The sequence below is a fragment of the Populus trichocarpa genome, chromosome 1 (genome assembly GCF_000002775.5).
Source record: "Populus trichocarpa isolate Nisqually-1 chromosome 1, P.trichocarpa_v4.1, whole genome shotgun sequence".
NCBI classification, from domain to species: Eukaryota; Viridiplantae; Streptophyta; class Magnoliopsida; order Malpighiales; family Salicaceae; genus Populus; species Populus trichocarpa.
Window position 1 is genome coordinate 12,924,097 of NC_037285.2, and position 53,280 is coordinate 12,977,376.

General features: G+C 31.9%; 5 protein-coding genes across 11 annotated transcripts; 4 read left to right on the top strand and 1 right to left on the bottom strand.

The window, feature by feature from the left end:
- The first annotated feature begins 13,592 nt into the window (after window positions 1-13,592).
- LOC18094586 (nudix hydrolase 8) lies at window positions 13,593-18,082 on the top strand. Its single transcript, XM_006368918.3, has 9 exons — window positions 13,593-14,499; window positions 15,071-15,360; window positions 15,497-15,562; window positions 15,733-15,870; window positions 16,348-16,425; window positions 16,533-16,583; window positions 16,706-16,740; window positions 17,029-17,137; window positions 17,580-18,082. Exons 1-9 carry the CDS (start codon window positions 14,355-14,357, stop codon window positions 17,784-17,786), a joined length of 1,119 nt encoding a protein of 372 aa, XP_006368980.2. The 5' UTR covers window positions 13,593-14,354; the 3' UTR covers window positions 17,787-18,082.
- Window positions 18,083-22,268: 4,186 nt separating this feature from the next.
- LOC18094587 (deSI-like protein At4g17486) lies at window positions 22,269-28,098 on the top strand. 5 transcript variants are annotated; one of them, XM_024586855.2, is made up of 6 exons: window positions 22,269-22,441; window positions 22,546-22,583; window positions 22,795-23,045; window positions 26,275-26,562; window positions 26,900-26,986; window positions 27,664-28,098. In XM_024586855.2, the coding sequence occupies exons 3-6, from the start codon at window positions 22,880-22,882 to the stop codon at window positions 27,810-27,812; spliced, it is 690 nt and encodes a 229-aa protein (XP_024442623.1). In that variant the 5' UTR covers window positions 22,269-22,441; window positions 22,546-22,583; window positions 22,795-22,879; the 3' UTR covers window positions 27,813-28,098. The 5 variants fall into 5 exon arrangements, with proteins under 5 accessions (XP_024442623.1, XP_024442626.1, XP_024442617.1 ...); XM_024586858.2 differs by having other exon boundaries at window positions 22,816-23,045; XM_024586849.2 differs by having other exon boundaries at window positions 22,862-23,045.
- Window positions 28,099-29,223: 1,125 nt separating this feature from the next.
- LOC18094588 (RING-H2 finger protein ATL22) lies at window positions 29,224-31,134 on the top strand. Of its 2 annotated transcripts, XR_008057717.1 has the most exons (3): window positions 29,224-30,104; window positions 30,172-30,397; window positions 30,724-31,134. XR_008057717.1 is itself a non-coding variant. In XM_006368923.3 (2 exons), the coding sequence occupies exons 1-2, from the start codon at window positions 29,450-29,452 to the stop codon at window positions 30,879-30,881; spliced, it is 813 nt and encodes a 270-aa protein (XP_006368985.1). In that variant the 5' UTR covers window positions 29,288-29,449; the 3' UTR covers window positions 30,882-31,134. The 2 variants fall into 2 exon arrangements, 1 of the variants encoding a protein (XP_006368985.1); XM_006368923.3 differs by lacking the exon at window positions 30,172-30,397 and having other exon boundaries at window positions 29,288-30,104.
- A 5,056-nt stretch (window positions 31,135-36,190) lies between these two features.
- On the top strand, window positions 36,191-44,693 carry LOC18094589 (uncharacterized). 2 transcript variants are annotated; one of them, XM_052451129.1, is made up of 12 exons: window positions 36,191-36,212; window positions 37,531-37,615; window positions 37,984-38,035; window positions 38,123-38,143; window positions 38,235-38,288; window positions 40,094-40,144; window positions 40,349-40,411; window positions 42,842-42,907; window positions 43,047-43,085; window positions 43,370-43,492; window positions 43,631-43,723; window positions 43,985-44,693. In XM_052451129.1, the coding sequence occupies exons 3-12, from the start codon at window positions 38,018-38,020 to the stop codon at window positions 44,339-44,341; spliced, it is 885 nt and encodes a 294-aa protein (XP_052307089.1). In that variant the 5' UTR covers window positions 36,191-36,212; window positions 37,531-37,615; window positions 37,984-38,017; the 3' UTR covers window positions 44,342-44,693. The 2 variants fall into 2 exon arrangements, with proteins under 2 accessions (XP_052307089.1, XP_006368986.1); XM_006368924.3 differs by lacking the exon at window positions 36,191-36,212 and adding an exon at window positions 36,416-36,603.
- A 565-nt stretch (window positions 44,694-45,258) lies between these two features.
- Window positions 45,259-48,765, bottom strand: LOC18094590 (phosphatidylglycerophosphate phosphatase PTPMT2). The gene is made up of 6 exons (XM_006368926.3): window positions 48,015-48,765; window positions 46,981-47,103; window positions 46,566-46,659; window positions 46,379-46,461; window positions 46,206-46,295; window positions 45,259-45,859 (listed from the first exon to the last, which is right to left on the bottom strand). Exons 1-6 carry the CDS (start codon window positions 48,237-48,239, stop codon window positions 45,470-45,472), a joined length of 1,005 nt encoding a protein of 334 aa, XP_006368988.3. The 5' UTR covers window positions 48,240-48,765; the 3' UTR covers window positions 45,259-45,469.
- Between the last annotated feature and the right edge of the window lie 4,515 nt (window positions 48,766-53,280).

Sequence of the window (53,280 nt, forward strand, 5' to 3'; positions counted from 1 at the left end):
GCTTTTTTAAAGAAGGGATCTAATATAATCTACCAATTCAAAATCTAAACTTTTGATCAAAGAAAAGTCTTGACTTGATTTTAGAACAATCCTTTGATTCAAGTTAAAAATAGCCCAGAGAAACATTTTTATAGTTTTTTTGAATCGAAGGTTAAGAACACAAATCAAATCAACTCCTAAAAATTATACCAAACGAAACCCTAATCTGTAAACAACTTAAAAAAATAAACAAATTAGCCTTACAAGGTTGAGAATGGATCTCTTCTTAACTCTAAACATTTATGAACAAATATTAATTTAATATGTATAAGACAACGGTGCGGCTTTATTGTTTGCACTGGGTCAGAAATTCCACAGGTAGCAGGTACTGGCACCGGTCAATGCATGGCGAATACTGTCATCTGGGCATTGAACGTTGAAATATTCGTGCTTGGCTAACATATTTCTCGATGGAACCCATCAAATGGAGATTGACAAAGACTGCACCCTGCTGAGAAAACTGAGAGTTCGAAACAAGTTGGTGGTCATGTCACAGAAGCAAGCACTGGTGATCACTGATGAGCGATGACCAGGTTGATGATCATTGTGGCTGGGAATCGTAAGTCTACTTGTTTGACTCGAAAGGAACAAATTATTTGTGGACGTATAGGAAGGAGGCTTGTCTTGTCACAATTCCTTAACAAATAAGCTCTTGAAATTTGAACTCACGAGGAACTTCTGCTAGCATGGTAAGATTGCACACAATTTCATGCTAATTACTGCAGTTTTCACGACCCTCTTAAGAATATTTCTATAATGCAAGGAAAAAAAATCAAAAATTGCAATTCTTTTTCTCTCAATATGGCTAGGTGATAATGATTAGATAAAAATAAATAAATTTAAACTTCACTTCTTATCGCAACATTTAACTATTACTAATTACCATACAACTTGCCCCTTGACGGGTTCCTAAGAGCACATGTTATCTTCTTCTTTTTTAACCCACCACTAGAAACTTAGCCCGTGCTCTACCGAGGGTTTTGGGTGGTGTTTGTTTTTGTGGTGGTATAATACTTTTTGAAGAAACTTGAATTTTTTTTATATAGCAGTGTTAAAAATAAATTTTTAAATAAAAAATATTTTAAAAAACAATAACTAAAATATCCCACACTTGATTAGCGCAGCCAAGTGATGATTCTGTAATTTCCGTTGGGAAAAATCCAACCTGTGAGCCCATCCATATTGACTTTAAGGCTTGGCTATAAATCCAGCTCAAACGGGCTGATAAAACAGGCCTCTGAGAATGCCTTTCGTTTTTAGTAGTGGATCACGCTTCTTGCTTCTCTACTAACCGGGTCAGCCAAGGTTTTTGCATGGGCACGAAACCGGTCCTCATATTTTCTGAAATTATGTAAATTAATTTCAAGTACCCAGAAAAAGCGAATATTTTGTATAAAATAAAGAGTTAAGTTCTTGGCTACAATCCCCGGCGGCATGATACGTGATTCTCCAAAGAGGATATGAATGGATTTCGGACCCTGCTTCTTCCATTCATGGCCAAAATGGGTCCTTTATCAACTTCAGCCGAATTTAACTTCACGAAAAGGTTCCCACATATTTCTACCCCAAAAGACGAAGGAAGTCCAAAAATTTTTCATTCAGCACTGACCCCAGCTCTTCAATAATTTTTAGGGATGGAGTTGAACTGATGGATTCTAAATTTACTTTTTAAAAATCACACGGTTTGAGTTTTGTAAACTTTAAGATCATTAAAGATTTACATAGTCGTTAATTTCAGGACTCATGAAATTAGTCGAAGTACGCACAAGTTAATCAAAACATTCATGTTAATAAAAAAAAAAACTCAGTGTTTTTTTTTTTTAAGATCTCAATGGCATCGGATTTTTTTTATATTCACTGTAGTGCAGGATATTTTTCTAAAATATTTTTTAAATGAAACACATTTTTAAAATATATTTAAAAACAAAAACTATCGTTCTTAAACACTGACCAGTAGTGATCGTTTGTTTATGTATTAACAAAGAAACTTAAATATGTGGCCATTTTACTAAATAAAAATTTGCTATGCGGGTTTTCACATTTCATTGTAAATTGAATCAGTGATTTTTTTTTTGTTTTGGTCGTCGAGCTTTTTCATTACAACTTAGTCATTTTATAGCCAAATTGATCATCAAGTAGTTCAAATTTATTATGGAAGCACAAGATTAAAAGACAAAGGATGAAATCACAAGAAAACTAAAACTAGGTGGCAATTTTAAAATTAGCACAAAAGGTTAATTATGGTCTCCCAACATTCCAATAGATACATTTCCGGTCTTCTTAGTTTTAAAATTTTCATTTGTGGACAAAAACTTCATTTTTTTTATTTACAATTTCTAAGTTTGAGAGAAGATGGAGACAGTTATTGAGTTCATGTGGTAGAGAAAGAAAATCATCAGTTAACATCGATTTCATTCAAAAAAAATCAATCTAGATATCAACCAGTTTTATTTGATGAGAGCAGTTCTACTAAGATATTATTTAGCCTTCAACTTGTCTAAGAGAATGGATTCGGTTCGTAAAGTTTTTTGAATTCGAATTAATTTTTTATTTTTGATTTTTTTATTGATTTTTAGGTTATTTCAAGCTATAAATGAGATTATTTAGATCTCTAGGGTGTTTTTGATCAAACAAAAATGAGTTGAGAATGCATTTTTAGGTGTTGTTTGATTAAATAGCATTCAATTTTTTGTTTATTTTTGAGATAGTTCTTAGCATTTTTTCTATAACATTAGCTGGTGCACTTATTTTAACCCTTTATAATGGTTTTCTTATCTTAAATTTTATTCAGTATCTTTCCCATGCATGTCAAATTTTATTTTCGTATGTTTCGATAAAAAATCTAAAAAAATTATTCAACCAATTCAGACCCATTACTTGATTTATAGGTTTAATAGGGTAACTTAAATTGACTCAATTCGATAAAAAAATATTGTCATTTCAATATATATATAAAAAAGGTTACATTGACATCATCTAAATTTTTTTACTCTTGACACCAAACCTGGTTTTAAATAAGTCACATTAGATTAGCTTCTGTCCGATTCAATTTGAAAATCAAACCAAGTATGGGTCCAGGTTGGGGGTCTCCAATTTAGCATGTAAGGTTGAGCCACATTTGGTGACATTGCCAGAAAGTTTTACATGGCAAAGCATTGTTTTTATATTTTCTTAATATATCTGTATCAATCCATCGGAGTCCATTATCCACTTCTTAAATTTATTATGTTAATCCGAGTTAATTCAAGTTAATAAAAAGTATTATCGTCTCAATATGTAAAAATAAAAAAATAAATTGATGTTATCTTATTTTTTTTATATATATATATATATATATCAAAATGGGTTTTTTTTACTTAGGATGGAAGGTTTTAGTTTTATAAAATATATTAATCATAATTTATTTTAATCATATTAATATTTGAAGTTAAAGAACTTTGTTGAAGAAAAATTTCCAAAAACATTTTAACCATAAAAGTAATTATTACTCCGTTTAAATTTTACCTCAAATATACACTTTAACAATGTTTTATAAAACAAATTAAGCAGAAACCACTAGCTAGTGATTGATTATTTTGAGGCAATCGTTGTGCAGGGTAAAGAAGTAGATTACCATGATTTTGTTAGCATTTTGGCGCTGCTTATTATCAATTCAACCATCAGCTTTATAGAGGAAAATAATGCTGTAAATGCAGCAGCAGCAGCAGCGCTTGTGGCTCGGCTTGCACCAAAAACAAAGGTTTAAGATTTATTGCTCTCTCTGTTATTTTTGTTTCTTCATTTTCTCTGTATCTTATCTTTTCACAAATGATTTCATTAACTTTTCCTTTCCTTTACCAGTTCATGTGATAGGTTTTACGTGATGGGAAATGGAGAGGGGAAGACGCTGTCGATTGATTTATCTGATGAGTTTATTAATGAAGAATACAACGCCATGATGACAACTTGAGGCTGAGGGGGCGACGGCGAATTACCAGGTGCCTAATGCTAATAGATAACAGTTTTTGCTCGGTAAGGCAAGCTGGGACATCTCATATTACGTGAATGCAGTAAAAATATTTTTTTTTTAACTGAAAATATATTAATTAAAATTTATTTTTGATATTAGTATGTGAAAATAATTTTAAAATATATATAAAAATAATTTTTTAAAAAAAATAACAATTTTTTACTAAAGAAGGTTTGGGCAGCATTCTGAAACGCTACCAGTTTGCAAAATCAAATTATTCTCTGAATTTTCCATATCCAAACAAAGCATAGAAGAAATCTCAAGACAACTCGTCGCTGTATCTTATCTTAATCATATAAATATGTCGACCAGTGCCTGATTTTTACTAGGTAGATACCTCGATGTTTATCTCATGATCATCATATGTCACATATGCAGTAAATCTACTTTGTGTGAACAAATTTGGGAATGGTCGTTGATGGCAATTAAGAAAAAAAAATGCCCTGCTTAATTTTAAGCTATAAATCAACTAACTATTACTACTTCTCTATCCTTTTTTTTTCATTTCAATTTTATTATTTTTTGAGACATTTCAATTTTATTTTTATTTTTTCAAATTTATCATCAGATTTTTCTTAACAACATCCGAATTATCTTTGAATCATTCAAGTTAACTAAATTATATAAAGGCAACTCTTATTATATTTTAATTTTAAACTTTGTTTAAGTAAAGAGTCAGGTCAAAAGGTTTTTTTGTCAATTTCATCATTTTTTTCTTAATTTTATTCTCATAATTTTTTTTTTTACCGATCAAGCAAGTTGTTTTTTAACCTATCAAGTTTATTGGATCATGTAGGTGCAACTCTCACACAATTTAATTTTAAACCCGAGTTAGGCAAGAAGTTGGGTCGGGAGTTTTTATATCAATTTCATCAAAAACAAATTCTCAATTTTATCTTTAGATTTTTTTTGTCGTTTGTTTGGTATATCTTTGGACTGGCCATGTCAGTTATATCATGTCATGACAACTTTCATACATTTAATTTTTAAATCTAAATTAGATAAAAAATCAGATCAAGATGTTTTAATGTTGACATGCTAAATTGGGTTTAATAAAACTATAAACAATTTTCTACGATCTAGATGTTTTTTATTATATTAAAAAAAAATTGATATAACACACAACGAAGCTCAAGCATATAAGTAGTGCATTTCTAATTCAAATCAACTAACAAAAATGAACCAAATTCATGCTAAACATCTTTTTCATAGATTGATTTTGTTTTCAATCGATCTTAGATAAACTTATGGGCGTAGAAACTAAAATCCTTTCATTATCATATATTTAAAAACCATCAAACGATTGTAATAGACAAATTAAGTTTGTTGAATTCCATTCATTTCAACCCAATCTTAAGAATTTATACTAATGGAATGAAGAAAAGAAAGTGGATTGTTAATCCACATTTTGTAAGGATCAGAATTTAAATGCTTGACAACATGATGTACTTTCTCTTGCTGAGACTTGAGATAAAATGGACTGGTGAAAATTCCCATTTCTTTTTTTGAGGCCAGTTGGAGTGATAGATTTGTATTTTAAGCATAAATTATATAAAATTATATATTACGTTGAAATAAAAAGAAAAGGAAAGACCATCCATCATTATTGTTAAATAATTTTTATGTAGTCTTATTTATTAAGGTTAGAATAGTACTTTCAGTTTGACCTATATATACTTTATTTATATTTAGGTTAAGACCGGGCATTCATAATATACAAATTATTCAGAATTCTACCCTCCTTTCTCAATTTCATCTCAATTAATTTAATAATTATAACTAGAAGTTACGAAATCCCATCTCCTATCAATAACTTCTACTTATATATCTTGATTTGTTTTTTTTTTAGGATTTTTAAGAGTAATTTTATAGTGATATTTTATTAGTTATTTTTTAGAATATATTTTTTTAAAAATAGATAGATATAAATCTTATATGAATATATTTTTATTGGTCATAGATTTTCTTTTCTTTTCTACTCGTGTTTGCTTTAAAAAAAAATTTCAAAAAAAAAATATTATTAATTCTTTAATATCATAAAATATCTCCATTCTTACATATGTTGACAAAATCTAATGGCGACTCCTCAAAGTTGTTAGCGTCGTTGGTAAATGTATTCTTCAACATGGTTTTCTTAAGTTTTAATTTTTAGTACATATAAATAGATATTACTTGCAAGTTGATATGCGATTCCCTATTGGCCAGATTAAATTTGTTTTTCCTGTAAAACATATCCTCGAATTATCAACATAATAAAAGAAATACGTGTGAACTCAGACTTCGCTGCATGTTTTTAATAATAAAAATTGAAAAACATGTTAAAAAAAATTGTTAATGTTAACAAGAAAAAAAAAAACTAAGTCGGAAGGGATACTAAAACGATTCAAAAGCCGTTATTGAATACAGTGTTTTGTCAACATATATTGTCTAAAGAGCGCAGAAGCCTTCCACATATCCTATTATTATCAATGTATTTTTTAGCAAAAATAATAGTTATGAACTCAGATTTTGCTGCAAGTATTTAATAAAATAAATTGGAAAACATGTTAAAAAATTGTTAATGTTAACAAAAAAAACTAAGTCGGAAGGGATGCCGAAACAATTCAAAAATCATTGTAGAATGTGACATTTGGTTAATAGACAACCCCGCACACATTGTCTAAAAGGTATAAGAGTCGCCCAGCTTTGACGTGTGAAACATTCTCTCTAGCCATCTTTTTTAACATTATTTATATTTATTTAATTATAAAATTACCCAACACTAACTTAAAAATAACAAAAAATACTAATAAAATATCAAAATTCCCTTGAACACAAGTCATAAAAATTTGAATTTCCAAAGGTATTTATGTTATTTTAATGTACTTAAGAAATATAAAATATAAAAATACCTTTGGAAATAAATTTTAGAAAATTTAAGAATAAAGGTAATGTAGTTATTTACTCAAAGCATTTATGTTATTTTAACGTGTTTAAAAAAATTAAAAATATAAAAATATATCTGGAAATAAATTTTAGAAAATTTGAGAATAATGGTAATGTAGTTATTTACTGTTCATCATAAATGCAAAAAAAACTATTTATCCCTTAACGACTAATGAATCCCTATAAATAAGATCATATTGCCTTGCGAGTTTGTTTTGAGTAGGAAAAAATAATTTTAAATTGGATGAACGATATTTTTTTCATGCTTTTTATATATTTTTTTTTTGTTTATAATCAAAATCATAATATAGTGATTGTGTTTGGGGAGGGCCCGTTAGCTACAGCAAGAATGGATAAGATCATAGCTGTCTTTATTTTTTTTTTATTATTATTATTATCTTTAATGAAAGTACCCGCCATCACGTGAAATACTACAAAATCATTCTAATAAGTGAGTGTAGCTCTTTTATGTTTTTCTTTTTTCGACAAACATTATAAATAATAATTAAAGCGATCTTCTTCTCCTTTGCGTTCCTCTTCTACTTCAATTCTATATTCTATCCATTGAATTTGGGTCCATTATGAAAACTTGTTGTGGGAGGAGTAGTTCTGCGTACTGTTTTTAAAATGTTTTTTTATTTTAAAATATATTAAAATAATATATTTTTTTAAACTTCAGTACATCAAAATAATTTAAAATAATAATAAAAAACTCTTCCAAACCGCAACACTAAACACTTACGAAGACGGTAAAAGAAAAATGGATGAAGCCGAACAATAAAATGCTTGAAACATTAAACATCGTTTTCTTTATAGAAAAAATAAATGTAAACAGTATTTTATTGTAGTTTAATTGATAGTGTTGTTGAACCAAAAGTGATAAAACTAATGAAATTATTTGGCATTGTTTTGACAGAGCATTAATTAAAATTGGCATGAGTTTTTCATGGAGTCGGAGGTACAGGGTAGTAGCTTGGGGGTGGTTCTCCTCCCTCGCTAATTGCCCATGTATAAGAATTTTCAACATAATTTTTTTTTAAAAAAAATCACGTAATCCGGCACGATGGGGTTACCAGTACCAATCAAATTGTCTGTGTCCGTGTTTTGTTTCTGTCCCGTAGTTACGTGGACATGAGTAGATGACCACCACATAATAATAGGATTAGGATTAATTATAAGAAAAGTTAAATCACATGGGGAAATTGCTGTGGTTTTTTTTTTAAAATACTGTTTATTGTTATAGTATTTTTTTATATTATGAATTTTTTAAAATTATTTTTATTGATTTTATTTTTTAATATTGAGATTGTTAAGAATTTAATTTTATGATTTTTTTTCTTTTTATTTTGTCTTTTTATGAGATTAGCGTGGTTTATAGGTTTGTCGAGGTAACACAAGTTGCACCAGTTTATGGATGCTATGTGTTTTTTTTAATTAAACTTGATTTTTTTATAGTCTATTTTTTATATATATATTGTTAAAAAAATATTATTAAACTTTATGAAGTAACAAAAATTAAAGGAAGTATGGGAAACTGCTGTTCACCCAACACTAATTGCATTATGGATTACGAACGTAGTCCTCAATGTTTTGCTTCTTTTTTTTTTCAATTTTTGTCATGAATTTTTTTTCAATTTTTTTTTTTTTGATGATTTCATCTTTAGAAATTGAGATTGTTGAGAATTTAGCTTCGTAATTTACTTCTTTTTATTTTGCCTTTATATAAGGTTAGCATGGTTTACGAGTTTGCCAAGGTAACCCAGGTTGCCCCGTTTTACGATTGGTGGATTTTTTTTTTATTGAACTTGACTTTTTTTATAATCTATTTTTTTCTTATATAGTTACAAAAAAATAGTTTAGAGAAAGTCATGTTATTAAATTTTATAAAGTAATAAAAATTAAAGAGTGAGGAAACCATTGTTCACCCACACATATTGCACCGTAAATAACAATAGTAATCTATAGTGTTTTGCTTTCTTTTTTATGTTTTTGAATTTTCGTTATGATTTTTTTTTCAATTTTTTTTATCGATTTCATCTTTTAATATTGTCATGGTTGATAATTTGACTTCATAATTTATTTATTTTTATTTTACCTTTCTATAAGGTTGGCATGGTTTGTGAGTTTGCCATAGTAACTCGGGTTGCCCTGACTTACGAGTTTGGTGAGGTGTCTTTTTTTTATTATTGAATTTGACTTTTTTATCATCTATTTTTTTTCTCATACAATTAAAAAAAATAGTTTCACAAAAAAGGTTATGTTATTAAATTTTATAAAGTCCACGAACCTATTTACAGGTTTTGCTGGTTAACTTGGTTTGCGGGTCTAGCAAGTTTAACTTTTTTTAAAAAAAAATTCCATCCTTAGATATTCGGTTAATTGGGAATTCAATTTCATAATTAGTTTTGTTTCGCCTTTTATGAGGTTATCGTGATCAATAAAACATCTCGGTACTGAGTTAGTGTTTAATTTCACAATCATGCATTTTTGTTATCATATAGTTAAATAAAAAATAAATTTAAAAAATAACAAATTATAATTTTAGTGGAGTCCATAACTCAATTCACAGGTTTGACATACTAGTCTGGCTTACCCGATTCACAGGTTTAACAAGTTTACCCATCGATATGATATTATTTTTTTATTTTTGGTCTTTTAATTGTTTTTAATTTATTTTTTTATTTCATCATTTAATATGGATTGGTTGGGAAATGGACTGCATTATTGATTTTTATTGCTTTTTAGGGATAATTGTCTCAAATAAATATCTATTTTTAGGTTGATTCTCAATTTTATGAGTATCTGTTTTTATCATACAATTAAATAAAAAAAATTATTAAACCCAATAGAGTTCATGACCCGGGTTGCGGAGGGGCGAGGTTGATCTAACATGTCATTATCTCAATATGTTTTAAAAAAATTATCATCTTGAAGTTTTTTTAAAAGCTAAGTCATTTTTTTTTTCAATCATTAAGATTGCACTTAGATCTATGAAATCGATCGATTTAAGTCAAGTTAACTCTCACATGGTTTAATTAAAAACTTGAGTTAGATAAGGAGTTGAGTCGGGAGGTTTCAAAATTAACCTATTTGGTCAGATTTAATAACACTATTAAAAAAATTCTCCATGCTCTTAATATTTTTTTTTACATTTAAAAAAAAATTAATCCAACCGGTGGCAGAATGCGGGCCAATATACTAGTTAATTCTACGGTTTGTGAGAATAAAATATAAATATCTAAAATTCAGTTTTGTATCATTTTATGTTTTCAAAACTAAAAAAAATTAATTTTGTTTTTATGGTTTTTTGAAAACCATTTCTTATAGAACAATACTAGCTGTCCCTTTTTTTTTCCTTCAAAATTGATGTTCATGTGTCACAAACGGGTTTAAAAAAGATAGAAAAATCTGCAACTCAAGTTATAAACTTGACTAGGTCAAATACATTAGTTATATTTTAATTAGATGATAAAAAAATAAACAACAATAATAAATGAATCAAATTAAAAAACAAATCTCAATAACTTTGAATTGTTTTTCAAAAGAGACAGAAGATGGAGCTCAATCCCCTATCCATTAAAGATGAAAGAACAAAATTGGATAAGAAAAGACCTCAAAAAATTAGCCTAAGTGAATCCATGATAGCATGGCAAACCCTGATAATTAGAGTTAAGCCAATTCAAGTTATCCCACCAAACCCGCGGTTCAGATCACGAGATCGAGATAACTTGATAAGAAAAAAAACGAATAAAATTACAAAGCCTATTTTTCTTAAAAAAGAAAAAATCAATGTTGAATGATGAAAGCATATAAGAAAATGAGTAAAACAAATGTGGGTAATATTTATATTTTTATACCTTGTAAAAAATAAAAAATTATCATGATCTTAAAACAAGTTTTAAAATAATATCTTAATACTTTGTATGTGATTGATGGAAAAAATAAAATAAATAATAACAAATAATATGATAAAATCATGTCAAGAATATATGTAAAAAAATTTAAAATATTTTTTTAATTGAATATTCCTAAAATATTTTCTATTTATTTCATATTAGACACATAATAATTAAAAAAAAGAGATAATATTTCCATTAAAACCTATAATATCATTTAATATTTTGCCTTTCTAGGCCAGGTCTAGGTTCATGTACAATGAAAAAAAGAAAACGAAAAAGACATTGAATTTTTATTTCATTGTGAAATTCGGTCCTCAAAATCAATTATTTTTAACTAATATAATCGATTAATTCAACGTCTAGGCACTTTTATTTATTTATAAAGAATCTCATGTTAAACTAGTCAAAATAAATCATCAAGTTTAATCTTAAATAAACTTAAAACATTTCCATAATATGCTTTAAGTTACTAATGTAATTAAAAAAGCAAAACAAAAAATGTCTATTGTTATTATTATTATATAATTAGGAGTATGAAAGTAATTATAATATGTATAGGGGAATTACTGTTCCCCACGCAAAAGCACTGTGGATTATAACAGTAATCCACAGTGCTTTCCTCCATTTTTGTTTACTAACTTTTCCCTTTTTGTTTCTTTTTGTTTCATTTATTTTTTTTTTGTTTTTTTTAAAATTATTTTTGTTGATTTTACTTTTTAAATATTGACATGGTTAAAATTTTTTCTTTGTAATTTTTTTCTTTAAAATACTGTGAATTGCTGCGATATTTTTCCACATAGTTTTTCTATTTTATTTCTTTAATTTTTGATTTTTTTTAAATATGGAGCTGACTGAAAATTTAGTTTTGTAATTTTTTTTTCTTTAAAACATTGTTGATTGCTACAGTGTTTCTCCGCGTGGTTTTTTTTTATGATTTTCTCCAAAATTATCTTTTGTTATTTTAATTTTTAATATTGAGCTGGTTAAAAATTACAGTTACAATATGTGAGAAAAACACTGTAACTTTCCTCGAAAATTACTATTGATTGCTATAGTGTTTTTTCCCACATGGTTTTTTTCTGTTTTTGTTATGTTTTTCCCTAAAATTATCTTTGTCAATTTTATTTTTTAAATATTAAGCTGGTTAAGAATTGCAATTACAAGTAAATACAAGTTTTTCCTCACAAAATACTATGGATTGATACAGCTTTTCCTCGCATGGTTTTTTTCCAGTTTCTTTTGTATTTTCTTTTTTTGTAATATTTTTTTTCCAAAATTATCTTCGTCGATTTTAATTTTTTTTAATATTGAGTTGGTTAGAATTTAAGTTTGTAATAAAGCTTAATCATGTGGGGAAAATATTGTAACTTTACTCATAAAACATTGTTGATTGCTACAGTGTCTCTCCGCATGAGTTTTTTTTTGTTATAATTTTTTTCAAATTATCTTTTTCAATTTTATTTTTTTAATATTGAGTTGTTTGTGAATTAAAATTATAACTCATTACAAATAAGGCTAAATCATGTGGGGAAGCACTGCAGCTTTCATCACAAAACACTGTGAATTGTTACAGTGTTTCCAACATGATTGTTTTTCCTTTTTTTGGTGTTTGTTTTGTTATTTTTTTTTCTAAAATTGTCTATGCCGATTTTTTTTTTTAATATTGAGCTGATTAAGAATTTAGTTTTGTAATTTTTTTCTTTAAAACACTGTGAATTGTTGCAGTGTTTTTCCATGTGATTTTTTTATGATTTTTTCCAAGATTATCTTTGTCGATTTTTTTTTTAATATTGAGTTGGTTAAAAATTATAATTACAATAAAACTAAATCATATGAGGAAAGCGTTGTAGTTTTTCTCACAAAACACTGTGGATTGCTACAATATTTCTCTAAATGATTTTTTATTTTATTTTATTGGGAAAAATGCTATAGTTTTCCTCACAAAATATTGTCAATTGTTGTAATGTTTTTTCTCATGGGTTTTTTTCTTCCAAAATTATCTTTGTTGGTTTTTTTTTTATATTAGGTTGGTAGAGAATTTAGTTTTGTAATATTTTTTTTCTTTTTATTAATTGGAAAGATAAATCATGTGGCGAAAACACTATATCTTTCCTCACAAAATACTGTAAATTGCTATAAATCATTTTGTTCAGTCTCTAAGTTTTTGTTTACCAACATAACTTTTTTTTCCGTCATGAAATATTTGCTCTATTATATTTTTAATTTTTATTATTTATCTATTACAGATTTATAATTATAATATTTATTTTATAAATCCGTACAGTAATGTAATCTCGTTTTAATTATTTCTAATGATTCTTGGCAAGGTGACAAATCAGATGGGGCCCTGCAAGCCAAGGAGGACGTAGTTTTTAATAACTCTGTGTTGGTTTGGTAATCGGTTGGTACACACAGCATCTCTCTCAAATCCGGATATTGCATAAAAAGAAATCACGTGCTGTAATGCTGTCCACGTATTTCCCAACTAAACAATTAACTTTACATCCCTCCCACGCGTTCACATCTGTAGTATGTTTCACGTTCCGAAAATCAGAGAAAAGAGCAATCACAAATACTTCTGAAAAATCCTGGGAAAAAAGAATTGAGTATAAAATCTTCATTTATTTACCATTAATTAGAATCTCGAATCTTCTTTTTTTTAATACATTTATATTTCCAAATGATATTTTACAGTTAAGTATCATGATGTTGAAATTAAGAATATCCGAATGACATTATTAAAAAAAACCATCAAATTTCATTATGATTTCTTCAAACAGTGCCAGTACTGCTGTGCTATATATCAGTGTTGCATTTCTCCATCTTTATCCATGTTGTCTGTAAATCACCACAAGCAAATCTATCTGTGCGTCTTCCTAGTAAGAATATGCTCTGCAATCCATGCCGTTTTCTCACTACAACATATGCTCTGCTTAGCCACCCTTCACATCCCGAAAGGCGCGTTTGACAAAAATATCTCATTTCGAAACATCCCCCCTCCTCTTCCATGACCAGCTACTTCGATTTCTTCTTTTGTTTTCTTCACTAGTTGCGAAATGAATTAGAGATTTTTTGCAAGAGCTGATGCTTTCATGCCTTGCCAGATGCCTATTTTGTCATTGTCATTTACACATACACCACCCATTTTACACCACATGTTAAGCAGGATCTCCGCTTTACGTTAATCTTGGCTTTTTGTACCATATACTATCAAGTTAAGCACGGATTTTGACACCAAATCAGAGTTTTACTATACTACTTTCTTTTGCGTTAGAGTCTGGTACTTCATTGTCAAGAAGACAAGAATTGAGCATGGTCATGCGAGCTATTGTTGACTCCGAATGACGAAGAACCCCATAATATTTTCCTGTTAGGATCTTAAGATTTTATTCAAAAAAATTACCTTAGAATTTATAGAGAGAGTTTGATTGCTTTGACTAGCGAGGTTGTGGTTAGTTGGGATTTTAGTTGTATTGTCATTAATGACTCAATTGAAGTTTTTCGATTTCAAATCAGCATCTCTGTCTGAGAAAGCAGCTCTCATGGGAAGGGCAGGATCAAGCCCGTTTTCGAGTCTCGGGCATTCAGTTGGTGTTAGATTTTCTCAAGAGTTCAGTTCTTGCAGAGGTAAGTGGGGATGATGACGAATCGTTGGTATTAGCTCTAGAAGAACATGTAGTGCTGTTAGATTCCTATGTTTTTGTCTATGTTCCATGATGTTTTTGGCAATCAAGCAGGTATCATGCTCCGAGCCATTATGTTTTCCTTTGAATTTCCCTTTTGAGTGTTTACTGAGGTTGGTCTGTTTTTTTTCTACCTGATGCTTAAACAAAGACCCAAGTGTTAGCACATAATTATAAATGGAAATCGAGTCTCAATTCATTAACTTACAGCCAGTGCCGGCCAGAAGCAAGCCCCCACTTAACAAAAAAATAAACAAAGATTGTTAAAGATTTTACTTGTCAAATATTCATAAAAAAAAAATATATATATATTTCTTAAACATTTTGAAAGTTTCAATTTATAATTTTGTTCAAGACACCTTCACCTTAAGCCGGCTCTGCTTACAGCATGTACTAATTTCTTGCTTTTGCTTTCTAATTTGGCATGGTCGGTGATTCAGCATTTCATCAATATAGAGGAAATTTCTTCTCATTAAAAATGAGCTAATGAGTGTTTTGCTTCCATGGCTTCTTAGGTTCAGGAGTATTTACGAAGGCTTCTTATTCGAGCAGTTCAAATGGTACATATATGTCAAAGAGGGCTTTAAGCTCAGTTGACAAAGAAAAATTTGCAGCGGAGAATTACTTCTATCAGATTAATGGAACAAGTGTTTCTAGTTCAAGTCTGTTTTCCAGAAATGTGAAAGCACTTGATGCCTGCGATGATGAGTATGGGGGAGTTGTTGTCGATCCAGATAGGCTACCGGTTAATCCAGATGCCTTCGCTTCAATCCTCCGTTTTTCCCTCTCTCATTGGAAAATGAAGGTGATTTTCGGCCGACGCTTGACTGAAATTGTGTCTTGGCTATCCTATGTTGGTCGAATGTGGAGCCATAAGATTGTTTCTTGGATACCCTATGTTGGTCGCCAAATTGACTTCCAACTATTTCATCTTACTGCAGGGAAAGAAGGGAATTTGGCTTAAGTTGCCCCTGGAACGATCAGAGCTTGTTCCATTTGCTGTGAAGGTAACTTCTTATGCTCAAACTTAACCATTACTGAATTGTTTCCTTTCCTTGGCTTCAACCATCTGCACTTCAAACAAGTTCTTCAAATGACTCAAGAAAATGCTGAAGAATGTTGTCTCCTTCTATATTGTCGCAAGACATAGAATCTGAGTGGATGAGTTGATTTACAGGAAGGTTTCCAGTATCACCACGCAGAACGAGGATATGTGATGTTGACTTACTGGATTCCTGAAGGACCTTGTATGCTTCCCACTAATGCTACACATCAAGTAGGTGTTGGGGGATTTGTGATCAATGACAAAAACGAGGTATGGTTATCGAGGATAAGAGATGTTTCTAAGCTGCCCCTCGTAACTAAAATTCACAAATTTAGGACGCTCAATCTTTCCTTAGCTGCCATCTGCCTTGGGTTCCTGCGTATCCAAATAATGTTTTATTTTGAATGACAGAGGAGTTTTTGGTTGAAATGGGTACACTTTTCTTGTGTGTTTTTTCATTTAGCCTGCTGTTTACATGTAGAATATGAGAGCTCCCCACCCCTCCCAACCAAATTTAACATAAGAGAAATGAAGTCAGTCAAGCACCTTGGTTGTTTACATCTGTGAACTGTCTTAACTGCTGATCACCTTATTGGGGGTCACAAAGGAATTATTAAGGCTCTGTATCTTGAAAACAGAGGAGCCTAAATATCCAGTGATAATTTAGAGCACCAGTAGTCCTTCAGCATTAGAACGGACTCGGATACATGGATATTTTTTTTAGAGTTCTTTGCCAATCAATTGCAGGTTCTTGTAGTTCAAGAGAAATTCTATGCTCCATCATTTGCTGATCTTTGGAAAATACCGACTGGTTTTATTCTCGAGGTACGTAATTTGATCTTCAACTAAGGAATCAGTTACTTATGAAAACCCCGAATGAAAGACCAGCCTCAATATTTTTTTAAAATCTCGATTGTTATATAATGTTTCAGTCAGAAGAGATTTACTCTGGAGCTGTAAGAGAAGTCAAGGAGGAAACTGGTGTAAGAATCTTGTACTTCTTTTATTTACAATAATATTTAGCAACTTACATCAGCATAATAAATTTACATTGCATGATCAAGCCTTGCCAATCATGTCAGCTGAGTTTTTGTTTATTTTGCAGGTTGATACTGAGTTTGTGGAAGTTATAGCATTCAGGTAACAACTATTGGCATTGCCTTCACTTTTTTCCTCTCATGCCAATAATCATGCACTGAACAGTTCAGGAAATGTGCAGATGATCCCTTTCTTTCCGGTGCAAAGGAAAAAAAAAAAAGAAACCTGTGATCTTCACGTGATTAATTTCTAATGGAAGCATCACATGCTCATAATCATGTATATTTAGCTATGAAGATGCCATGCCCGATGAAACCTTCTAGAAATTACAGAGTACATACGTGCTTTTCCCAACACACTGTCTAATGTCTTCTTCAATTCCAATTTCAGGCATGCTCACAATTTGGCTTTCGACAAGTCAGATTTGTTCTTTGTTTGTATGCTGAAACCCTTGTCAGCCCAGATAAAGGTTGATGATCTTGAAATCCAAGCAGCCAAAGTAAGTGCCTGACCTTACTGATGTGTGCAAGTTAGCTTCACTTTATTCATTCTTGCATAAATAATTGCAAAAATCTTGGAAAATAATTCCTTTACCTGATCTAAGATATAATTCAATCCACATAAGCTATGGTTTATTTGTCCCATGCATCACCAACTTTCTGATTGGCCTGATGATGATTCTTTATAATCGCACAGTGCTAGCTTGTTCTTAATTTTAGCTGGGAAAATTACTACAGGATCGTAAATCTACTCTCATGATTTGTTTTTTCCCCAAATGCAAAGATAAAATTGCATATTGGGATCATCAAAGAGTGCTGGAAACTGAAGCTGAGCTAGGAGTTTCCAAGTGGATGTACAAGATTGGATTTTGCCTGACTATTAGTTGACACTGACTACAGACTAATAAATCTCCCTTATTATCTTGTGCTTTCATCCTGCAGTGGATGCCCCTTGTTGAGTTTGTGGCGCAGCCGCTAATCCAAGAAGATGGCATGTTCAAGAAGATCATTGACATTTGCATTGCCCGCCTAGGGAAACATTACTGTGGACTATTACCTCATCAAGTAGTTTCCAAATTTGATGGCAGGCCTTCCTGCCTGTACTACAACGTAATCGACGATCAAGATGTCAACTGCAAAGGCAATTGAAGCTATCCGAGAACTATTTCACAATCTTAACATCCCTTGCCTGTTGTTTCCTGGAATGCGTCTGGTATTTTCCCCTTTGAAGAACGCGACGATAACAACAACAGTGCAAGCATACGAGGCTTGACAAGCTAAAGACCAAGTAAATATATGTTCTTCTTGAAGAATGCGGTTCTTGTAAATGAGTGACAGCACCAATTCTTCTGTTACTACCTACTCTAATTGATTTTACATATTTCTTCCGGAAGTTACTAATTTGTTCGTTGTGGCATTAATATTACAAGCTGCCTTCGTATCCATTGTGATTCACTGCTAATCAAACTGAGCATTGTTCTATGTAAACGAAAGCTAATGAAGGTGACGTGGAAAACGTATTGCGATATGTTTAGACAAAGGTAAAGCACGAGAGCGTCAAACATGCGCGCACCGAGGCTTGTGGTCTAGTGGCAGAGGCAAGGTTTCTTTGCTTTTGTCATCTGGATTCGAGCCTCAGCGTGCGCGTTTGTCACTCTCGCAGTGTCTTACCTGCCTACTAGGCTTGCAGGATGTTCAGTGGGTCTAGGAATTAGTTGTGGTGTGTGTAAGCTGGTCCGGACACCTCGGGTTACCAAAAAAAAAACATGCGCTCTGAAATTATAAACCAATTTTTCAGATGGTTCGACAGTCCTGGCTATACAGGAGGGGTCAATTAAAACTCTCAAATTAGACCTAAAATATGCATTTTTGTAGTTTTAATTATTGTTTTAGTTAATTTTAAATTTTAATTACCTTTTCTATTTATTCTTGAATTCTTTTGGCTAGATTGGTTTTTTTTTTCACTAATAAATCAATTTCTAATAAACCAAATAAAAAATGTGAGAACTCCATAGAAAAAAAAATTGAAACTCAATTTCTAATAAATAAAATATTGAAGAAAAAAAATCAAAAAAAAAATATAATAAAAAAAAGATCAAATTTTTTTACCTAGGTGAAGATACAAAATTTTTGACCCAATCATGATGTCAAATTGAATAAAATCATAAAATTTAATTATTGAATAACCCAATATTAAAGAAAAAAACAAAAAAAAATTTAATTAAAAAAAAATCTAAACCAACTCGAATTAATCTGTTAACCTTGCAATCATTACCACAACATCAAGATAAATAAAAAGAAAAAAAACATAAAAATTAATTTTCAATAAATAGTAATTTTTCTAAATTGGTACAGTAATCGTATCACTCTCTAAAGAACATTTTGCTTCCAATACATAATTTACTGATTTTTTTGGGCCAAGTACAATTTCATCAAATTCCTATTTTAATAAATAGTAATTTGTCTCCGGTGTCATGGTAAAACCTCCTTCGTCCTTCCTTCTCCTTTAGTTTTTTTTTTTTTTAATTTAATTAATTTACACTATATATTACGTCAGAAGGTATCCGAGAAATGGAGTTGAGCCATTCTGTTGCATCTGTGAAGTAGAGTGTGTTTGGTATTGCGGTAGCTGTTGTGGTTGTGGTTTAAAAAAAGTTGTTTTATAAAAAATACTTTTAGTTGTGGTTGATTTGAAAAAATAGGTGTTTGGTTAAAACTGTGGTTGAAATTGAGGTTGAAGAAAAAGTAATATAATGTGTTTGGTTAAAAATATTTTTGAAATTGAGGTTATAAAATAATTTTAAAAAATATAAATTAATATTGATGGTTTTTAATTTAAATATTGTGGATTTAAATATTGCGGTAACATCATGAAATAAATCATACTTTATATAAAAAAAATTTATTGTTCTATTAAACTATCTACAATTTCATTACGTACAAAATTTATCTAACAAGAACTACAGTTTCCATAATTTTTTAACGTGTAATAAAATTAGATAAAATATTATCATGTATAAAATTTACTCTAAACTAGTTTTTTTTTTTTAAAAAAAAGTTCACGCAGTGCAAGTGAACAGTGCAAGAGAATTGCACTGTTCACTATTTTTAACATGAACAGTGCAAGAAAATTTGCACTGTTCATGTTAGCAATTAACACCACAGTGCAAGAAAAGCATGTTACACTTGCTTCTTCCAATCCTGCGTTGCAAACACAGAAAGTTATGGGCCCCATGAACAGTAGTAATGGTTTTTTCTTTACAAAACACTTGGTTTCTGCGTTTTGATTGAAATGCAATTTCTACCGCGTAAACAAACGGACTCGTAAACAAACGCCGAATCAGGGACAAGCATTGGGTCCTGATACCCAATCAGAGTTAAACGAGTGTTATATGATGAGCTGAGCAGCTTACTTTTGGACCTGAATAGGAAAGAAATAATCTTAACTAAAGGGTTCTCGTGCGGATGACCAACCAAAGCACCAAACCTTCAGGAGCTACAATTATGCCTTTTTCAGAAGTTTAATTATGCGTTTTTCAGTTCAATTAAATATTACAATTATAATTATAAAAAATAATAAAAGAGTTCAGGGTTTTGCATAGTACATGCATACTATGTACTCCCTCACATGTCACTGAAGTGGTGGATTATGGACTCAAGTAGTGATTTTTTTTGGTTTTGGTAATTAATTTTTTTTATGGGTCGAATTAATAACTAATTCTTATATTTTGTTATAGAAAAAACCAATTAAAAAAATAAAATACTAGAATATAAAACATGGCTTAATAATCGTGTCCAGAGTGAAATTCACGCGAAAAAAAAATCATTTTGGCCCACCTATTTCCTTCTTTTTTAATTCACGAACGTTTTGGTTTTTAAAATTTTGATTTTTGCTGATAACTTTATTTTTTTTAATTTTCAGTTTCTAGATTTTAAAAATAATAGAAAAAATCATTGAAAAATAATGAAAGAAATAGAAAGTTACTAGTCGATCATATTTCGACTAAGTAAAATGTTATTTTTTGTGTTAACAACTTTCATTCGACAAGAAGAGTTATGCTGGGGTGGTTTTTTATCTTTTTCTTGCCAAAAAAATAGACCAAGAGATGATTTTTTTTTTCAGTTTGATTTTGTATTTATAAACAAGTTTTAGGATGTTTTGAGTTGATTTATTGGTTTATTGATATCGCATGAGTTTTTATTGTGTTTTTAGGTAAAATAAATTGAAAATGATATTTTTAGATTAAAAAATCACTAACCTAATTTTCCGACCATATATTTGATGATGAGAAGTTGGGTAGAGAAAAGATGTTTCATATGCACTTATGTATTTTCTTTTAAATAAAATTAACTACATGTCATTTATTTTTTTTGCTAATGAAAAAATAAAAAGAAAAAAAACCCATTTCTTTTGATAGGCCAAGTTTATTGGCCATCCAGACCCAAGCACTTAATCTTCTTTTTCAGCTTTAATTTAGTTATTTATTTATATATATATAAATTTTGGGCTGGCTCAAAATCCATTTTCCAACCACCATAGCCGCTTTCAGAGGCAAAGATAGACAATGCCATGTGTGATGCGCGACAATGATATGAAGGCATTGTCCCCCGGAGGAGGGGTCACTGCTTTCATTTGAAAGTTTGGTTAATTATTAAGATTAACAATGCTTTCTTTATCTGTTCAATGACTTAAACACATTTCTTATTTTTCAGGCAGCAGTCGTTGGATTATTATTAGTATTATTATTAGCTACTTTTTTGGAACTTAATGATCCACTTGTTTAATTTCTGCACATCTAGAATATTTTTTTTTACATCAATGCATTAAAATTATTTAAAAATATAAAAAAATAATTTTATTTTTATTTTCAAAAATAATTCTGCACGTAACTTGCTGTGACATATGTTTTGTCTGGGAGGGCATATTCTAAAACCCAGAATTTCAGTCTCATGTAGCTTGGATTGTAGGTAGGTACAGTGCTGTAATGACCAATGAACATAACTAAAAAATCTCCACTTCGCCACTGGTTTTGGACTGTAACTAGTGTTTTTATCTGATAGAATGTTCATTCATTTTGTGCTTTTGCAGAGAGCTTGGATCATACGTTCCTTTCCATTCTTGCAGAGGCATCACCTTATCCAGGAAAAAGTAATTCATATGTCTCTCTCTGTGTGAGTGTGTGTATGTTTGTCTATATATAAAACTTTTTTATTCTTGATTACCTTGTGTTTTGTTTGTTTTTGCTCTAGAAATATTGTTTTTTAAAAGATAATTTCTTTTTATTTAAAATTAATTTTTTAATGTTTTTTAAATCGTTTTAATGTATTGATGTTAAGAATACATTTTAAAAAATAAAAAATATATTATCTTAATATATTTTTAAATAAAAAAAATAATTTAAAAAATAAAAAAAATACAATTTCAAATACGAATTTAAACAAAATTCTATGCCATTTTAAAATTTTAAAATGATAAAACATAAAAATTTACATTTGGTACAGTAATAATGAGAAACATGTGAAACTGTGAGAGATACGGAATTATGGAATGTTTTTTTTTTAAAAAAAAGAAAATGGAGGAGGTGACAAACACAATTTCCTAATCCATAAATCAATCAATTAATAATAATAAAAATAAAAATTAACTTTATCACGTAGAAGCTCTAATTATTGAAGCAATCTATCTCCCTTTCTCTCCTCCCTTGGAAGGAAATACAAGAACAGCGGAAATTGATTCAAATCCTCTCACACCTGAGAAACCCAATTTCCTAATTATCTATCTATCTATATTTACAAAATCTTTCGTACGCTCTCTGCGCTTACATTCATAAATAAATATTGCCATTTCTTTTCTGTTAGAATTGAATTCTTTTCTGATTATTTGTATCTAATTTTTTATTCTTGCTAGGGCTTGTCGCTTCAATTCCTTCCACTCTCAGTTTATTGGTAAACTAACTCTCTCTTTGTATCCTCTGTTTGTTTTCCGAGAAAATGCAAGAAAGAATTAAAAAAAAACTAAACAGTCAGCATATTTTTCTTTTATCCCCCCCCCCTACTTTTTTCACTATTCACAGCAACCAGACTGCTTGCTTAAACTTTTCGTAGCTTCAGTTTTCCATGCTGCTCTTGTAATATTTCTGTTATTATGATTTTTAAGGGCCCTGTTGAATTGATGTAGAGGATGGTGAGCTTGTGATATAGAAATTTTGGACTATAAATTGCAGAGTTGTTGATTGCAAACAATGCGGTTGTTTCCTTTGAGCTCGAGCTCGAGTACAAGCTCGGAGAAGGAGCAGAGTAATGGAGGGAGCAGTCGTGTGATGTTGTATCTTAACATATATGATCTTACACCTATAAATAACTACCTCTACTGGTTTGGTCTTGGGATCTTCCATTCCGGTATTGAAGGTAATTTATTGATTTTTAATGGATGATAGAATCTTTTTTTTCCCCTGCTTAATTGTGCATAATTTTGGCATTTCTAGTTGAATTTTGCTTCTTGTAAGAGTATTCTAGGTTTTTCACTTTCGGCATGATAGTTGTGGACTAATGGAAACTACTAGTGATAATCACTGTTCGACCTGCATAGATATCTCATTTTGCTCTTGGTGTTGGGGTATGTTGGGGTAAAACTTCTATTTTTGGAGACTTTTTAAGATAGGCTGAAATTCATGATGAGGGAATCATGAGCCAGAGAAGTGTACCATTTTTTATAGGATCAACACAAGAAGTTTGCGTTTGCAATGGGGTTGATCACCTAAGAGTAAAGGATTCTTGCAAATAAGAGTCAAAGATATCTCGAGACATGGACCGATGTATCTCTATGATGCATTTATCACAGTCAAAGAATGTTTAAACCAATATGAAGTGGACATGGAGTAAAAGATGCAATATACAGTAAAATAGCGACTTAAATGTGCTTCTAATTCTGAAAGCAAGCAATGCAATCTTTTTTGTATTTAATTCAAAAGAGATAATGTTTACAAATATGCAAATTATCTAGCTTTATAGATGCTAATAGAATAATTATTGTTTCATTGGGAGGATACATTCACAATCCAAATTTTCTTATGTCTGTCATCCTGCACATGTAACATAACTCATGTCAATCTTCCTAAATTAATCTAGAGGGAGCAAAGAGCAGATTTGTGCTGGTTTATTTCCTTCAGAGGTCTGCACATTCACAAACTTTTAGAATGAAAGTTATAAACTGGAAGAGATTGTGAGCAAGGACGGATGGTCTCTTCTTTGTGGACTTTGTGGTGACACCATGTATTTGTGGAAATAGGCTAACTTTTAGAAATGCTCATTGTTAACTAAAAAGATCGTGCTAAGCAGCATTTCCTACTGCAAGGGAATTTGAACACACTGCTCACAAGACTTCCCTAATTTTTTATTGGAAAAATGAAGTATTCCTACAATTACTGTAGGGAGGGAGGGAGGGGGGGAGGGTGCAGGAAAATGCACTGGAAATATATAAACGAGGGAAGACGGAGATGATAAGAAGCAGACCTTTATTAAATCCGCTCAATATTTGAAAGAACAATCATAGAAACTCACAAGCACCTTGAATAACTGCCTTGGAAAATCTGTATCATGCCAGACTGTGAAACCACAATGTATTGTGGATTGCACACTAGAAAGAAAATGTTGACTGTGACGGGCTTCTTTTGCTTTGATAATTTGCCTTCAACTTTTAAATATAATGTGGAAAAGAAAGTTTGATTCATCTATATTAGGTTCTGTAAAATTTTGAAAAATGTTATCCAAATGTTCAATCTCTTTAGCAAACAATATTGTATGTTGCAAAGTGTGGATTTCACTACTCTTTATGTTAATATCATTTAGATAATATAATCTCTTAAATTTTTATATTTGTTTGAACTCTGATGAGATTATTTAAGTTATTTGGGTGTAGCCATGAAGAAAATGGTTGCATTAACTTGCAAGGAAACTGACTAATGATGTGGCCTTATAATTTCATTATGCATAAGCAACTCCCCTTCATTTAGGCAATTCTCCCCTGTTTGCCACTATATGGTTTTCAAATAGAAATGCTTGCCCTCTACTTTCTCTCTATTACTTGTTTTTTTGTAAAGTTAATTGGTTGTTAAATATGAAATTTAATAACACCAGTGATGTTGCATCACCAGCAAAAATTGGAAAGATGTTAAAACTCCCCCACAAAAAAGCAAACATATGAAATACGAAATATGTTTAAATATTGCAAATAATCTATAGCGTATCTCTAACAATACAGAGTTAATTTCATTGATTTTGGGTTCATTTATTCTTTTTGGCAGCAGTATTGTTAGAGATACAATATAGATGATTTGGAATACTGAAACATATTTCATATTTAATATGTTTGCTTTTTTTGTGGGGGAGTGCTAACATCTTTTCAAATTTGCATGATTGAGAATCACTGGTCAGATTGGATAGAGCTAACTGTATGTGAGGTTAGTGAAGCTTTTTCTGTACACTAGACACATGGGCCCAATTCTCCTCTCGTTACACTCCTCTCTAGGGTTCTTTTGTTTGAAATTAACCACATTGTGTATTAACATAGTGGACATGAGATGGCTTAGTCACATCTGATTGAAGCTTTTCCTTTTGGAGTTAAAAGGAAAACTTAGTACTGGATGTAGGATAGTTTCCTCTAGATGTTCATTAGTATGACCCTGAGATATGAATTTCTTTTGGCAAGATGATGGAAGGTTTTAACACCCCTTTTCCTGGAAAGGCTTAATTAGGATGTGATAATTCAAGGTTACTATAGTTAAAATCACAGGTGCTGTGCTGCGCCTAGTTGCTTACTGTGTGCAGGACCGGGACAGATAGCCTAATAGCTGACATCAGTTAGGTATGGAATCAAGTGATTACCAGGAAGGGCTACAAGAAAACCACTCAAGTTTTGTAGCATTCTATCCCTCAACTTAGAATTCTCATGATTGCAAGATCCCTCAAGTTTGAGTTTGCTACTTCACCTACAAGCATGGTACTGTCTTTAGAATGCGTTGTTATGGGTGCTTTTAAGGCAGTGCGATCAGATCTCAGCTTATCACATCTCATCATATTTGATGGCACTAGGGTTATTTTATCAGATAATGCTGCAAGACTCCTTTAAACCTTTTTGGTGTTACTTGCTTGCTTCACATGTGTTTTCTACAGTTCCTATCAGCATTTGGCAGTGCTCTAATCTGAATCACTGACTGTGGCTATTTGTAGATAGTTATATGCAAGCGGTCTAACAGGAAAGATCGCTATCACTTTTGTTATTCAGGAGAAAAATTTCTTAGGAAATCAAGGCACAAACAACTGCCCTCTCAAACTCCTAAAGCAAAAAAAAAAAAAAAAAAAAACACTTTAATTCTTATCTGGCTAAAAGTAATTTTAACAGCTGTGGTAATTTGATAATCCTTAATAGCACTTCAAATTGATCTCAGTTTTAGTTGGCAAGCGAAACCAAACTGAATTGATATTTTCTAACTATCTTAATGTTTCAAATTCAGTGATATATATTTTACTCTAGTATCAGGTTTGTGTGAATAATATATCAACCTGTCCATGTTTTCTACAGTATTTCTTTTTTGAAAATTTATGCGCACTAATTTGTTGCAACTAATCTTTCAATCAGTACATGGCATGGAGTATGGCTTCGGAGCCCATGAGTACCCTACCAGTGGGGTGTTTGAGGTGGAACCAAGAAGTTGTCCAGGCTTTATTTTTCGACGGTCTGTGTTATTGGGCAGCACCAACATGTCTCGATCAGAATTTCGGTCATTCATAGAACACCTGTCTGCAAAATATCATGGAGACAATTACCATTTGATTGCCAAGAATTGCAACCACTTTACTGATGAAGTCTGTAAGCGATTAACTGGAAAGCCTATTCCTGGATGGGTAAATCGGATGGCTCGATTAGGTTAGTCACATATCATGTTATATGAGAAGCTACTTTCTAGTCCACTGGAGATCTTCTAGGCCTAGTACTCTGCACGCTCAAGTAACCAATTATTTTTGTAAAATAAATAAATTACACAACTCTAAATGTGGCTCTTTGTTGGAATATATGTTAGAGCTGGATCCAGCTATGCCTGGCCCACTGTTTGCATGTTAACAATAACTGTTTAATAACCAACGTTGCTTTTTATATTTGCAAATAATATAAATGTGGGTTATATAGCCTAGCTGCTAAAACTGGATTTTGGGGTCCAGTTTTATTTTTTTTCCCAATCTGATCAAGGAGTTTTTATTTGAAGTTTCAGGTTCTTTCTGTAATTGTTTACTGCCAGAAAGTATACAGATCACAGCAGTTAGACATCTTCCAGATCATCCAACGTTTTCTGGTAAGTTTGTTCCATTAATCATGTTTCTGCTCTTTTAATTCAAGATTTTTGCTGTAAGAGAAATTTTCTTACTGGGTGTCCAAAGTTGATGAAGGCTCTGTATAAAATTGTATTCCTCTACAAAGAGATTTACTGTGTATTCTTGATTACTTCTTTTTTTTATAAGAAATGGGGTCAAAGCCCAAGAAGCAAACTAACAGTCACATGTGACGCAGAGGTAGAGCCACCCAACAACATCCTGGTACAATAAATTAGAAAAAACCTCAGGAGCATTTCTTTGTTGATTTTTTTGATAATGTAGAAAATGGATCGTGATAGCAATGATTGGGCGACATACTTGAACAATGGAAATCTGTGGCCTAAACTGCCTGCTGGCTGCAGATTGTCCTAGCTGTCTCACTGTTTGGGACTTAAATGGTGATGCATGGCTCTCATAATTATTCTACCTGCATAGGTGGTCATTCAGGTTTAGAACAGTGCATATATAGTTAGGGAAACCATCTCCATTCAAATGATTGAGCTCTAGGTCTCATTGTAATGACTGCTTTGATTGTAAAGAAGGGGTGTTGCTCTTCTACATTGGTGTGTGCATGTAAAGGCCAGGAGACTTCTGCATGTGGTTGTTTGGTATTTTGATGAATATTATGTTTTCTTACCTTGATCTAATACCGATGTAGACGATGACGACGGGTTGGAATCTGTTGGATCATCTACAACATCAAGGAGCGAAGAAGAGGGTTCAAATCATCATCTGCTCACTTCACCAAATGGTGAAGTTGCATTTTTAAAGGAGAAACCAGTGAGGCTAGCAAGGGAACTCCTATAGGGTTTGTCCTGCAATTCCTTTTCTTTCTATCTCTCTATTATTTGTAGTTTGGTGTACGATCTTCAGTAGATCGGAGAATGTGCCTTGGCTGAATTATTTAAATGCTTCAGTGTATGTTTCCTGGTATATGATAATCTCGCCCCAGAGTGCCTGTGATTTCTCTAGATAAATTATTATACCTCAGCCTCTTCTCGTACCAAAACAGCTTATGTACTTTCATAGTTAGACAACCCTAATCGGGCTGCTCATATATATCAATTTCAAAGAAGCTCTCTTTGTTGGAGTACTTGATGTGGATCGTTTATACTTTTTTTTTCTTTTTAAGTTGGAATTGACATGAACTCTGATGCAAATGAAAAAGGTCATGTTCGGTGTACGCTGATATAATAGAATGCCAATCCAGCGAGTCAAGCATTCCATGCGTGGCCGCAATGGATTCGATGATATTAATTTATAGAAATGGAAACTTTAACATTAATTCAATTCATATCTCCTGAAGTTTTCAATATGCATATTCATGAATGTAGTAGTTATCACTTCAGTAAAAAGGAATAAAGTTGATTGCTGAAATGGTTTTGTCGATAGGTACAAAATAGAAAAAGAAAGAGAGTGCTTGTAGGAAGGCTACGAGTAATTTACACATCTTGAACAACAAAAGTCTGAACTTGACTTTTCGAGTCTTTTGCCATTAGACCAATGTCCCAGTTAGGAATTCAACCCACTTACTTTTATACTGTGAAATTGCATGAATTTTAGCCAAGATGTCCAGAATCTCTTGCAAAGTCGTCAGCGTTACTTCAATTTTAACAATATACAACATGCTGTCAGACAAAAGAAAAATGGGTGAAGAACACGATAAATTATTTTCCTTGAAGTTCGTTTTTCGAAGGAATCCACCTTCAAATCGAGGGAGGCCTAAAGATTTCGTAAAAGAGAGGCCATCGGTTGGATTTTAGTCAACCTGGAGCTACTAACTTTGTTCCTATGCCCTAGTTGGGTCCCAAGCAGCCTCTTGAATATTATTAAACCGAATTTCGAAGGCCTGAGGAAACTTGCAAGAAACCCATTACTTTCTGTAAAGCAAATATTCTTGCACCTTGTTTAGCGAAAGCAGCATGACAAAAGAGTAAAAGACTAAAAGTAAATAAACGCCACAATGCAAACATGTTACTTAGGGCAGTCTCACACTCAGTTAAGGTCGTCTCTCTTCCAGTCTTTTACGTTCTCTAGAAAAGAGGTGCCTAATAGGAAAAGTAAAAATTAATTAATTATTTAATTGCCGTCTAAGTAACGTGTTTCCTAGTGCTTTTTTTTCCATAGAAAATAATATATTTTGTTTGCATCTTTGTATGTTCCACTGGGAAAAGCAGTCGTAAGATTTCCTCGGTAAAATTAGTAAAGTACTAGGAAACAAGTTACTTAGAAGGCAATTAATTTATAGCGAGGAGTAAATATTTTCTTGATAAGCTGACAGTTGACTATATAAATGGATTTTTATTTTGCTTACATATCAATCAGACAAGGTCTTTGCGCCAAGTCTTTCTATATGACATAGAGAGGGGGAAGAAGCAAGGAGAACCAGCCAAACTACTTAGTATTGCCGGACCTTGTGAGTTGCGTCTTTGTTATTACAAACAATGGATGCTTGTATGTTCTATATTCTCTTTTTCTCCATGTTTCTAACCATAAAGGCTCTTGAATCCAACTGCCCAACGGTTAAGTGCAGTCACGACGGTCCTGATATTCGTTTCCCATTCCGGGTAGCAGGCCGGCAGCCCCAGCACTGTGGTCAACCTGGTTTCGACCTTGTCTGCAAAGAAAACACCACCATGATTGATTTTCCATCTTATGGACCCTTGGTTGTGAAATCCATCTCTTATGACTTCAGAAAACTCAGTCTTCTTGACCCCAAAAATTGTGTCCATGAAGTCTTTCTTAATCTCAACCCCTCTGGCACACCTTTCCAGTATTACTATCTTTTGAAGAATTTCACATACCTCAACTGTTCAACCAGGCTTTCGCCTTCTCTCAACGAAGTTTCATGCTTGAGTGACTCCAGGAATCATGTTTACACCGTAGAATCCTCGTTTCACATGCCATTTTCTTGCAGGCAATTGAAAACTATTCCCATTCCATTTTCATACAGTCCTTATCTTGCTGACAATAGTTTTGGCCTTGGATTGACTTGGAGTTTGCCTGGATGTGAAGATTGTGAATCAAGAGGAGGCTCGTGTGTGTTCCAGTCCAAAGAAGGACTGAAAACAGGCTGTCCCAGCATAGCACAGGATAAAGGTAAAGTCAACACCTTTCGTGATCTTTACATTTTCTTCAGATCCTCTCTAACATAGCAATTCTGTAGAATGGCCATTTCAGTTTTTGTATCTGCAGTCACAACACAGTAAATAGAACAGGATTGATCGTTGAATATAACGTTTGCTAGCTTGAAAAACACAACAAAAACATTCCTGTTTGTAGTCAAGTGTAAATTGTGGATCAACAGTATACTCTGCTTGTGTTAATCCCGGTCCACTGCTAGCTACTAGACATTGCTGACTAAGAGGTTACTGATCTGATGCCTGGAACAGGTTGGTCAAATTGGCAATGACTTTGAATTGTAAACATTACTAGGAAAAACCTTCTGGGTATTTGATGAAGTGTCCTGGGCACCAGAGAGAACACCCATTTTCTAAAATGTCACACTCACTTTTTTTCACTTATAAGTATTATCTACAGTACCCACACACATTTTTCACAATTACTAAGCACTTATGCCCTTTTCATCCTTGAGAAATTAAAATATTAAAGTTTGTTGTTTTCCATTTAGGTCCTCTGCTGCCATTTTTAGATGCAACTGTGTAAATAATTTGATCTGGAGATCAGTTTAACATTCAAATCATAATTACTTGTGCAGGTTTTTCAATTGTACATTTATTGTCAAGTGGAACTGGGTCTATGATCTTGATCATTCTGGTGTTTGTTTTCGTGATGACAACAATGATTAGCATCAAAGTCTACTTTAGGCAGAAACTGAAGGTGGATGAAGAGGCAGAAAATGAGAATCTACTTTAGGCAAGTATACAAGTACAAATGAATGTTTCGTTCCCCGCATCCTCAAGACAACCTTTAAAGATTGAGATTTCAGAAGGATATTATTAGTAACAGAAGTCGAGCGCTGTCGCTATGTATTGTAGAAAAACAGACTTAGCTAGCTATAGATAATTAAACTGCGATATGTTTTGAGTTGGGTTAATTTTTTCTTGAAAGTAAATTTTTAGATGTTATTAATATTTTTTTCTGGTAAAATAAAATTTGAATTGTGTGAGAGTTGATTTATTGTAACTCGATTGACTTTGCACGTCAAAAAACAACCCATATAATCTGTAAAAACATAGTTCGATCAAAAATATTTTCAAGATGATATCTTTTTATAATATTAAAATAACAATATATTAGATGAACTTGGATTAACCCGGGTTAACATGTTAAATCTGCGACCCGGGTTATAAGATTATGATAGCCCCATAAAAAACAAATTAAAATAAATTATGAAACTCAATTCTCAATCAACTCAATGTTGAGAGATAAAATTGAAAAAAAAAATCAATTATAAAAGGAACGAAAAGAGTGACCACAGTTAACCTATTAAAACCTGCGATCCGGGTCATAAGACTGAGATAATATCATGGAAAACAAATCAAAAAAATTATGAATTCCAATCTTTAATCAACCAAATGTTCCAATCTTTAATCAACCAAATGTTAAAGGATGAGATTAAACAAAATCAATTAAAAAAGAACGTAAAAAATAACATGAGTCAATCCACCAAATCCTTGACCCGAGTCATCAGATTAATATAACCTCATACAAAGAAAATAAAAAATGACCTGATTTAACCTGAGTTAACTTTCAAATCCATAACTTTGGTTATAAGACTAAGATAACCTCATATAGAGCAAATCAAAATAAATTATGAAGCTCAATTTTTAATCGCGCATGTCAGACTCAATATTGAATAATAAAATATATTAAAATTTTAATTAAAAAAATGACACAAAAAATAAGTCAAGTCAACCCGGGTTAACCCACTAAGCACTATTACCGGGTCATGAGACCGGAATAACCTAATAAAAAGAAAATTGAAACAAATTATGAAGTCTGATTTTCAATCAAACACAATATTAAATGATAAAACTCAAGAAAAAAGTCCATTAAAAAAAGAAAAATAATCAAGTCAATTGAGTTAACCAGTCAAATCCACAACTCAGATCATGAGTCGAGGACAACCCATTAAAAAAAAATTAAATGTTGAAGGACCTGTGACCCGGGACATGAGAACAAGATAACCTCTTAGAAAAAAAACAAAAAAAAAACCTAATTTAACCAGGGTTAAAATGCTAAAACTTGCGATCTTGATCGTGAGACTGAGATATTCCTATAGAAAAAAAAAATATATATGAAGCTCAATTCCTAACCAACCCAATATGGAATGATGAAATTGAAAAAAAAAATCAATTAGAAATATAACACAAAAAACAACTAGAGTCAACTCAGGTTAACTCGTTAAGCACCATTCTCAGGTCATAAGGTTGAAATAACATAATAAAAAGTAAACAAAATAAATCATGAAGTCTAATTTTCAATCAACTCAATATTAAATAATAAAATTGAAAAAAACATTAATTGAAATTTAAAAAAAAAAACTTAAGTCATCCGAATTAACTGGCCAAACCCGCGATCTGTGTCATAAGAGTATGACAACTCAATAAAAAAATAAATCTAATATTAAAGAATAAAATTTTAAAAAAAAACATTGATTAAAAAAATTTAAAAAGCAAAGCACTGTTCAAATAGATAGTGCTTTGTGAGGAGTGAGATGATAAAACTCCCTTCACTTTTAATTTATAGTTAATGACTAGATAGGTGACCCGTACTCTACCGCGTGTCTATTTATTTTTTTTCATCGTAGAAAAGATATCAAAACGTTGCAAATATTTTTTTAAAAAGAAAACAAATATGAGATTTTGGTCATTGACTTAAATAATTTTAATAAACTCAATTAACTTAATAATATAATTAGAAAATAAGATATCGACAGGAAATAAAGAGGAAAAACAACAATGATTCAATGCAAAAGATGAACACTTGCAATATTATGAAAATATATCTTTATAACATTCTTAAAACATCTTAGTGATCTTATTTACTATCAAAATAAAAATTAAATTAGAATGACATGATTGTATAGAAAGAAAAATAAAAAAAATATGAATCTCAATTTTCAGTATATAAAAATGACAAAATAAAAAAAAAAAAAATTACAAAATAAAAATTAACTCAAGTCTGTTTGAGCTATCACATATGTGAATTCTAAAAAATACGTCATCCAAAAGAACCATGATAATTTTTTATCATTCTACTTTAGCAAAAATCAAATCAAATTTATAACCTAGTGGTCGGACCGGGATAACTCCATAAAAAGTAAACTGAATAAATTACGAAACTCAATTCTCAAACCAATATAATATTGAAGAGCTAAATTTTAAAAAAAAAATAATTAAAAGCAATGAAAAATAAAAAAGGTTTAAGTCAAACCTAGTGAATTTATAACCCAAGATATAATATTGGGATAACTCTATAAAAATAAAATAAAAAAAATAAAAAATATCAATTTTCAACAAACTTGATATGTTTGTTTTCCGAAAAGTGGTTTCCTGGAAACCACTTTTCAAACTTTCCTGTGTTTGTTTGTTATTAGAAAAGTTGGTCAACGAAAAACACTTTCCAGTCAAAGGAAAATTTGGCTTGATTTCCAGGAAAGTGTTTTCTGTTTATTTTGGGCGGAAAACACTTTCCGGAAGTTGTGAAAAATTTAAAAATATCATATTATTTGCTGATTATATCCAATTTGGATATATTTTGATTGCTATATATATATATATATATATATATATATATATATATATATATTTTTTTTTTTTTATTTTGAATATTTATTTTTCAATTTCATCTCTTAAAATTTAATTTTTATATTAACTTTGGTCCTCATTTTTATAATTGTTATTTGCTTTTTCCTTATTATTTTTTTATTGAAATTTTTTATCTATCAAATTTGGTCCTTATTTTTTTTATTGTTACTTATTTTATTCGAAATAATTTATAAAATTTTAATTATTATTATTTAATTTCTTCATCTTTTAATTTTTTTTATTTTTTAGATTTGATCTCTATTATTTTGATTATTATTTATTTTATTTGAGATAATTTATGAAACTATATTTTTTTTCAATTTCATTCTCATTCAACTTTTTAATTTGTAAGATTTGTTCCTCATTATTTTAATAAACTTGAAAAAAATAAAATATTAATAAGTTATTTTCCAGCTCATTTTTTATGATATAACCAAACACTGGAAAATGTTTTCCAACTTATTTTCCATTACACTATTAAATATTGAAAAATAATTTACTTTCCCGGAATTTATTTTTCCAAAATTTACTTTTTTAAAAAAACTATTTTCCAACAAATAAACAGGACGTTAATGATGCTGAATAAAATTAAAAAAAATAAAAGTGACCAAACCAATTTGGTCCAATTGTGAGAAATGATCCTCTATCCCGTTGTATGTCGGACCATACATGACATGTGCAACGTCAGAGTTGTGGGCATCAAATCTCGCTGACAAGCTTTGCCACTGGTGGAACTGCTTCAGATTTGTGCAAATCGCAGGGTTCAAGATTCAGGTTCCTTTTGATCATTACCATGGTCTTGACATGGTAACGATACTAGAGAATAATTTGAAATGTTTTTTTTTTTATTTTAAATTAAAAATTTTAGTGTTTTTAGATTGTTTTAATAAAGTAATATTAAAAATAAATTTAATATATATATTCAAAAAAAAAAATATTTACTATCACAGCAACAAATGTAATTTAAGCTTTTAAGATGCTCGTAGACTCCTCGAGACATAGCCTGTTTGGTAACGTGGTTGCGCGTGAGGTTCACCCGCAACCACACATAATACCGTTTGGTTAAGAAGAAAAAAGTTCTTTATAGTGGTAGGACCCATTAAAAACAAAGATGGTACCGCAGGTTTTGTAGAAGCATCATTTTGCTGCTTCTTGTGGGGGAGGAACCACAACAGTGGAGCCATGCTCCACTGTCGCATTGTTCACTAAAGTGAACAGTTTTTTATTTTATTTTGAAAAACCAGTGTGAGTGAATTAATTCACTCGTATTGTTCACGTGAAAAGTTTAGTTTTTTTTTTCCTGAAAAACCAGTGCAGTTAATTGATTTCACTCGCACTGTTCACGTGAACGTGAACAATAATTTTTTTTTGTTTTAAAAAAAAATTAGTTTAAGGTGAATTAAATTTACTCGTACTGTAATCTCAATTTTATTCATGATAATATTTTACCTAATTTTATTGTACGCTCAAAAAATCATGGAAACTGTAGTTCTTGTTGAATGAATTTTATACGTAATGAAATTGTAAATTTTTTTTTAAAAAAATTGAGTTTTACTCGAAAAACTAGTATTTAATATTATTTAATAACACTACATAAATTAGAAGGATATCGCATGATAACGTAGCATTTATGAAATTTGATTGCAATTCCAATTATGTTCTTGCCGGGTCCGACCCAGTTAAAAAAAATTCATTTTTTATTTTAATTTTAAGTGTGTTTTATTCAAAAAATTAGAAGGAGATCGCTTGATGACGTAACAAAAAATTCAGTTTTTGTTGCTGCGCGCTTATGAAACTATGGAAAATATAGTTCTTGTTGGATAGATTTCGTATGTATGTGATGACATTGCATATAGTTTAATGGAATAATAAAAAATATTTGATATCAATATTATTTATTTCATGATGTAATAACAGTAGTTAAATCTATAATATTTAAATTAAAAATCATTAATATATATATATATATATATTTTAATTATTTTATAACCTCAATTTGAAATACAATTTTTTAACCAAACACATTAAACTACTTTTTATTTAACCTCAATTTCAACCATAGTTTTAACCAAACATATATTTTTCCAAACCAACCTCAAGTAAAAATATTTTTTATAAAACAACTTTTTTAAAACCACAACTACAACAACAACCTTAATACCAAATACCAAAAAGTAAACAAACCATGGAAGGAAGAGTGGCAGGTAACCATAATTCTTGGTAATTGCTGTCGACAAAATAAGTATGCCAAATAAATAACATGAAAATTAATATTACCAATTAGGCAATTATTTGTAATATATTTTTTCGATTTCACACCAAGAAGCATTTATAGGACTGCTGCCCACATGACTGTCACCAGCTAGCAGATAATGAGTTGAAAAAAATGGCATCTTTTCACGTACGATTGCAAAATAATTAGTTGAAAAAAACGGTACGCTTTCAGTATTCACACTTGTTTTTTCCTGCCAACCCATATACACACCAAGGCCCACGGGGCCCATAAACATAGAAAAAAACTGTGATGTGTAATTTTGTTCCTTCAGTTTATCAAAACTAACTGATTAGTCCCTATATTATAACAATAATTAAAAAGCCCCCTAAATAGAACTTATCATTCTCAATTTAGTATCTACTAATCACATTCTCCCATCTTACCTGTCTCCTTTCTGTCTTCTATTTTTTCAAAAAAACGTGTTACTACCATCACGAACACAAAATCCCAATCATGGCTTTTCTCTTCCCTTATTTTGCCTTTCTCTTCGTTGTTTTTATTTTTGTTATTGACCCAGTTGCACATTCCTTACCCTTTATAGTTCTTCATGGTAATCATCTCCTTTTCTCTTCCAAAGTTTTTGCCTTTTTTTTTTATTTGATTTTTTTTACTTATCTGTTCGAATACTTGGCACTTTTCTCTTTCTGGATGTGTGGATTTAGTCAGATAAAAGCTGATTATGGAATTCTTTGGAATCTGGTTTGTCTATCTGTAGAAAGTATTGTTGTGCTTCTCTGTAGTTTACTATTAAAGTGAATTGTACTGTTTTGTTTATGAGAAGATTTTCTTTTTTATGAATGAGAAGATAGTTGTAGCGTGATGTTATTACTGGGTTTGGCAATTGGCCTTGAGCAGTGGCATTAAATTTGTGTTTAGATATGATGCCTAAACAACAACACGGTTTCTATTTAATCTGTTTTATGAAGAATTTGAAAGAAAAAAAAAAGATGAACTTTCTGTGGGTATTTAAAATAAGCTGCAGATTAGGTGGAGGATAATGGAGAATATAGCCTGAAGATTTAAAAGTTGAATTGTTTCTTAGCAACTTAATTTGCTCTTGCATACTCTTTTATTTTATTTAATAGGGAGAATTTTAAAATTGAACTTATCCTTCGTTTGCATAGCATGAAAAATCATGATATGCATGTGAATATGTTGTGTATTGGAGGTTAAATTCTGTCGAGAATATTGCGCAAAGCTTGTCTAGAATATAAAATACATAATATTTAGAAATATTTGGATGTTTTGCAGATTTTAGACGAACAAACTGTTCATGTGTTTTATTTGTCCTTAGTGCAGAATCTAAAATTAGATGAATGCTTTTGTTTCATTCAGATTTTTTTCCCCTTAGCATCTTAAATTTTGTCGAACCATGGAACGTAATTGTGGATACTATAGTTCCATTACATTCTATTTGCTTTTATATTTTTGTGCTTTTGCGATTCATTCTTTTATTCTATTCTTCCTTTTATGGCAGGTATTGGAGATCAATGCAAGAATCGAGGAGTAAAACAGTTCACTGAGGAACTGACAAACTTTTCTGGTTCTCCAGGCTATTGCTTGTATGCTTATCTACTTTCCTGTCTTTGTTGCATTTAAATCATCCTAATATGTATTTTCTACTTGTCTAAATCGTTGCTTGCTATTTAAACATTGGATTTTATGAAGTGTTCACAGAGAATGTGATCCTGCAAAATTCTTATGTAAAGCGTTTTTACTACGATTAACCTAACAAATTTCTTAAGCTTCAGTGTGCTAAAATATTAGTTTCAATATCTTCCAAGGCAAGCCTTAAGAATTTTAATCTCTCTCTTTTCATTTTATTCTTATATATATCATGAGCACTAATGTGGACCTCATAAATGAATTTGTCCTGTTAATTTTTTTTCCAAACGTGGTTCCATTACATCAATTGCTTTCCTGTGTGCAGAGAAATCGGGGATGGAACATGGGATTCCTGGTTTATGCCTCTTGAGGAACAGGTAAACTTAGTGAAAATACTACCTAGCCTATCATTTTGATATAGCATTTCTCACTCTCTTACAATTTGATATGTATCGTGTTTGCAGACAGAAATTGTTTGTGACAAGGTGGGAGAGCTCTGTGGGTAATTATGGTTAACTTTTTTGTTTTATCTTTTAATGCTTGTTTGACCATAACAATTTGTTGCTATGCCTACAGGTCAAAAAAATGAAAGAACTGAGCAAGGGCTATAGCATAGTTGGTCTTTCCCAGGTAATTTATAGTTATTTGTATTATTTCCACGTTGCACATATTTGTTTTAATGCATCCTCTCTGTCGATGTTTATTTTGCTTACATAGTTAAAATGGTAACTTGTTTTATTTCAGCATACCCTTAGATCTATTGATCCTTTTTCTTACATGACCTGATTACTGTTTCATACTGTTGGAAACTGGTAATAAGATTGTGATCATGAACAGTCTTACAAAGCTGTAAAGGCAAATCATTTGCATTTTAATCCCAAGTCAGAACATGATATTGAGAGTGGAGTGCACATGTATATGAATGAGTGCACACATGTGTATTAAATATATACAAGGTACTAAGGTCTCCCCATCTTTGATATCCAACTATTGATATGAAGGTTACCTAAAGAAAGAGAGAGAAAGAAATCAATATCATCTCTTCATCTAAGTAACTTCACAAGTCAGTACACGTGACCCAAGGCACGGGGTTATGCAACCCTCTCATGGAAAATATTCATTTTGTGTGAATTTATTAATGCATCCCATTGCCTCTTAAGTAAACTTGTCAGTTGTGCAAAGTCCATGGCAGGATCTAGTAATGCCATTCCATGTTTCTCTAGAAAGAGGTTGTGTTTATCTAAGAGAAAGGCTCTCCTTTGGATTGTTGACTAAAATGAAAGAATCAGTGCTGGTCTCTTTGATTGTAAATGCTGGATGCAACATCAATCTTTCATTTCAACATAAGTAAATTTATACGAATGGAACTTGTCATACATTTTTCCCTATCAGACAGTTAATATATTCTCTACTTAAAAAGTATGATACTGGGACTTCTCTCTTTTTTGGTGGGGCAGAGATCCAAGGAGCCAAGTGCCAAGAAGCTGACCTCCCTCTTATTCCTTTAGCACATGCAGTCTGAATCACATAAATTCCCTCAATGCCTTCATCTTTCTCATCTCATTCTGCTAGTTATTCTCACTTCCATCATCTGTTTATGATGTGGTACTGATTTTTTTAAGAGCAAAGGATATGAGAAAAGGAAGGGATGAAGAAATTACAGTCAGGCAAGAGAGAGAAGGAGAAGATAGAACTAGAGAGCGAGAGAGAGCGAATTGTATATCCTTGACTGAACATTCTATTTAAGTGACGCGCATATTTGTAGGCATTAGTCCAATTTTGCTACAACATCAAATAACGCCCCTGCCAAAACTAACTAATACCTTCTAGCTAGCCAACTCCACAAGATTGTGCGACCTGTCAAGTTTCAACAGCATCAGTTTTAACCATTTGCTTCATGCCATCTGTCGCTCCAGAATTTGTCTGACTTTAACCTGCAATAGTTTACCATAAAACTGAATGCTCTGTCCTATAAATCATGTTGAAGCTTTCTGTTGAGACATCACAAGTTTTTCTACTTGTCCAGAATGGTTTGCATTTATAGTTGTTCTTGTAATGAGTGAAATGGATAGCTAATTTCAGCTACTGGCCAACTTATTTGAGATTCTTGTGGAACTGTATTGAGGTGATGTTACTATAAGGTCCATAACTTGGGAGGATATGACAGTTTGTTGTTGCAATAGTTTATTTGTGTCAATCTCATACAATTTTTTTTTAGGAAAAAGGATGTTTATGGTATTTTCCAGGAAAATGGATGAATAAATACATAATAAAGTCCAGAAGAATGGCTGTCTAATCTGCATGTATTAAATTTAACAATTTAGACTTCGTTGCGGCTATAAAAAATTATGGCTTTTATACCTGGTTTTGATGGTTAGACAACTTTCATGTAAGGTCTCATTCCTTTTCTTTTCCTTTCCCTTTTGGTTTAACAGGGCAACTTAATTGGTCGAGGTGTGGTAGAGTTTTGTGATGGTGGACCTCCTGTAAGCACAACCTCTATCTGAACTCCTTTAACTCTCCCCTTTGAAAATACTATTACTGTCTTCCATAGTTCCTTTTATTACTGCACAGAGAAGTAGTGTTAGGGTGATCAATACTTCGACAGATCAATTTTCTACATAACATTCTGAAAGTATTTTGTAAAAATACATTTTTGAATAACAAATAACTTGTCTTTCTCCAAACAGGTTAAGAATTTCATTTCTTTAGGGGGGCCACATGCTGGGACTGCCTCTGTTCCTCTTTGTGGGGTAAGCACTTTCATGGTTTAGCTTTATTTGTACTTCATCTAGATTTCTAATCGAATACTTAGAAATGCCTTAGCAGGGCTTAATGGGGAAAAATACTTTTGAGAGTCAGCTTTAAAACCGCTGAAAAATTCATAAAAACCCTTTAAATTATCTATACTATGTTTGAGATGGAAAGTGGAAGCAGGTTCAGCAAATGCCCTTGCTTCAAATTGCATGTTACATCTTCAATTCTTATGATGAAAAACATGTTGTGCATGGCCTTGTTTCAAGCTGCAAATACCCACCACCTTAACTGTATATAAAATTGACTTGCATGGTGCAAAAACTCCATGTCATTATAAAATATCATTAAACTTTCTAATCAGACAAAGTCAAATTTATGCAAAAATCTTTTGTTAAAAAGCTTGGCTGTCGGCCTTCTATTTGGTAGTTGGCCTTCTATTTGTTAGTTGGTAGGAAGAGTGCATGGTGATGGGACACTATCCTATGCTATTGAAAATTAAAAGGTCGTTCTGACTTAAATATTTGTAGATATTCATTTTCATAGATAGGAGATCTAAAGTTTCATACTAACAGAAGATTAATCACAACTTGCAAGGTTTTTTTTATATATAGTAATTCACAAATGGCATGGTGTTGAAGCACAAATTTATGAAGTTGAGATTCAGAGGTTGAATTTGAGGTATAGAGGTTCATACTTAATGCATAGAGATATAGAATATAAAGAACAAAGGAGTCCTGGGTGTTTAGTTGTTTTGTTTGGTTGATTTTTGGGGAATTTCGCAAGAGAACTGAAAAATATGGTTTCCTTATAAATGGTAATGAACAGTTCCATCTAAGTGAGTACCAAAATAAACCAACCAAAGAACTTAAGTTTGATCATGGATTTATTTTGTTTTCTGGACTGATTGAAATCCAAAACTTTTAATCAAATCAATTAACACTTGAAGCATGGTGTACTTTCCAAACATGAACCCATGCTTGTGTTGTTCATACTAGTATATAAAACATTGAGGGAATGACTGTTATTAAAGATTGTCTCTTATCCGTCTAACCTGCCTTTGATTTGAGGCTTCTCCACACATAAGCTGACAGGAGGTCTTCTTTCATTTTTAAAGTGGAGGCTTACCTCCTCTTATCTTATTTGGTCAATGCATGACCTGTGAAGTTTGTCACCCATACTGACCATATAAGAAAAGGGGAGGCCTTGCATCCTCTTTAAAAATTGAGGGAAGGCTTCTTATGATCTTATATGTGAGAGAGTATTCACATCAACCAAAATAAACCAACCAAAGAACTTAAGTTTGGTCATGGATTTATTTTGTTTTCTGGACTGAATGAAATCCAAAACTTTTAATCAAATCATTTAACACTTGAAGCATGCTGTACTTTCCAAGCATGAACACATGCTTGTGTTGTTCATACTAGTAGATAAAACATGAATGGAATGCCTTTTATTGAAGATTGTCTCTTATCTGTCTACCCTGCCCTTGATTTGAGGCTTCTCCACGTACAAGTTGACAGGAGATCTTCTTTCATTTTTAAAGTTGAGGCCTGCCTACTCGTATCTTATTTGGTCAATGCAGGACTTGTGAAGTTTGTTACCCATATTGACCATTTAAGAAAAGAGGAGGCCATGCATCCTCTTTAAAAATGGAGGGAAGGCTTCTTATGATCTTATATGTGAGAGAGTATTCACATCAAAATATATAGAGGAGGTTGTGGTCCGCATTATAAATGATGATGGATTCTTAAGTTTTGTCTATATTAGTAGGCCCGAATGAGTTCACCATCTTACTCTTTAAGATAACGCCATTAAGTTAATTCTTTTTTGTAATCTCAGACCAAATTACCATACCATCTATAATTTTTTGTAGCAAAATTTCGATTGGTTATTACAGTTTTGGAGTTTCAAAATCAAACCAGTCCATAAGGGTAGGCTATAGTTTTTAAATCAAAACCATATCAAATAACCAAAATGCATCATTTCGGTTGGTTCTAACCAAGTGATCCACATCCTAACAAAGATGTTGTGCTGAAGATAGAGTTGTGGGTTGAGGAATAAAATTATAGAGCAAAAGGGGAAAGATACGAGGTTGAAATGCAACAGTAAGAAATCAAGTTTATAGATGGTACTGAAACTCAGCGGTATGGGGTTTTTTGCACAATATACAGAGTAAAAACGCAGTAATATGGACTTGAACCACAAAGGTGTGGAATTGACATCCAGTAGAGAGAAGAAAATAAGATTGGACGTCCTTACCTTGGACATACATTTAAGAAGGTATCATTATGGTTTACTAATATATATTAGATCTTCTGATCGTGGCTCTTGGAAAGCACCTATAATAAAGACCGCTTTACTCCTTTCTTGTTAGTTTCTTTCTCTGGGTTCTTATTAATATGTTTAAAGTGACTATGGTTCTGCAGTCTGGCATTTTTTGCAAACTTGCTGATGCCTTAATTAAGTCCAAGATCTATAGCGACTATGTCCAGGTATGCATCTGTGTCTTTGTTTTCTTTAAATTTTGCAGGACCAATTAAGAGAATTTTTTTTTTCCTTCTTTCAAATATCAATCTCATTCAAATATCCCTGAAAATGCTTGACAAGTTATATTGACATGTGGAATTGCAGGCTCACCTGGCTCCCAGTGGCTATCTTAAATTTCCTAATGTGAGTACCATGCCCTATTATACAGGTTCTTTTGACTGCAGGATCTCTCTGTAATCAATTTCTTCAAGAAACCTGTATGATTGTGTAATACCACAAAAATCTGTAGCCTGCTTTGGTCAATTCGTTATTGGTTTATGGATTTTTCTTTTCTTTTCTTGAGGTGTTGTCACCAAATTACTCTTATAAAAGGATGGCCATTATAGATAGGTTTTGTTGTGTGTTTTATACTAACTGGGCAATGATAGCTCAACATCTTAATATGAGAATTATTTCTTAATTGCCAGGATATTCCACACTACATGGAGAAATGTAGGTTTCTTCCAAAGCTTAACAATGAAATTCCTGAGGAAAGGAACACAACTTACAAGGAAAGATTCAGTAGCTTGCAGAATTTGGTGCTTATTATGGTGAGAAGAATTTCCTTTTTTTTCTTATCATAACATCATTTGGTCTTCTTGGCAATTTTATTTTTTATTTTGACAGCTGGTGCAATTCTAATTATTGCACTTTTTTTCTTGTGCTATATTTTGTTTGAATTTCAACAGTTCGAAAATGACAATGTTTTGATACCTAAGGAGACCTCTTGGTTTGGATATTATCCAGATGGGGCTTTCAAGCCAATTGTCCCAGCACATCAGGTATAATCTCTGTTTTGAAATAAATTTTCAAATCCAAATCTGTTTTCTGGCAGATTTCTGCATGTTAAATTTGTCAACTTGGTATGCATGGCCATACTAATCTCGCTGTGTTTAATTGGAATTTTTTTTTTAGGAAATAGCACAAATTGCCTGGATCTATTTTTAATTTTTTTCCCTTGTGAATTATAAGTTGCTCTGTTAAGAAAAATATATTCGAGCAGGAGCTTAGCCATCTTAACCTCTATTTTAATCTTCTCGCAGACAGCGCTTTACACTGAGGACTGGATTGGTCTCAAGGCCTTAGACGAGGCTGGAAGAGTTCATTTCGTTAATGTGTCAGGAGGTCATCTTGGAATCTCTGAGAGTGATATGAAAAAGCATGTTGTGCCTTTCTTGGTGGATGAAGCTTCAGTAGAAAAGTACAGTAATGCTAGGGCGCATGGACTTCCACGGACAATCACACAAAACTACCATAGAAAACAAGTTGCGGGCAGCTTTATTGACGAAACATCAAATGAAAGGATACTCGATGGATCATCATCTTATCAGTGGCCATCTTCAGTAAAAAACTTTTTCAGGGAACTAGTAGGTCTTGCTGAGGAGAATGATTCAGATTGATCTATGAATTGGATGGAATGTGAAAACCTACAGTAATTTGTGCATGACAGTTGATGGGATTCATCAACACCGCTAAGTAAAAATTAATCTCCTCTGCTTTAGCTTTGCTATACCAAAGCAATTCTGATCAAATCCCCGCCCTTCCGTGAAAGCTCCGGGATTTGGTATGTGATGTTATGATGAAAACAGGAATTACGACTTTACACAGCAACTGTTGGTATAATTGGCATTGTAAGATTCACTATTTTGTGTACTGCATCTGCTAGTCATAAGGGCATGAAATCCAGGTTGTCCGTGAAACACGTTTGTACATGAGTGCAATAATGACATTTGCGGGTTAAAATTGTTCTAACACGTCACTCAAACTCGAAAAACATGTCCAATCAATCATTTACTTCCATGTTTTCCCAATCTGCTCAGTAGCCAATTGAAGCCCGCTGTAATCTTGTGCCATTCCTAATCTACTCGTGTTGGTTTCGCCCTTCTCCTCAGCAATTTCGAGGCTCTACAGTGGTATGATCACAACTTCTAAATGTTAACTCCATGACCACATCCAACTCCAGCGGTGTCCCGCGCTGCATAACACAATCCCTTTTCAACAGAAATTGTTAAACCTGCGAAAGCCTTTATACAAATAATCTTAAAAACACTCTTGATTCCCATCCCATCAAGAACGAATTTCTAAAAAACTATTTGGTATTGAATTCTACAAGGATTCCATCCTGGCCTAAATTCACGCGTCTTTAATTAGAGACGAGTGTCTCGATGGCTCGCCATTTGCTAGTCCCGGCTGTTACGGTCCCCCAATTGATGCTTTCCTTGGCTAAGAGGCTGACTCGGCGAGCCAGTTCACAATTTGCTGGTCCAGGTTTAACATCAAAAACAGAGTGCAAATTGCACCACAGCATGAAAGCATATTCTTCCACGAACTGCACCATCATTAAATTGAGCATTTTGCTCGTGTTTCTTACATTTGACTTGAGACAAAGAACAACTCGATTTATAAGGGGTGAGAAAAGAACCGAAGTTCTTTCCTGCCTAATTGAACATTATTATTTCACTTTATATACGGGGAAATTTAAAAAAGAAAAGGACCTTGTCAAACTTGTATGCAATTTCAGCAGCTATTCAATACACATGAATGTCAACACTGATAGCTCCCAAGTGATCTGCCATGATTGAGCAGCTGTTCTTCCTGTTTAATTGCTCCCCAACAATCTTCTGGTGAGTCTGGCTGCGGAGCCAGAGGCAGGATATTCTTTCCAGAGCTGCCTGACTGGCAACTCGAACACGGCAGACCACACTTAGATCAGCCCATATCTCACTTCCCACAGGCCCAGATTCAAGATTTGGTTTGTATCCATCAAGATCTGCTTCTGTAACAACAACTACACAGCCATCATCAAAAGGCACCAGATCCTGCAAAAGTGCTGGCTTTGGACTTCCCAAAACTATATCAGTCATTTTGATGTTGTGATCACTAGTGTTCACCTTTAGATGATAATATTCCTTAACAGCCTGCATTTGCAACCAACAGCTAGTAACTAATCAAGGACATGCAAGAACCTTGTTAGAAAATGTCTAGGAAATTCCATAATGTATTTCAAGGCTTTGGGATAAAAAAATAGCTAGGCAAAAATATCATCAATTTTTCCTCTTAGTTTCCTTGGTTATGGTAAATTAGGAGGACTAAAAAATACATTTCATAAAAGAGTGCACGCCAGACAGTTCTAACTGTCAAAATCTTTTGTACTCAGTTTCACGAAGTTTAGTAAAATCCAAGGGGGAAAACTACAATTTACACAAGAAATTCACAACTTCTTAAACTAAATCACAGGGAAAATGAGGCCCAGCCTAAGCATACCTTCCATTGAGCAGATGCTAGAAGCACTCTTGGTCGGATTGACCTCAAATATTTATATGCAGCCTCAGGTGTCATCTGCTTGTGGTGCACCTGCATATTAAAACAAAACTTTAGAGCAGGTGCAAGGAAAAAAAACACCTATAAGAAGTTGAATTTCAAATTGGATTAATGACCAGGTAGCATATAACAATGGTTGTGCTGCGTCCCCGGCCAGCTTTGCAATGAACGTAAGTAGTTTGTCCAGATGATACATTTTCTTCAAAGGAAAAACAAACATAAGCAGCATCAGAATCACAGGAATAATAATTTCACCTGCATGTAAAATATTTTGGTGTTTCACAAAACACAATTAAATCTCACCATGAATGAATGCTACAGCTTGGCTTATATCATTCAAGGACGGAGCAAAGCAGTAGTCTCTTGTAGGAAGCACCAGATGGTCAATGCCATAAGCCTGCCAATATTTTTCATAAGTAAATTCCAAAGGTAGGCACTTCAAAAAATGGAATTTAATATACATAAATGTCAAACAATGATCGTATTGACAAGATATAGAAACAGAACAATTAAACTAAATGCAACCACTGGGCAGACAATGCAGCCAAAAATATGAAGTGGAAAACTGCAAAAGCAGACAACTGTTTGATGTACATGTGCAGACTATCCATGTAACATGAATCAGCTGTCTGCTGATCTTACCAGCTCATAAAAATAGGAACTATTCACACACACACTCCTACCTGAAAGGGTGAGGGGAGAGAGTGAAAGCACTTACATGGTATAAAGAAGTTGGTACCAAAGTCTCATATGGTTCGTTCAGTGTTATCACTCCACCAACACCAAGCCCCTTCAGGCATGGAACATCAGAAGGGAATGGAACAGCACCTAACAATATAAACTGCAAATAAATATATTAGAAAACGAAAGAAATTGGGAAGACCACTTGATATGAAATTCATTACATAAAGGCCCAATACTGCAAAAGTCTTCAGACAGCTCCAAGAATCTTAAGCTCAGAGAATATGAGCTAATACACCACGTACTACTGACATGTAATATTTGCAGACACATCGTGCAAAAACAATAGGAGATAGAAAAAAATAGAATACTACGTTCACAGGTGGTCTATGAGCAAAAGCTGCAACCTTTGCTCGCCAAGTAAGAATATCAAAAGAAAATGCTCTTAATAAACCTTAATGCAAGTTCACATTTTACAAGCTTGCAGAACTAATGATAAAAGTTCCAGATTGGAGTGGCTCCTCACTCCCATCAACAGGTCAGTGTCCTAGTAAGTTTACAAGCACAGCAGAAACAAGTGTGCTTGGAAATTTAAACGTTAAAAGAGAGCAGGAATAAAGTTAGCAAAAGAAAAGCGAATGAAAAACTCCCCAAAATATCGTTACTTGCTTAAAGACAACTGCTTCCTTCACAAATGTTATTCATGTTAGAAGCACAATCTCCTATCCTAAACTCGTTCTTCCTTCACTTAATCTACACAGACATCAAAACTCAACCAAAAACAGAAATAACCACACAAACAGAACCAAAAAAAAGCTGATTGGCATCAAAACACGTGGCAAGTATGTCAAATCCACCCACCCACCTACAAGGGTCTATAACATAAAACAAAAACACCAAGAACAAATCAAATTTCAAACTTCGAACACCCCAAAACCATTCTCCACACATAAAGGCAAAAAACCCACATACAAGTCATCCACAAGCCATATTAGACCAAGAAAGAAAACAAATAACTTCAAAAACAGCTTAAAAAATCATCTATACAAGCATGAAACAGTAAAATTATACCTCATGGACTCTATCCCACCAGCGAAACTCAGCCTGGACCTTGTTCCTAACAACATTATAAAGCAAAGTCGGGTAAAACAAAGCCCGAGCTCCGACTCCAATAAAAACCCGCTTCGCATCCCACACAATAACACCTTCACTCTCCTCCTTAGCACTTCCTACACACAATTCCTTCCCCCCCTTCTCTCTTTCCAACTCACCTCCACTCAATTCCTCAATTATCATTATATCCCCAAATTTGGAAACCAAATCAATCGCAATCAAAATCACAGCCAAATCCCTATGAAACCCAAATTAAAATTATATCTGTATACCTGTGCGAACCGATGGGTATTTACACAATAGTTGACCAAAATGAAATCCTCACATCAGTTAAAATGAAAGGAAAAAAAACACCCTAAGCTAATAGCTTTTACAGCGATTAAAGATATAGAGATTGATTTTAAGAGAATCGATTGATTTCGAAATGACTGAATTGGGGTTTCTTGGTGAAATCACCATCGTTAGAGAAAAGAAAACGAAAAAAAGGGGTTCAACAGGACGGTAAAATCTAGGTGGTGAGATCTGATGAAAAATATGATCGATTTGATTTTGTGAAAAAAAAAATGGAAATCCTAACCTTAACCCAAGATTGCCTGGATTCTACTCTTTCGCTCTTTTTTCTCAATAAACAAACTTTGACAGAGAGAGAGTGTGAGAGAGTGGTTGTCAAGGCCAACGAGATTTCGAGAGGTTGGGATTGTGGAGGAAGCTTAGGTTGACGAGCGGGTGATAAACACGGGTACCTGAAATCTGATGATTGGGTGACACGTGTTGAGGGTGGATCTGGGCTTTGAGTGGAAGTTGGGTAGGTGTACTGTAATCATAAATTATTACGATTACAGTGCGGTATGCTCATTTTGATAATTGTTCAGAAACAATTTTCTTATTATTATTAAAATGTAGCTGTTTTAAAAAATTTAGAAAAAAACTTCAAATAATGTAGCTTCAAGGATTTTAGAAAAAAGTCAAAGTTAAGGTTTATCTACTACCTCAAAAGTCAATTTATTGTAAGCTTACAAGACATCTGTAAAAAGTTTATTATGTGGTTAATGAAATTGTAAGCTTACTTTTGATTAAAAAACAATTAAGCTCATGTAGTAGTTTTAAATTTTTAAAACAAAAGTGTCAATTTCAAAGACTCTTTTATACCATTTTAATAAAAGGTCAATAAATTATAAAATAAGTTTCATAAAATTTTTAACATCAGCAATTTAAAAACATTAAAAAAATTAATTTTAAGTAAAATAAAAATTTTAATTTTAGGCAACGCGGCTAGCCATGGTGTTTGCCAAAAATTTGATTTTTCCTTACTTTATTTTTTTAATTTTTTTTATTGTTTTGATGTACTGATGTTAAAAATAAATTTTAAAAAATAAAAAAATTATTTTAATGTATTTTTAAGTGAAAAAATATTTTGAAAAATAACTATTATTATAATATTAAACGCTATCTTAATATAAAAAAATATTTAACTAATTAAAAAAAGCTATAGCTAAACAAAACATAAAAATTACTAAAATATCAAACGTTATCTGAAGTAACCAGGATTTTGGGTGGAAAAAGGCTCCATACTTTCTATTTGCATAATCATCCTATCTGATTCAAATATCACGCTTCATTCCTGCACGACCTTCCCTATATCTTTGGCCCTTGTTACTTCGATCGTGATGTCTTCTTTTAAAAAATAATAAATGAAATTTAAAGGTTTTGCTGATGTGTTGTTTTAACATAAAAAATTAACATTGAATTAAAAAATTGATGTATATTAGATAATATCCATTTAAAATAATGAGAGAGTGACAATATTATTTTTTTAATATTAAAATCACAATATGTCAAATTCACGTATATTAACTTTAACTAACTTCGAAAAAATTATAAAAAAATAATAATCCCATAAAAAAAAAGAAATATAAATTAAAAGGTTTAATTTTTAATAAGCAAATAAATTAAAGGATAAAAAAAACAATTTAAATCAATCTAAGTAAATTCACTAAACTTGTAAATCAAGTCATGAAAATAAAAATACACCATAGAGAGCAAATTAAAAAAAAAATATAAAGTCCGGCTATAAACCAACTCATTGTTAAAAAATTAAATTTTATATATAAAAAACAATCTGAGACAATTCGAGTTAATCTAAAACATGCAATCAAGATAATGAGATCGATATAACTTAATTAAAAATAAAAATAAAATCACAAAACCCAATTGATAACCAAACAAACCTACAAACTGAGTAATGAGAGCAAATAAAAAATAAACCGAAAAAAATTATAAAACCTAAATTTCAACAAACTAAAGGATTTTTTTTCTTTTTCTCTCCTCTCTATTCTTTATTTATTGTAAATTATATTGGTAAACATTTACTTACTACTCATGATTTACAATAGTATATGCAACTTTTTCAAATTATATTATTTTTTAAAATATTTTTTGTACTATGTTATTTTTTTATAACCATGTTATAGTCAAAATAAATAAATAAATAAACCTCCTCTCAAACGTAGGGTACTGCTACTCAAGTCATTGTTTACTTCACCTTTCTTGTTGCCTAAAAATAAGTTAAATGCATCTGTTGTTTACGGTTAACAGCATCCTTTGCCATCTTGCATAGTTGTAAAACCTTGACGGGTCTGGCAGGTCTTCTCGGTATCCGGACGATTCAACATCTGAAACAATCAAGGTTAAAAAAAATTTCCAGTTGTGAGACTTTAGAATCAAGAGATTTTGTTTTCTTTGTGATCTTAGGTTCGAGCTTTGTGGTTGCTCATATGATGGTCATTGGAGGCTTACATGATCATTAACTTCAGGGCCCGTGGAATTAGTCGAGGTGCGCGCAAGCTGACCCGGGCACCCACGTTAAACTGAAGGTTAAAAAAAAATAGAAAAAAAACAAAACTTACTTGGTCAAAAACTTACTGAACCGGTAAAAACCCAACCTCAATCTGTTAATTTTTTTCGGTGAATAAATTATTTTGATTAAAATTATGTTGTTTTAATCTTATAAAAAAAAATCTAGGATCAACTCATGATCTTGACCCATAACTCATTTCTCTAAAGCAGAAATTCGGTGACCAACACTGTTATAACTCATAACTGCTCTCTACACTCTTGTAGGCATTTGCTTGAATATATATTTTTGTTGCTGGGAAAATTGCCTCGGCAGAATCTATCAGAGGAGAGCACCACAAGTTCATCAGATCTTTCTTATTATCATTCAAACTCAATGATGAACAAGATCTGACATGCACCAAATAAACAAAAGCTGACAGAAGATTGAGAACATAATTGAGGCGCTTATCACATCAGCACTCGAATACAAAATGAAAATCCATCCAAGTCATGGCAAAATGTAGGATGACTGCCGAGAGCAAAATGGCAAAGGATACTGTTATTGTTCTATCTTTCACTGCCATTCTTCGTTGTCGTAATCAACTTGAACATAATAAACTCCAGTGATTTGCACAATAATTGAAACAACAAATTCAAAACATCAGGTGGGAAAAACTGATGAACAATTGTAACATGCCATTCAATCCAAACACCCTCGTAAAATATAGACAACAAACTACAGAAACGCACAGAGCTCGCACCGTGAACAGCAATGGAAAGGATTGCATGTTCATGTGAACGAAAGAAGCTTGAATAAAGTAAAATCTGGCATGATGCAATCATACAGAAACCGTATAGTTAGCATTCAAAAAGACAAGAAGTAGGCGGTCAGGTTTCCCTACATCTTCTATCATGAGGCATCAAAAGATTCCATTAGTGCAAAACCAAAAAAACAGTGGGGGCTGGGCATCGAGGTGACCATGAGGAATTTCAGAAGGATCCATCAGTAAAAAACTAACGAAGTGGTCCCGAACTCAGGATAGAGTTTTTTTATCTAAACTTAGCCCCGTTTGTTTGCTAGAAAGTTTTTTAAAAAAAAAATGAATTCCGGGAAAGTAAATTATTTTTCGATGTTTGGTAGTGTAATGAAAAATAAGTTGGAAAACACTTTCCAGTTTTTGGTTATGTCATGGAAAATAACTTATTAACGTTTTATTTTCTCAAGTTTATTAAAATAATAATAAACAAATCTTACAAATTAAAAAGTTAAATGATGATGAAATTGAAAAAAAAAATAATTTCATAAATTATCTCAAATAAAATAAATAATAATCAAAATAATAGAAATCAAATCTAAAAAATAAAATAAAAATGAAAGATGAAGAAATTAAAATAATAATAATTAACATTTCATAAATTATTTCAAATAAAATAAGTAATAATCAAAAGAATGAGAACCAAATTTGATAGATAAAAAATTTCAATAAGAAAATAATAAGGGAAAAGCAAATAACAATTATAAAAATGAGAACCAAATTTAATATAAAAATTAAAGTTTAAGAGATGAAATTGAAAAATAAATATTTAAAACAAAATACATATAGCAATCAAAAGTTTAAGGACCAAATTTGATATAATTAGCAAATAATATGATATTTCTAAATTTTTCACAACTTCCGGAAAGTGTTTTCCGCTCAAATTTTTCAAAAAAACATTTTCCTGAAAACCAAGCCAAATTTTTCTTTAACTGGAAAGTGTTTTCCGTTGACCAACTTTTCTAATGACAAACAAACACAGGAAATCACTTTCCAGGAAACAAACATGACTTTACATGTATGAGGTCTCACATGCCAAGAAAAAGTAATCCCTTTAACTTTAGTTTTATTATTATTATTGCGCAATTTTTTTTAATTTAAGGTAATGTTTATTTTCAAATGCGATTGAATAAAAAAACAACTTTTACCAAAATAACTGATATTTTTCGCCCAACTTAAATAAAAATAAATTCAATTAATAAAATGATCATAATAATAAAATTAAGATTATATAGAATTTCAAGGACTAAATAAAACTCCAAAGAAGAAAAAAAAAGGAAATCAACTGATACAATAATCAAGTAGCAGAAATAAAATAGAAAAGAATGAAAAGCTGGAAATACACCGAATTTCTTATTATAAGACCTCTGATATCATAAAAAAAATATCTCAATTGGACAAATATATAAATACCAAGAAAAACCATCAGTACAGGTTGTAGTGAGTCACACGCTACACCTAAAATCTATGATATGCTCACCTACTGAAATGTATTACACGAGCCAACCACCCAAATTTTATTTTTTTGTAAATGGTGATGTAATGCACACGTCATAAAAAAGAAAATTGATACG

What these genes read in the sequence shown, in the direction of transcription:
- LOC18094586 (XM_006368918.3), top strand. Translation starts at nt 14,355, where the DNA reads ATGACTCAATTGAAGTTTTTCGATTTCAAATCAGCATCTCTGTCTGAG. An exon ending in AGAGTTCAGTTCTTGCAGAG is followed by an intron (nt 14,500 to 15,070) that starts GTAAGTGGGGAT and finishes ATGGCTTCTTAG; the next exon opens with GTTCAGGAGTATTTACGAAG. An exon ending in TTGTTCCATTTGCTGTGAAG is followed by an intron (nt 15,563 to 15,732) that starts GTAACTTCTTAT and finishes GTTGATTTACAG; the next exon opens with GAAGGTTTCCAGTATCACCA.
- LOC18094587 (XM_024586855.2), top strand. Translation starts at nt 22,880, where the DNA reads ATGCGGTTGTTTCCTTTGAGCTCGAGCTCGAGTACAAGCTCGGAGAAG. An exon ending in CTTCCATTCCGGTATTGAAG is followed by an intron (nt 23,046 to 26,274) that starts GTAATTTATTGA and finishes TCTTTCAATCAG; the next exon opens with TACATGGCATGGAGTATGGC. An exon ending in AGATCATCCAACGTTTTCTG is followed by an intron (nt 26,987 to 27,663) that starts GTAAGTTTGTTC and finishes ATACCGATGTAG; the next exon opens with ACGATGACGACGGGTTGGAA.
- LOC18094588 (XM_006368923.3), top strand. Translation starts at nt 29,450, where the DNA reads ATGGATGCTTGTATGTTCTATATTCTCTTTTTCTCCATGTTTCTAACC. An exon ending in CAGCATAGCACAGGATAAAG is followed by an intron (nt 30,105 to 30,723) that starts GTAAAGTCAACA and finishes TTACTTGTGCAG; the next exon opens with GTTTTTCAATTGTACATTTA.
- LOC18094589 (XM_006368924.3), top strand. Translation starts at nt 36,507, where the DNA reads ATGGCTTTTCTCTTCCCTTATTTTGCCTTTCTCTTCGTTGTTTTTATT. An exon ending in GGTTCTCCAGGCTATTGCTT is followed by an intron (nt 37,616 to 37,983) that starts GTATGCTTATCT and finishes TCCTGTGTGCAG; the next exon opens with AGAAATCGGGGATGGAACAT. An exon ending in TTATGCCTCTTGAGGAACAG is followed by an intron (nt 38,036 to 38,122) that starts GTAAACTTAGTG and finishes TCGTGTTTGCAG; the next exon opens with ACAGAAATTGTTTGTGACAA.
- LOC18094590 (XM_006368926.3), bottom strand. Translation starts at nt 48,239, where the DNA reads ATGATAATTGAGGAATTGAGTGGAGGTGAGTTGGAAAGAGAGAAGGGG. An exon ending in TACCAACTTCTTTATACCAT is followed by an intron (nt 46,660 to 46,980) that starts GTAAGTGCTTTC and finishes AAATATTGGCAG; the next exon opens with GCTTATGGCATTGACCATCT. An exon ending in CCATTGTTATATGCTACCTG is followed by an intron (nt 46,296 to 46,378) that starts GTCATTAATCCA and finishes TTTAATATGCAG; the next exon opens with GTGCACCACAAGCAGATGAC.